Raw genomic sequence first — 60,276 nt, 5'->3', positions numbered from 1 at the left:
AAGATTTAAATTGCTGTGCTGAGGATGAATAAAGTTCTGTGAATTGAATTAAATCATTCATTTATTTATTTGACAAGGCCAATGCTCATTAATTAACAAAAAAAAAACAAAAACTGTAAAATTCAGATTTTACTTTTAAGTTTTACGTTATTTAAGCAGCTAAAAAAAGACGGTGCTTAAATAAAGTAAAATGAATGAAAAGTAAGAGACATTTTTATTTTCCACTGTGGCCTGTGGTGTAAATTTGTCTCAGGGGCACCCGGCAGTCAAGTCATTTTTATTCATGGGAATATAGATAAATAAAAAAAATCAATGAATAAATAAAAACTTTGGCTGGTGGTGGGACTCCTTCCCAAGGATGGAAAATATATCACAGGTGTCCCTGAAAGGAAGTAGCAGCTGAATTACAAAGTGACAATATTTAATAACTAAAGCACATAATATATAGACTAGTAAGCAAAAAAAAAAGTGCAAATCACGCAAGACATCAAATACTGTAACATGCAGTATATCAAGCACCTAAATAGCAAATACAACATTTGAATTTAACGTAATTAATTTTATAAGTAGAGGTGTGTCTCTTTAATACGTAAATATATGAATTAATTGATAAGAGGGAGAGGGAGCGACTTTCATAGAGATACATAGAGAGAGGAGAAAACGGGAGAGTGGAGAGAGAGAGAGAGAGAGAGAGAGAGAGAGAGAGAGAGAGAGAGAGAGAGAGAGAGAGAGAGAGAGAGGCTGGCTGGAGTCCAGTGTGGTGGGTGAGGAGCAGTCATCGCACACACAACGTCCTTTCAACAAGAGCAGACCTCTAAAATCACAACTGGAGCGAAAAAGATTCCTTGACTGTTTTGGCACTCTCCCCCCAGTTAACAACGTGATCTCTCGGCGTCACCACATACCGTCTGATACCGGCTACCGACCAGCTGACATCTCAGTGACAGTAACTGAACCGGCGAGCATCACTTTTGACGGGATGTTGTGGATGTGAACATGGAGTTTTCCTCCCCTCCGGTGGTGGATACGCTACTGTTTCTCCTCCGCTCGTCCAGTCCTCCCAGTGCCGTTGACTGGTTTCTAGCCGCTCCCGCCCGACAGGTGAGCAGGTCGGGGCTACCGGAGACCCGGTGGGCGGGTCTGGAGTCCCCGGTGCCAGCAGGCTCACTACTCGCTGGACAGCAGAGCACCTGACAGACAGGTAAGACTGCACAGAGCTCCACTTACAGGATAAATGTGAATATCATTGTAACATTAAACTGCAACTGTAAATCCATGCATCACTTGCCAGAAGAAATTCAAGAGATAGAGATTCTGGTGATTAACGAGGCAAAGGTTGACCCAAAATATTAGTAAGTAGGAAATAGTCTAACATGAGATAATTATTTGGTCAATATTTGAAGTAACTTTAAGATCAGGCCTACTATCACTGTTTTTTTTTTTTTTTAATAAATGCACACATTTGGCCAAATTTATATAGTATACCTAATAAAACTTAAGTCATTATGATATACTACGCTATTAAATGGGTGGTTATCGTTATAATATCATTATTTGGTCTATAGATTGATGGTTGGTCACTAAACAAGAGGATCAGTCTGGGCACTCACTGCATTATTTGCTTGTGATGTCTGTTGCTCATTTCTCCTAAATGTACATAGGCCTACCATTCAACACAAAATACACAGTCATTTGGCCAGTCCCAAAGTCGGCCACCCCATGGTTTGATCCAAATTAGTCATGGCAGATAGATGGACTATTCGCCTTGTACTTCAGCATTAATAATGTATGAGATGACCATACAAGTTTAGATGCTGATATTAGTTAAGTTCAAAAAAAAAATCAAGAAATATTTGATCCTTGAATGTTGATCCGTGGCTTTTCACAGTTCACGGTTTTGAGCTTTCATTGTAGCATCGTCACCCTGCCAATCAGTGTGTTTTTAAGTGGCAGAAAACTGCTCCAAAATATAACGTCACTCCACATTTTGTCAAAATCAGACCACTGGTGTCTGACTACTGCTCCAATCTTAGAGTTAGAAAAAACTTGAACCATTGTAATTTGTGATTTGCAGCGTAGGATTCGGCCCAATTAGGAGGCTTTTAAAGGCCTGTAACTAAAATTAATTGGAGTAATTCCCAAGTCATTAAAATGTTTAGGTCTGATAGATCCTTAAATTCCCTGCAATTACAACATAACCCAATCTTTACTACCCCCTGAACATCACTGCCAAATTTGGTCAAAGTCAGATCTGTTGTTGGTATCTGAGATTTCACATCGAATGAAATGACATCTGACTGACGGGCAAGACTCAAATCAGACTGAAACACAGAACACTGAACCTCACAGGCCCCGGAGCATCTCCTTCTCAATGTAATAATAACTCTGTTTGCCTTTGCTCAGTCACTGTTGATAAAGCACCAACAGAGGAAGGACAGTGGTTTATTTACTACAGTCTGCTGAGACCGAGACCTTTGTACTCCTTATTGGTTCCTGGTTCCATAGATTCCATATATCAAGGAAAATGAAGCTATTTCCATTTATTATCAATATCTATACAAGAGAAAAAGTGTAACAAGTTGACCACGCTAAATCTGGGCAGCGTTTATACGGAATTAGATTTAGGGCTGCGACTAACGATTACTTTCCCAATTAATCGATTTGTTGTTGTGGTCTACAAAATGGCAGAAAATGGCTTGATATGCTTCCTGGTTAACAGTCTACAACCCAAAGATATTCATGTTACTATCATAGAGGACTAAAGAGACCAGAAAATATTCACATTTAAGCAGCAGGAACAACAGCTGGAGAATTTTAGCAGTTTTTCTTTAATAATTACTCAAAGCAATTATTGATGATCAAAATAGCTGGTGGTTAATTTTCTGTCAACTGACTGATTGTTGCAGCTTTAATTTTATTGTAATGTAGCCTAGCCAAAACAACCCATTCTTATCTAAAGCAAAATGAACTCTAATCCTGCAAAACAAAGCTAAAATCGTTGAGCTAATTTTGTTAAGTAATAAAAGATACATTCTTAAAATACTGTTTGCAAATAAAATAAGTCGATCAGATATGATACAAATAGTTATTCTTTTCATTTTATGTATAACAATCAGAGTTAACTTTAATAATTACTTTGACAAAAAATCACAAATCAAGGTCCAAGGTCAAGGTTATTGTATGTATATCAGTCAGAGTTAATAACCATAATAATTAGTTTGACAACAAAAAAAAAATCTTAAATCAAGGTCCAAGGTCAAGGTTTTTCTCAAGCCTTCATGGTCTTCCTCAGCAGATGGAGTTTGCTCGGTTGTCACGGAGATAGCTCAGCGTGCTAATTGTATCCGCTGAGGAGTAGCCGTTTTATTTTGTCAAACTATCATTATTTTATCATTTTATCTGGATTAAAGTGTATTTTCACATGTACATGAAAGAAGAGATCATAACTGCAGGCTCAGTGTGTTTAGACAGATCTTGTTTGTGCTAAAAAAATAGTTACAACAGAAGCATGAAGACAATGACAGCCATGTAACCAATACCAAAATTATCTCATACCATCTCAGCATCACTGCATTTTCAGAGAAGACATTATATAAGGTTTGTCTTCTCCTAGCCACAGTTGGCTGACAGAAGAGGGCATTTTAACTTCTTTAGATCCCTCAGGTGTGTCACAAAGGTGATTTTATATCTCCCAGCTTTTATTAATAGTTTTAGGACAGAGAGTCCTAAACAGAAAAGTAAAGTGACAAACACTAATGTTTGTAGACTTGCTGCTATTGACCCCTAACTCAAATGTAATATTTAAGATGAAAGAGCTACAAGTCAAACTGTACCGATGCTTCAAGTCTGAGACCACCCTGTAGTCATACGAAGAACAAACAGCTCTCCTACTGCTGTCTCCTGCTTTGAAGAATAAAAAAAAGTCTCTCAGATCCCTCAACTCCCCTGCTGAGAGGGTCAACATCGTGATAGACATTGAGGTTTTTCTTCCGGGGCTATTATTGTAGACATTCGGCAGAGTGTCAAATCCGCTATTGGATGAGTGAGTTATGTAAAATCTCTATGTGCGGATCTCTCGAAAGTGCTACTGTACCTCTTAGCCAAAAATACTCCCTGTTCTCTCTTTTCCTTTTGCTATTTTGGCCTGTGTTGGCCCGAACCCGACATCAACGTAACATCATCTGATCTAAATGTTATCGCATCTTTACAGGGAGCAGATTTCCTCCTGCTTCAGTCGCTACAGAGGTAGAGGTTTTCTTCCTTGTTGTAGGAAGGACTGAAGTTGTTCTGACAGATGTGTGCATGTGTGTGTGTTTGTATTTTTTGTTTACTATCTCTGCAATCTCACACCTGCGCTCTTACCTGTTGCTTCTGGGTCATCTCACTTCTGACCCTCCCTGTCTCAGTACTCTGTTTATCCATCCCTCCATCCCTTTATCCATCAATCCATCTCATTCCCACCTCCCCTATCCCTCTGTTTGTCAGCTTTACTTGACTGAATAGGGCTTTACTGGCATGAGACGAAACAGTGGAGCTGTCAGAGTCTGTAGCTGTCAAACTAAACTAACAATAAGCAGAAGTTGCCAAAGATGAAAAATCAACAGCAACGGGGACGAACACAGATAAACAAGATAAGCGTTAAGTATGAATAGACAGATAGTGCGGTGGATACAATGCTGCCAGCTGCATAATTTGATTGAAGGTGATCAAGTCAGCGTCACGTCGGCCTATAGCGATGTTACGACTGATACTGTTGCTTCCAGGCATGTTTTAATATTCCAAAGCAATGACGTCTGAACCACTGCATCTGTCCTTTTCGTATCTGCAAAAATCCTTTGATTGATGACGTCTGAAGCAGTTTACTACTTTGTCAGCAGTTCACACTGGTCTGATCCACTGTGGGGTGATAAGCTCAATGAGTCACAAATGCACTTTGTGGCTTGCAGAGGTGGAATTAAAGAGAAGTGACTGCCAGAAGTGACTGCACAGGCGTCGTTACGGTATTAAACGTATATTCGTCGGTTGATGTGGCCGATACAACACACACAGACAAATCATATTTCAATCAGGGGAGGCACAAGTTGACATGAATTCAGAAGCTTTATTTGATAGTCTTTGGTGTTGACCCTGTTGATTAAATGGATATATCGCGATGGAGCCCTAGAAATACCAACCGATCGGAGATCCCCGCAAAGAAGCCATAGACCGGGCCTTGACACTGGTGGCGGTTGGGCGGTGGAGGGGTGAAGCAGTGATGCAGCATAGATTGTAATGAAAGCAGAGAGAGAGAGACAAAACAAGTAAGGTGGGTTAAATATTCTGAGGTTAAGATGATGATTGTGCGCAGAGGGAGGTGGAATAATTGGATTACGGAGAAGTTGAGAGGCGGAGTTCAATGTGATGACAAAATAGGCTGACAGTTGTCTTCTTGCTTGAACTCGCACTAAAAGCTTCATTTGTCCAATTACTCGTTGTGTTCATAAGTACCGTCACTATGTTATGAAATCATATCATATGAAATCACGTTCTTCACACTGTAGGATTTAAAATGGACTTGGACAAAGTCAATGACAGGGAAATAATACACAGACAGAAAACATTCAATCTAAAATGGGTTTACAGATGTATAACATTAACATGAAAAAAGAAAGCTAGCTTTTTTCAATAGCTAAAATTATAGTCTGGATAAAGTTTGTTGTATTTTTGATGAGCATTGGAAAGTATCAAATATACATCACTCAAGGTACTTTGAGGTAATTCCATCTTGCTAAATTTCTACTTGTACTTGCCTGCATCTTCACATATATATTCTCCACTACATTTATCATGACTGCTGTAGTTGTTAAAGTAGCTAAAATTAACTCCACCTTGACATCATTAAAATGCTACTTGCTCACGAATGCATTAATAAAAATAAACCAGTAATATAATACACGTATCACTTGGAAAGGGGGCATTCTTTTGATACTTGTAGTACATTTTGCTGGTAAATCATTTGTACTTTTAGCTTAGTTGACTTTTAAATATGGTTTGAATTGATAATTTAGACTTATTCTTAAACCACGTTACTGCTACCTTTACTAGGATCTGAATGCTTTTTCTGAATACTTCCGTAAATACTTTATTTGAATTATATTTACTTATCTTTGCACCTTTTTTACCATGCTATGACAGGCTGACTTTTCCTCTGTTTAGATCTGGCTCTCTGTGATCCAGGTAGGTCTTACCACTCAGCGTATGACGCAAATCAAACGTGGTTGTCATGGATGTACCGGGCTCAGCGGAGTAAACAGCATCCTGTGTTCTGGCTTTTATGCAATAGTCGGATGAAAGCTAGAGTGAGTCAGTGTGTCGTGGCACCCTTGGGTGAAACCCAAAGTAAATACTTCCACTGTGAAACGCTGGCTGGGTTCAGCCGAGCACTGATGCGGACAGCAGCCATATGCCTCTGTTTGTATTTTTGTGAATAGAGGTGGCACATCAATTTTCTCTACCTTTGGCTGTCTCTCTCTGTGTGCCCATCAGTAACTCAGATTTATAAGCCCCAGTAACACCTCTGTCTCCTCTGCCGCCCCATAATTTTGGCCACCTCTGCTAGAATAATGGATCTCAGCATGTTGCCAGCTGATTTTATTCATGTCCAGAGCTAGTGTAGTGACTCACTGTGAGACAGTTTACAATTTGATTATATTTCCCAAAGCCAAATCACTTGATCTCCATTTGTTAATTGGAGACATCTTTTGGTTTTTAAGTAGCGCAGTGGTGGGGTGATCTTCTTTCAACCAATTATTACATTCGGTTGAATAATGGGGATTTAAAGGGGACATAACATCCTTTTTGTGATTTTCTGTCATTACTTTTGTAATGTAGGATGCATGAGTTGAACATGGTCAAAGTTCCAAAACATTGGGTGAAGGTATGTAAAATGTTCCCTGAAACTCAAAAGCCTACTCAGCCTGCTCTGAATGCTTTGTTTTCAAAGTTACCTCTACTTCCCCATCGAACTGACGTCTGTAGTCTTGGTTGCCGAGGTTGTTCCGTGGGTTGTTCACATTGTCCACTTGCACATTTGGGCTCGAACATGTTTGGACGTATTTGAGAAGTTTCCATTTAGAGTATAGAACAAGAAAAAGAAGCGAGAACCTACTACTACTGTTTGTTCATGTATCCTCCCAAGCTTTAAAGAGACTGGAGCTACAACAGCAGGGCAGGTATAACATAAATAAGGAGGTATGGTTTTTTGAATAGTGAATCATGCTAATATATTCCACTAGAGCCCTGTAATAAAAATGTAGACCTGGAAATGTGCATGATATGTCCTCTTTAATAGGGTTCAACATCTTAATTAACGACGGAGCTGTTGAAACACATTTGCCGGGAGGTTCCTGCTTGATAACTACAATATGGGCAGATGGTTGGTATTACTAAACGGTTTGTTTCTCAAGAATCCTAACCATCCAACTTGTACACAAAGCAGGTCTGGATAACACATACACATACACACACACTCTGTAAATGTGTACTGCTCTTTTCACAGTTCAGTGGTCCAAGAGAAACACTCTCACACTTCATTTAGCTCAGTACATTTACTCCTCAATGTTCCCACCTGGGACATTTCTGAAGATGTGAGACGCACATTTTATTGCACAAATAATATAACATAGCCACTCGCCAGCAGCAGCTAACGCATATATATTTTATTATATTTAGGCTACACAATATTAAAAGGCTGCTGTACGTCAGGGGTTTGTATATATTAGATCAGATTAAACTTTATTGTCATTGCACACAGCATTAGCATATTACCAGCAAACAGCAGCAAAAGTGCAACAGAAGAGTTATAACAAGAAAAAGTTTAAAAAATGAAGTTGTGTGTGCGGCTGCTTAATGAGAATAGGACCAAGGATAGGGAATACAGTGTATGTGTCCGCAGACCCTGTTGTACACAAAATTTACAATACTGTATATTTTCACAGGCACGAGGCTTATACAGTATAACAGAACTGCATGATCTCACATAACATTTGTTGTTGGATAGAGCTGACTTCCATGACTTTGGTCTAATATCTGTCCAAAAGAAGCACATTTTGCACATTTTTCAAAAAGATATTGTGTCAATGCAAGCTCAGCTAAACTGCATTGGGAACCACCTGTCTGGCAGTAACCTCAGTTAAATGGATTTAAATGTTTGTTATGTTTGTTACCATATGACACCTTTTTCTGAATGAAACTCTGTATTACACATCCATGTAGTCCTGCTTGAAAATGAGCAATTCTGACTCCAGGCAGTATTTAGCTTTTAGCTGTCGATGTCACATTCAACAAAAACAAAGCAGAATTAAGACACTTTCTCAGGTGCTATTTGAGGATAGCCTAATAGCTGATGTGAGAGGAGAGACGGTACGGCTTGTTATCATTCACCTGCTCCTTGATGGATGCAGCAGTCGGGGAGCTGTGACCTGAGAGGTCAGAGTGTCGTGGGGGTTGACAGGCAGAAAGAGGTCAGCGGCAGTCAGACAGTCAGAACATCAGGAGACCAGTGGCTGTGTTTGATCGCTAAATTGAAAGGCTGGATCAATTTTTTCCTGCCAAATGAATGACAGTCCAACTGGCTGTCTGGTTTGTTTATGTCTAATTTGAGTGTGTGATTTGCTGAATGCTGTAAATCATGCTATCTTGAAATGAGGCTTTTGTCACAAGATGATATTACATTAACTTTTTAGCCAGATCTGTAGACTACTAACCATTCACCACTCAATTATTCAGTTCAACAGTGCCTTCTTGAAAACATTTTCTGTGGGGCGAGTTGTTGATTTTGCTCATATATAATGTTTCAGTCATTGTGTGCATCATTTAGTGTACAATTAGCACATGTTAAAGATAATATGTGTAATTCTGTGCAAGTGACTTCTATTAACTGTATACTTGATTAAAGCCACCATGTCTACAATGTCAATGTGTTTAATATCTTTCATATTATTCTGGTGGCATGAGTGTTTGTTTGTAGAAAAACTGATAACAATATTGTTAACAATGTAATAAGGGTAAAAAATACTTAAGTAATACTTAATTTTATATATGAATCTATCTTAAATTCCTGTTGCTCACCATTGACAAATGTCACTCTGACTTTATATGATTAATTACTCTAGTTAATGAATGTTAATTTTACACCCTTATTATAAAGTGATACTGAAATCAAATTGAAATAGACAATCAAGTTGAAAGTTCTTTTAGTGTATGGCAAATAAATAATAAAATATTATTCTTTATAATAGTAAAATATTTCTATTTTAATTTAATACAATTACAAATATCAAAAAATAATATTCTATGTTTTAAATCAAATATGATATTATCAAAAGAAATAAACTGTAAAGAGTCACAACAATACTTAATTAAATTTACAGAAGAGGTTAGGCTGTGTTTCTTTCTTCAAGACAGTGTCCTAAGTCACTCCCTGTTATACTGTCCATCATTTTATCTGAGTTTCCAAATTCTCAATTATGCACTATTGTCCTCAAATATTCCCACAATGGAACCAAAGATGTCCATGGCATGCACATTACTTTCTGCAAACGATCCCACAATACGCTGTGTTGCTTTTTTTGTAACACATGTAACACTACACCGGACATTAAATTATTACTGGTCACTATAACGTAAACTAGAGTGTCAATTACATAGTGAATGAGTGAACAAGGGACTGATTTTGGATGCAGCTGAAGACTGTACAATCTAAGTAGTGCCTTTAGCAGGCAGAGAGTAGACTGGCTGGCTAACATGTGCAAGCTAGCTAAGTTACCTGTAAGTCCGTCTGAAAGGGTTTGCATTATTGGTTGTCTTTAGCTATGCTGTTGCTAAGCTAACACGTTTCTACTTGAAGTGTATCAGCATGTAACTGTCTCAGTCCAACAGGCTAGTGTGTTAGCATCTTAAAAAAGGGAACTCAGGATAAGATACAGTAACTTCCAATTTTGTGTTTGCTGCCACTGAGGGAAAATAAATCCTTTTTTGAGGGCTGGGGGCAACGATCAACTTCTCAACTGAAGTAGACTGTAACAAGCTTGTTACAAGGTGTGAGGACGGCTTAATTGGTGCTGAAAAAACAGAAACCTCCCTATTACAGCTCAGAGCTACATATGTGTATTCAATAAAGGTAACCTACCTTTAGTCCTTGTCACTGACGTGGCTATTTTCTCTGTATGTAGTAGTTTCTCACAAGGAAAAAGGTATTTACATGTGATAACAGGAGGAAAAGATGTTGAGCCAGGACAGGAGCAGGTAGCTAACACGTAATTAGCTAACGTAAAAAGCTAGCAAATGAGAGTCAGACAGTGAAGCCAGAGACTTTTAGTTGCTGAGTTGTGCAGGTGAAGAGACAGTTCATTCGGTGTTTTAAGAGGCTGTTTGTTGAAGATATGTGTGCATGCAGCCATGTGTAAGTGCCAAACTTTTCTACTTGTAATTGTACGTTTTACAATTGTATGTTTTTAAAAGGCCGACAATGTTTAGTATGCTGCTCCCCCACAGGTTGGTATTGTTGTTTAATAAGAAATACGAACATAGCAGCTGTCTTATATACAAAGTAACAAGTTTTTTGTCAAGGTTGAGAGTATTGATTGGCGTGGTGTCATCCCCGTCCATCCCCAGCATACTGAACCAGATAGTTTTTAGTAATTTTGGGCTGTTGTTGACCGTCTGTGGCGGGGCCATCTGTAGTTTTCATTGTGTCCCCCACTAATGGCACCAGTAGACCCTTTATTGTTGGCTCCAGCTGATTCAGCACATTGAATCTACTTTTGAGGCACTTGCACTCAAATTCACTTACATTTCCATTACATTCAACTGGAAAATCATGATTACTTTGGACTTTTATATCACTGCTATCACCCAGATGAAAAAGAGAAAACAATCTATTGCGTTTCAGTTATTCCTCTGAATGTAGAAGTTTTCCTCTGAAAGTAAAAGTTGTTTCTTGGCCAAGATTTTCAGCTCATCTGCAGTTTTCTGCATCCTGGTTTATGCTGTTTATTTTCTATTATTTTGCCATATATTTATATCTTACGGACTAGTGGACATCTTATTTTGTCAACATGCTGTCAGGCACTTAGATCAGCACTCAGCTGTAATTTAAAACATCCTCTCTTGACCTTACACATACAAAATACCTTTGCCAGTCAGCTCCTCCCCTGCTGAATGCCTACTCTTTACAGGATGCATGAAAAGGTGTTTTTCACAGTAAATTTAGAGAAATTATGGTCTAAATAGCCGCTCGGGGCTGCTTCAAGGGTAGAAAAAAAAAGGTTTTACTCATCCACTTTCCCTTTCCAGATTTTCCTGGGCTGCCTGGGGATTCAGATCAGTGACCTTCCAATCAAACCCGGCTTCGGTGACTTTGAGGCTTTGCCCCTTTCTTCTCTCTTCTGTCCCTCTTAAATGCACCAAATCAAAATGCTTCTCCCTTTTTTCTTGACAAGCTTTGCAAGTCAATCAAATTATGATTATGATCATACTAGTATTACCACGTTTATAGTTAGTCAGCTAAGGGGAGTGGACAGAATACTGGAAACAATACAGAAAAAGTTTAATCACTGTTACTAACAAAGGGTGAGTTATGTTCTGCTGCTGCAGTTTTTATAAATAGCACGCTGGAAATTAAATGTTTTGACGTCAGTGTTGTATCAGGAGCCAGCAGGCTGAATGAATTTATGCAGTTATGTGTGTGATAACATATTCTTTCCTAATTACCAACTGAACAGTTTCATAACACGAAAACTATCAGTTATTCTACAATAGGAATGTTACAAAGCTTCATTTAAAAACATTGTTGGCACTAGAAAATCCCAATTTGGGCAGCAGAGTGGATCCTCGGTTGAAGGTGGTGGGACAAAGAAATTACAATGAATCAACACGCTGAACCCCAGTGCATACATACACACATAAGAGAGAATAGACTCAGTCATCTATATTAAATATTCCTTTAAGCCATATATTAAACATTAAATTGATTACATCTGTTTTTATTTTTATTTTTTGACACCAGCATCTAACCAGACATTAGAGGAACATTATTTATAGAGGATGTGCAACTGATGATTAACTTCATTATTGATTAAATGGTCCGTTAAATGGGAACTCCAGTGTTTTTTTTTTGTATTGCACTTAAATTTAAGGGCCTCACAAGAGACAGATTTGAAAAAGAAAAATTGGTGCAGCAGGCGCCAAGATCTTCTGAGTCTTGGTCCCTGTATGTATGCATCAAGCTCATAGATTGTATAAAAATATGGACATAGTTACAGTGACGTCACATGTTGTTTTCTGAGGAGCGGTTTTGAAGCTCAAAGTGAGCCGCTCCGGCCGTCGCCATCTTGGCAGTGCGTGACGCCACCTAACTCCCAGCCAATCAAAAATGGGCAAAGAGGCAGGCCGAATGGCTGAAATAAGCCACCTAGCGGCTGGCGGACCTATCACTCAAAGCAGCCATGTCTTTCATTATGCATAACTTTACAGCTTAATAAAATTTAAACAGGTGAGTTAAAGTTGTCATGAAAGGGGAAATTAGCTATAGAGACCAAAACCGTTTTTTATACCAGGCTGTAAACATGTTTATTTCTGCTGTAAAGTTGAGCATTTTAACATGGGGGTTTATGGGAATGACTCGCTTTTGGAGCCACCCTCAAGTGGCCATTCGAGGAACTGCAGTTTTTGGCACTTCCGCATTGGCTTCATTTTACAGCCTTGGAGGTTGCCGCTTGGTCAAGCTCCAAAGACAAATGATCCTACACTTCCCATAATGCAACTCAAGAACATCTTTCTTTAGACTCAAACTGTGCAGTCAAACTCCATGCCCCCTGTTTATAACAACGGCTTTCAGTTACATATTTGTAGTCTGTAAAGCTAAGCTAAGATAACCGTGATGACATTATCAGGTGTTTTTTTAAGATTTTTTTTTGACATTTTTATTTGATAGCTGGGCACCCCACCATTAGGGTTATTTTATCAGTCTTTGGAGCAATCCCTCAACTGCTTTCAAATTTTAAATTAGTTCACCTTCACTTGAATGTAATGTCAAAAAATAAGAATAAATACCCAGTGTACATTCTCAGAAGCCATCTTTGAAGTTTTCATTTTTCTGAACATTTAAAAAACTCAAAGGGATTCAGATAAGATATCACAAAGAGGAAAGCTGAAAATCCTCACATTGAAGAAGTTGGAACCTACAAATGTTTTGCATTATTATTTGATAAATTATTTAAACAGAGATTCATCTCTAAAGAATGTTTTCTGGGCTGGTACCACATTGCACATTCAAAGTAAAAGCGTCGTCAGCAATACAGATAAAATCTCTGAATGCTGTTTTTGGTGGTCAAAACTATAGATAGACACTGTCTCCTCATTTGGAAATTTAACCGCCGCTGTAAAGATGCCTCCTCTTGTATGATGATGTCATTTCAAAGACACCCTGTTGGTTCATTTTAACTGGTGTAGGAAGCGGAGACAGACTGACAGGCAGAATTGCAATGCTCTTTGAACATTTAATTATAAAACACACTGGATGCATTTTCTGTTGATATAATAATCAGTTAATCAACTGATTGTTTCAGCACTAATCTTGAGGCACTTTTATAATGACTTCAGCACTTAGCCATGGTTGCTACTTCAGTCCTCAGCCCAAGCAGCAACTACCACAGCTTGAGGCTGATGCCAATTCGGAAGTGCAGTGCTAGATGCTGGCTTCCACTGAATCCTATCAAAAAGCAACTTTTCTCTAGAAATAATAAGTCAGTAATGTTTTTGAATGAATCATTATGGTCTCAATCGCTAAATTCAGGCCCTCTAATAAGTGTGCTTCTGGTCATTTTGGATATTATTGCTCCATTAATAACACTTGAAGATGTATAGTAGCTTTGAAGTCTGGCGTGTGTGCATTGATTGACAGCTTTATATACGGTCTATGCCTCAGCCTCAGGGAGTCTAAAAGAAAGTAAATGGTTGAATTATCCAGTTGCAGATGCAGCATCAAGACACAGTCTGTCATGCAGGCTGGCAGTGGCTGCGGCTTCGGTTGTCTTCTCTCACTAATACTCTGTGCTGTAAATCTACAGTACGTAGAGTTGTAGTAGTTTCCTGCTAAACCAGAGGTGCAGAAGCCTCCTTGTCTCCTCTGCTGGGGAGAAAGAGAGTCACAATGAGTGAAAGCGAGAAAAGGATTTTGCTTCATCTGCATGGCTTTGCTCTGTCTTTCTCTCTCAGCAATTAGTCTTTCCTCTACTCATCTGTCATGTCCCCTAATCTCTCTCACCCTCTCTCTCTCTCATCCCGCTGGCTTTTGCTGCCTCTGTACCTTTTATTAAAGTGCTCTCTCCATCATGCAATTGTGCCTTTGAGGTAAATGCTGGTCGCATGTTTCCTGGTCTCCCCACTTCCCCGACTGTCTCACTCTTTTCTGCCCTCCGTAGCTGTCTCCCTTTCTTCCTCATCTGTTCAGTCATTCACCCTCGTCTTTCGTCTTCATCTGTCCATCAACCTTTCTGTCTCCCCTCATAATCTCTCCACCTCTTTGTCAGTCTTCGGTGTCCTTGTTAGTACCACAGTTTGCCCTTGCACTGTGCTATGTGGATGGTCCTGAGTTTGTGGTGTGTTATTCAAGCCCTGCGGCACACATGCACACACACACACACACCCTCAATCACCCAACAAAGTCCTTACCATAGCAGTATGTCTCATCATTGTACCTGCAGTGTGTGTGAGCGTAAATCTGTGTGTGTGCACCTGTCTGTGTGAATTAGTTTTCGCTTTACACCATGTCAGGGAGAAATAATGTGTAATGCACTCTCAGCAGATAACTGGTGGAGAAAAACGCTGTTTCCAATTCGTTTGTGCACACACACACATACACACACACTTGGAAACATGCACACATAAACCAGGAGCATTTTTTTTTTTGCAATTACGTAGTAAAAATTAAAATGCCAGGTTAGCGTCATTACTCTTTGCAGGCGTTTAATTCAGAGTGTTTCCCCTTCATCTTCCTGTTCACCCCTCTTTTCTTCTCTCCGTTTCTATCCAAACCTCTCATTGTTGTTTGCCCTCTGTGCTTTTATTGAATGCCTGGTTTATTAATGCGCCCCTTTCTGTATGGATTCATATTCTTCACCTTTTCTCACTCTTTTTTTGTTTCTTCTTTGCCAAGGGCAAAAAACATTATTTTACTTTTTTTTTTACATACAAAAATCGTCCTGCAGTTTCAGTGAGGACAATTGAATTGTTGAAAACTGCAAAATGAATTTATATATTTTGTTCATGTTTTGGCTGAAGAGATGTGTAACATTATCCTACCATAACAGTCTGAAACTCCATAAACATACATTACACTACATGAGAAACAGTAGACCTGAGGTAGTATAGATAAGGATAGAATTAACACTTTGCCCACGTAAGTAAATGTTTTTAATTTCATGAGTGGAAGATGAGTAAAAGGGGCATAAACACACCTTAATACCTGTAAGAGCAGATCGTGTACATCAGGACAGATCGTTGCGTGTCCTCACCTTGAATTCACTTGCCTCTCATAAAGTTCATGAAGAGCTAAAATACACTAAAAGAGGAGAGAACATGAAGGAGTTCAGTGTCCGCTAAATCTCCCAACAATTCCAGCCATTATCACAATTTTACCAGCTAAGATATTTGATGACAATACAACCCAAATATGCTTTGGTTAGTTGTCCAAGTGAGAATACAATCTATATCTAAACAAATTTTTGATATATACAGTATATACTTCACCTCATACCTCAATTAAATTATTTTTGAAATTGAAAACAACACCATAATTCCTTAAATATTGCGCCCAACAGAGAATTAAGATGGATTTATATAGTTGTGCATTAGGGCTACAAAGTCTACTCACATAGCCATTGTAGCTATAAGTGTCTGATTCCGGTGAAAATTGTTGATAAATTTAAGAAAGGTTCTTCTTTTCGGTAATACATGTTTAGCAAAGCCATCTGCACTGTAAACCTTCTGCTCACCATGATAGGCACAAACAAAACAAACCTTCTCACAGTAGCTCTGTATCACAAAGTGAATGAACGAGTGTTACTTCGATAACTACGGAGAATATACGTAAAGCACGATACGGTCTGATCATGTAAAATACATCTATCACGGTGATGCTATCAATGGGTCAAATCCAGTACTGAACTATGCCATAGGTATCTGTGGTGAGATTATTGTGGCATATAAATCCAGCTAAATGTTCCTAAGTCTGGCAACAGAAATGCACAGTTGTTCTGTAAATAACATTAAAAATTGTGTTTCTGGGCAAATTGCTGAATAAGTGATACTGTAATTCAAACATGCTGAAGCTATTAAAGCTTTGTAGCGGGTGATTTTAGTGGCTTATGGGACGGTATCTGTTATTTTTCATCCCAGTGCTAATGCCAGCTTTTTAAGTTTTCAGTAAGAGTGTGTTTTGTGAACAATCATATTAGGGAAAATGGGCCCTGGAAACAGGATGATCCCTGAATCTTTTAGCTGATGTTCACCTGCCGCACTCGTTCACCTGCACCTCCTATTTAACCAAAACTCAAATATTCACAACTTTCTCGTTCTTTTTCCCCATTTTACCCTTCAAATCCCTCATTATTTCTATTCTACTTCTCTCCAGAGCTTCATCACATCCTTTACTTCTGTGACTGTACAAACTGTAAAAGCAGCAGCAGATTCTTCATCACTGATTCAACGAAAGTTCACTGATGTTTGATTCATCCCTCCACAAAGTCAGCCAATAACGCGATAATAAAGTCAGCCGCTTTATTATTGTAAGTTTTAGTATAGCTGTTGGACTGCAGCTAATATAATGAAATGAGTTCTTGGTTGATTCCCCAGGGACCAGTGTATATTCTGTCAAGCAAATTTTAATTTAAAAGTTATTTGTAAAAGCGGATTGTGTCCTTTGTCTGTGAACTCGAGTAGTTTATCTACACTATGCAGCATTCTCATTTAAGCAACTCCATTTTTTCATTTCAATACTACCAGATTTCACTGAATCATTTGCTATTAGAATGATTTGTCTTCAAGGTTAAATGTATTTTACTTGAAATGTCCCCTTATTTACCAATACAAATACTGTAGCTTCATGAAGTGTGGTCATGATGTGCTTAAGCTTTTAAAAATGACTAATAATAGATGAACAAATGACATTACCAAATAATCAACAAAGTGTTGAACTAACAGTGTAACCTACTCATTTATTCATTCACTCACTCATTTGCTCACTTCATTACCCTTAATTTGCAGCATCCAGTGTAACATGTTGTTTGTTCTTTCAATTAGTTAATTGCTGTCTTTTTCCACCAATAACCACCCTCTCTTTTTCTACCTCCTACCACCTTTCCTCCTGCCTCCCTCTCCCATGCCTATTCCTCTCCCCCTCCTCCAGCTCCATGCTGTCCCCCCTCTATCAGGACCATGGCGGCTCGGTGGTGTGGCCCCAGACATCGTCCTGCTCTTCCTCCTCTCAGGGCCTCCACCGGCCGCTGCGCTGCCCCCCTCCCCCAATCAGTGGGAGCAGCGTGGGCCCCAATCCCACCTACTATCATGCTGTGTATGACGTCCGGGTGGAGCAGTACAGAGAAGTGCCCTTCATCGGTGGGGGTGGTGGCTATGGGATTCGCTCCGGCCGGGGCTCCATGTCCCTGGTTACCAGCAACAATGACCCCAAAGTCCCACTGATCCGCCGGAGGGGAGGACTGGTGGACCACCGTGATGTCATCCTGGCCCACCAGGCACACAAGCGGCACAACACACCGCAAGCCAGGAGGAAGCAGTGGGAGTGAGTACAGTTCACTTTCTATAATTGAATTGAAAGATTAAGGGTACTCTGGAGGCTTTTTTTGGTAACAAACAAAGTTATGTTAACATTCAGACTAATAGATTAAGGGTACTCTGGAGTCTTTTTTCGGTTAAAGTTATTTTAACATTCCGAGTCTCTACCCAACATCCTAAATGTATCCTAAATGTGCTCCTCATAAAACATTTAGAAAGCTATTCGGAACCTGCGTTGTCTGCATCCAGTTTTCATTTTCCCTGCCTTGGCTGCCAGTTACCGCCACCAAATGTTGATCTATGGAATAGCGTGAAACTGTTACCAGAGATGTGTTTGACTACGTCCTCATGCACACGCACAAGATGGAAACAAAACAGGGACCTGTTCATAAAAACAGTGCTCCGTTGAACCACTAGTGGTACTTGGTACCTTTAAGGTTTCGTCAGTTTGACACACAGATCAGAGCCTTGGCAAATTCACAACATTGCATTACGTTGCATTGTCTGACATCATGTACCAACCCAGTGTAATCTTTAGCCTTTAGCCTTTACTTGAAGTCAGTGGAACATGCAACAGAATTTGTGAATGTTTCTTTCCAAATGCTCCTTGGGAGTTGAAGTTCATTTCTATCCTTAATTTTTTTGGTGTGTGAGGTGTGACGTAAGCCATTGGTTACCATTGGTTGTCATTGGTTGCCATTGGTTGCAAACAGAAAAGACGTTTGCAACCAGGACCTTCCAAATAAGGAGTGTGGGGTGTTGCCTTTCACGCTCTGGAAACACGCCCCTCTACTTCAGAAACACTTAAGCTAACATTACTTACTTTAGCTAAATTATGCTAACATGACAGGTATCGTTATTAAGTAACATTAAACTTAGTGAATTATAGCAACTATTGTCAGACTCAGTGCGAGTCATCAATCAACGCCTTGAAAACAGAGCAATAATGATTGGGAAAAAAAGATTGACTTAGTATTTCTAGAGAGAAGTTGACAATGGCATTGCACTTTAAGGGACTTCCGCATTGGCTTTAGCCTCAAGTTGTGGTAGTAGCCCCTTGATCCAAGCATTTCAAGGGGCCAAACTGTAAGTCAGCTAACATTGTCTATGTGGAGAACAAACTGTACTTTTTCTTCTGGAACCTTGGACACCAGACATAACTCAGCATAGCTGTTGAACGGTAGCACACAGCAGGTTTATCAGAACTTGTTTACTGAAATCTTCTTTTGGTAACAAGGTTGATGAGACCAGTGAGACTGAACTATGCAATAAATGTGCCACAAAGCCAGAACAATGAGCTAACAGAGGCTAAAATGCTCCATAGAGCTGCAGAGTTTGATAATAATTTTTGGGGTCTTGTCACCACAAGAGACAACTTTCACTTTACATGTAGTCGTTTTATTCATATTGATATTAAACATTTGATTACTAGAGCTTTAAACTGCAGTTAAGGTAAAAATATGACAAACAGGGTTTCTGTGAACATAACCGGAGCTGAAAACAATGTGTAAATAACACTCAGCTTCAGCTTATCTGTTAACTGCTGAACACAGGACTCGGGTTACTACGGGTTACCTAGAGAAAGTGGGAGAGCCATACAACAGAATGACTATTGTTCAGCATCATCTACTTGTCCAAACTGGGCAGCTGTGGCTCAGCAGGTAGAGCGGGTCTTCCACCAAACAGAAGGTCGGTGGTTTAATCCCTGACTCCTCCTGCATGTCAAAGTGTCCTTGAACAAGATACTGAGCACCAAATTGCACTCGATGGTTGCACCAGCACCCTATGTGGTGACTTGCCACCATCAGTGTGTGAATGTGTGTGTGAATGGGTGAGTGAGCAGCAGAAACATTGTAAAGCACTTTTGATAAAAGCACTATATACATTCAGCCATTTACCACTTATCAAACAAGGTCCCAACTCATCCAAATCATAATTATCAAACATGTGGCGTAGAGAGTCTTCATCCGAAAGGACTTTGCTTTGCAGTGGTGGGTCATGTAAGTTTGAATACCAAATAGAAGCATTTTACAGCACTCGTTTTCAAAGCAGCTCCAAAAAGGTGAAATTACAATTGTATCGATTACAGTTTTTACTTTTTAGTGAAACATTCTCAAAAGACCATGACAATTTATATCAAAAAAAGACAAATGGTCACAATTTGAAACTTCCCAACAGGGATATGATGTAGAGGGTTTACAAAGACTACTAATAGTAGTTTCGAAATCTTGTCAGAGTTGATTTACTTTGCTGGTGTGTTGAGTGATCAAATGAGCCAAAAGAGACTAAAACAAACAGAAGAACAGGCTAAAATTTCTTCTTGGTGCTTCGTATGTGAGATTAAATTTCAACCCCTGGATGAAGAGTAGAATTTAACTTTCCCAAAGAAAGTGCATCCAATGGTAATTTAGTCTAAGAGACGAAATGGGAGGATTCATTTTGAGACCAATAAATCATGTCCAAATGGTGTTAGAGCTTTTAGTACAAAAGTGGTTCAAACAACTAAGAAAATCAATAGCTGTGTCTCCATTGATTGTACGTCAGTCACTTAGCACAAACAGGAAAGATGCTTCTTGGCACTGACATTCTTGAACAGTTTTGTAAAGGCAGCTTAGGAAGAGAATACTTCCTTCAAGAATACAAGAAGAGACTTATTTGTAGATTTAATAATCAAATATAAAACTGAAAGCAACAAAAGACTTAAGTACAGAACTTATGAATGCAATTTGATTTCAAATATACTCTGAAATATCAAAATGTTTTGTTTTAACCTCCAATCTTTTGAAAAACACAACATGTAATTTCTGCCACTGGGGGTCTCTCAGTCTAAACAATAGCAAAAGACGGAGTTTCTCCGACAACTTAAGATCCAGATGTTCGATGACTAAAATCTTTCATCCGGTTAAAAGATATACTTAAAAACTACCAAGGGAGGTCTAAAAAGTTTATTGTAAAAATGTGACTTAAAACCGATTAAAAGTCAAATTATGACTTTTGATGTTTCTGGCTAACAACCACAACGCTGATGTATTATCTTGTATGTGTATACTCTTCGGTAGATGCCATAGTGGCGGACAACCACAATGCAGACACATGCCCACAAAATGATTATCATCTTGTGTGCTTATACTCTTTGGTAGAGGGGGTATGATGCCATTGACAGACAACCAAATGAAACGGACTGTAACTTTGATTAAAATTACGGATTTCTCTGGGTTTGAAAATTGTTGGAAACATTTGGGATAGTGTAACTACACAACTCAACAAAATATATAGCATAGGTCCAGTTGTTTTTAGACATTTTAATGAGGAATAGTTACATATTGTAGCTTTAAATTCAGTTTTTTATATCATCTTGAAGTGCTTGAAAGGTTTTAGATGTACTTTGTTGAAACTCAGAGTCTTGAGGTGGACTTTAATGCTACTAACATTGAAATTAGCACCTAATATTATATGACTTATATTGTCAAGATGCAATCAATGAAAACTAGTCTCTTTATAGCTGCCTTATATATATTTTTTTGGAATGGAAATGAGCTTTTTGGGCAGTATTTCTCAATCGTGAGTCTGCAGGTTTTTCTTGCAATCAAACACTGCAGCAACTGCTTTGACTGAGTAACACACCTTCAAACAGAGAGGAGGAAGTAATCAGTGAAATGAAAGTGAGTTTGGCTGCACTGAGAAGCTGCAGACTTTTTGTTCACAACACCACGTGGTTGAGTCAGTTGACTCTCTTACCACCCTGGTTTTTCCCGTCACAAGGCACCATGTCCTTGAGACTGTCGAATCCTGAGCTTTGTAACGGAGGTGACAGAGAGAGACTTCACACTGCCTTGTGATTTTATTTTTTTTTCCTTTTTTCGGACAGACAAACAAGCAGAAAGACAGGCAGACAGACAGCTGCTGACCCAGTTGCAGATCAGACCAGGTGTGTCAGTGAAGCCTGGGGGGGCTAACCTGATTTTTATGAGACATGACAGGTTAAAACCCCACTTACCCTGTCATCCAGTAGATCCATGGATGGAAAGATTGCCGATGGGTTAGATAGATTTTATTGCCCTCTGGTCCCATGCGTCTGTCTGCCTCTTCCCCTTTCTGTCACTCCCTCTCCTTTAATGCCCTCCCAGTATCTAAGGAAGTTCATGCCATCTAGCTGATCACACCCAAATGGCATATACTGCATCAGGACCAATAGCTGCAGCAGCTCATCTGTCCTCTGCTATTATTCCCCTCTAATTGTGATTGAGAGCATGTTTACTGCTCCTGCTGCATCACCTGTCTCTGCTGTCTGGCTGTCTCTGGCACCAGTTCAGTTCAGTGAGTTCATTATTGGCACAGAGATTCCATATGGAGCCAAAATAAAAAAGATAAAATCCATCAAATCAATTGAATAACAACAACTGAATAACTGAACAACAGATTAGTTAATTAAGATGAGATCCCCAGGAGGGAAATTGGTATTACAGCAACACAAGAAAGAGACTAAAAACAAACCAAGCAAACACTAAACTTCTGAATAATGTTAGAAATCTCTATACATAATATGAATATATATCAATATAATACGCACAAGATAATAGTATACACTGAAGTTCAGTGATGTAGTATACCTACTTCCTCTTCATCAGCTTTGGAACATAAGGCCACAATGGGATACAGTCTGCCTCCATTCGACACACACAGCCCATCCACTGCGGTCCCATCTGCCAATCTTCTTGCTTCTGGGTTTTCTGTACAATTTCAGGGCTGTGATCTTGTTTGGGAACAAGAAGATGCCACAAGGAGCCTCCTCTTAGGCATCCATTGTGGAATCCTTTTCAGCGGTGGTTTCCTGCCAGCATTCAAAACTGCACATTAGGATGGACTTGATGCTGGTGGTGTTTTTAGGTTGTATTGCTTGGCTTACCAGATATTTCAGAACTAAGAAAATTAATCCTGGGCTTTTCCCAAGCTGGGGAATAATATAGAATGTCGATGTGATGAACAGTGAAGGTTTGAATTCAAGCACTGACCCCATTACCATTTTCCACAATCCATCTTATTATTAGTAAAGGGAGAAAAAAATCTTTTTAGCAACTGGAGGGTAAAAGAGAATTTCATCTTACACTCCACTTGAATTATTTAACTAACGATATTACTTGTTGATGTATTTAGTTTTATTTTTGACTTGTCTGATGACCTTTTACAGCATTTCGTCAGTTTTGGGGCTGCATAAAAAGATAGCTACAAGGGGTCATGGAAGAATTAATGACCGTTTATATAATTGGTCTGAGCTTAACCATGTGACTTTATTGTAGGTTGTTGTGGAAGAGAGAAGAAACATCTTCAATTACCCAATTACAGTAAGCCAGTCTCGAAAGTCACTCTCCTGTTTCTTTAACTTCTTTGCGACCGCTTGCACTCAGTTACAGTAGATGTGTTTTCAAACCGTGTCATTGCTAAAGGTCACAGTAAGCTGAGAAAGCCTGTGGTTTGGAAAAGATGAGGCAAAAATAGGCAAAGCCAGGGTCAGAGTGAAGAGTTGACCTCTTCGTGTATTGACTAACCAAGCATGGAGGCATGCTCAAGAGATTAGGCCTTTATGTTTCCAATGACAATAAATGATCCAAAAACAAAGGACCTCTGCACTACTCATGTTTAAATAAACTTGGTCTATCAGTCTGCCATTTCCTGGTTGACATTGCAATTTAAAAGTGCCTCGATCTCATTCTATTCTACGTCATGTTTTGTCATTAGAGTGAGAGACCACATTAAAACACTGACATTTAAAAAATTAAAAAGCCACCTGCCTCCAGAAAGAAGTAAATGTAGCAGAATTACTCCTCCAAAGAGAACATTATTTGGGAATAAAATTACCAGTGTTAACAAACCAGTTCTGTGTGTATCAAGATGTTTTCTTGGTTTTTGGTCCTCACAAAGGTCTTTTTTTAAGTTACCTCTAAGACACCTGGACAAGAAAAGTACATTTATGTAATTTTCTAATCAAAGACGCCTGTGGTGGTAAACGTACTGGGGTTGACATCAGTCATGGCTTATAAAATCAGCTGTCTCCTACCCTGTAAAAACAGCATACCTACTGTCGTTGTGACACTTCTGTGATGGAGAGGAGAATCCAGAGATCAAAATCCACTGACTGGTACTATTTTTCACCCTTGAATGAATATGTGGCGCACAAAATGTCACCAAGGACAGACGGTATCACTCTCTAAGTTGAGTTACCTTTCTGCAAATTGAAATTTTCTCATTACATTTCTCATGTGTAATTAAGTGCAGCAGCAGTTTGTATTGGATAGATATTCACACATTAACCAACACACAGTTACTATATACAGTAAATAACTTGAATGAATACATAAATAAATAAATAATGAGTTTTTTTATAGTTGTGTTGGTTGCCTGCAGTTTTATTTTATATGCTGTGGAAGATTATATTTTTTGAGGTTGAAAAATATTAAAAAGACAATGTCAAATAAATCATAGAGACATGCATACATACAGACACACAGTAAAACAAGGATATGTGATACTAAAGGCACAAAAACAATTGAGTCAAGTGATGTCATGGTGAGAGTGGTGTAAATGTCATAACAAAATTCATAAAAGCAAAAATTTCTTTGTTTTTTCTGTATTTTTCTTTCTCCCTCTGTCTGTTTATGATTCTCTTCCTCTTTCTCCTCAGAGGAATATGGCAGCCATTTGCAGTGTCCTCACACCAAAGCTACTACTTGCCAAAATCCCACACCAAACCCCCCCTCAATTCTCCCCCCGCACACACCGCCACCCACTCACGTACAGAAACACACACATCTTTAAAAGTGTGTGTGTGTGACTGTGGGGTGGGGAGATCAGATATATTTTTTGTTCATTTCAGGTGCATAATATGTAAATATTACATACATAGTGAATTTTATTTGTCCCCTGCGTAACCAGACAAAAGTGTCAGACCTGGCGTCTGGCATGAGTGGTCCTTAGAGGAAGAGAGGGAGGGAGTGTGAGAGAGTGTGAAAGAGTGTATGGGGTTTAGAGAAGGTCAGCCTGTGTTTGTTTGTGGAGCCAAACTTGTTTAGAAGAAGGCAGGTCAGAAGGTTACTTCTGTTCTGTTTTCAGCCTCGTCGTAAATTTGAATTTCAGTGACAGCATTACTCAGAATATTTACATGCACAACAAATCTGATGGTGCATTTATGTGCATTGTAACCTTGTTACTGTAAAATCTGTGTTTACATGCAACATTCCCCTTGATATTATTGTAAGCAATGTTCGTGTGTGAGAAGGAATATAACTGTCTGTTTGAACCCAGATCAGTGAAGCCATTAAACTTCTGCTCGATCCCTGCAATTTCCCTCTCTTTGCATGTCTCTCTTTGCTCTCCATTTTTTCTTGCTCTACCTTTTCTGAACCCTATGAACTGCCTGAATAGCACTGCCTGTTAGAGTGACTGACACCAGAATATCATCATAACATTGTAAACACTAAATATGTATAAACAAGATGATGTTTAGCAATTTAATAAGAATATTCTAAACTTATGTGTACACAATTTTGTTTCCATATTACTATTTCACTCCTACACTAGAAAATGCGTGTGAATGCTCATAGCTGAAATAACTTGCAAAGCATTGCTGCATATACAACACACTTGTTCAGCATCCCCATCTGTACAACTTTGCAGAATTTGGTTACCATGGTATTTTACATTTAAGGGATATGGCAGTTAATAAGTAGTATGGTGGTGATTTAGTCACAACCACAGGGTGGGGCTATTGGTGCCATGATTCAGTATGTCGTGCAGATTCTCATGGAGAACTTGTGTACCAAGTTTCGTTTTATTAAAGACAATATCATGTTATAATATAATGCCACACTTGTGCAGTGTGGCGTTATGTACAACATTCCCAAATTTGGTTGCAATCCAATGTAGCACTGAAGAGTTCTGGCCCATTAAGGGCATCATTTACACCTTCAAAAGTTTGGCAACCAATCACAGACAAACGGTAAGTGATACCCAGAAATGAGCTCATAAGTTTTGTCTGGGGTCATCGACATACGGTATTTACCAAGTTTGGTGAAGATTAGATGAAATATGTGCCAAAAGAAGCAAAAAAAAAAATCCTAAATGGTTGAAAATATTCCCAGGCGCAAATAAGCGTGGCCTATTTCAGTTGAATCAGTGTTGTCCAAGGAACACACTGCAAATATTGTTTTGATGCGCCTCACGATTAATGACCTATGTAAAATACATAATGACTGACCACATGGTGGTGCTATTGGTCCCATGTTTTAATATGTTAAGCATTTCCACATGGGACACCTGTCCATGTAGTATGAATACTTTAGCACTTGTAGTTTTTGAGATACCACCCAGCAATCATACCTCCCATAGACTTTCTGTCATGGACTCGTTTTTTTTTTAGACTTTTTGTGTTTTGTTTGGGTTTTTAGTTTTGTTTGTTGCAGATGAGAGATTGTAGTGTTGCTTGGGTAGTGTTGAGTTGTATTCATGTTTATTCTGTGGCGGTTCCATGTGGGTCGGTGTATTATGAAGAGTTTTGTGTTTTCTGGGGTTTTGGGTTTATTGCCTTGTTCCCTCCTATGTTCCTGAGCTTGCTTTGCCCATCTACACACCTGCCCTGCATCTAGCATCGTTAGCCCTGCCCTACTTTGTGTCTCCACACACCTGCCCTGTATCATAAATAAACCTTTGAAGAACAATAGTGTGAATGTTGTCAGCATTAAAACATTAGAGCTGTATATTTTGAGAATCACGCGGTTCTCATGGTACACTGAGACCTGTAGGACCCACAGGACATGAGAACAGCGCAGTTCTCATGGCACGCTGAGAGTTGTTGTTGTTGTTGTTGTAGTAGTATTATCTGGCCAGCACCAGTAGGGTTTGTGTGAAACCAGACCAGTCGCAGTGAGTTGCCGCCTTCCAGATCACACCCAAGCTCATGGGTGCAATTACCGGTCAGGCACCTTGGACCAGCCGCAGCTAGCTGCTGCCTTCCCAGCACCTTGGCCACCATTCCCACACTCCCCCAGGTACTTCCCCATAAAAAAAATGGGACCAGCTGCAGTGAATTGCTGCCTTCCCCCTTTCCCCCGGGTAAGGGGGTATCCTGGACCAGCTGCAATGAACTGCTGCCTTCCAGGCCCCCCAAGTACTGCTTACCAAATGCAGGATTGCCATTAATTTACTGCAAAATTAATGATGTCTTGCTGTTGCTGAAATTAACAGCTTGTTGCTGCTTTTATAAATACAGCATAAAACTGTTATTCTCTACTTCTACAGCAAAATACTGCAAAAAGGATTGCAGGGTTTATTACTGTTAATTTGCACTTTTTACAAGTGGCATACTTACAGATTTTTACTGTAAACTGCAAAATGTACAACATACTACTCAACACACTATTGTGTAACTGACTACTAACAGTGAGGATTACAGTGAGTTTAAATTTTAATTATTTTTTCCACAAACCTTGTTACTTGACATAATTCCTCATTGACAGTATTGATAACAGTGAATAAACAGCTATTTGAATTGTGACTTAAAATGTTAAGACAAATTATACAACTTCAAGGTGTTTCTTTCAAATCATGTCTCACTTTATTAACATTTTAAATGAATGATGCTAAACATTTATACACAATTAATAGAAAAAAAGTAATAGAAAAAACAAAACATGGAGCACATTCAGATAATTAAACATTCAAAAGTCACGTAAAAAGTAAATACTTAAACAAGTAGTGCAGTCTGTCTGAACATGTCTGTACACAAATAAAGACATAAAACAAAAAATATCAACATGCTCCTCTAACTGTTGCATGTGAAAAGATGCTGGGAAGATTGAACTGGAAAAATGATATGGTTAAACAACAATGGGACAGCTTCAGTAGGTATATGTCTGTATGTTTGTTTGTTAATTGGTATTTTCTATAAAATTCAATAAAAAAAACCTTTACATCAAAAAACTGCAAACTGCTACAGTAGTATGACTGCTTGCAGTAATCACACTAATTATCAGCCTTGACCTATAGTATTACATACACACATGCTGTTTAGATATGGGGATGAAAGGATTGTTTTTAATACAATCCCAAAAGTTAAGAGACATTGCAGCACGGTAATGTAAAGCTGCCCATTCTCTTTTACTCAGTATTTATTTATCATCACTGACCCACTAATGTTCTGTTCATTTTCTTATATGAATAGATATGGGCAAAAAGCTAATCTTTTCATTTGCATGTAATACAATTTTAAAAAATTAAATTAAAGTAAACTAAATTAAAACCTAAAGGATTTTGGGTTGAAAAGACAATTGACAAGATAGGAAACAAGAAAAATGAAACTCTTTCTGGCTGTTTACAATTATTTGCTGTCTTACTGTAAAACAAAGTTTTACCTGCGAGGAAGCTTTGGCAGATTGTCAAGAAAAGTGATAAGAGACAGACTCAGAGACTAACAAATGAAATCAAGCATAATAAAACTTACCTTAACACAGCTACACTGACATCCTCTTTCGTTTCTGCTACTTCTCAAACCAACAACTCTCCCCTTAAATTCAATTCGATTCAATTTTATTTATATAGCACCAAATCACAACAAAAGTCATCTCAGGGCACTTTTCACATAGAGCAGGTCTAGACTATACTCTTTAATTTACAGAGACCCAGCAATTCCCCCATGAGCAAGTACTTTACGACAGCGATAAGGAAAAACTCCCCCTTAACGGGAAAAAACCTCAAGCAGAACCCAGTTCTTGGTGGGCGGCCATCTGCCTTGACTGGTTGGGTTGAGACATAACATAGGCCCTCCAATCTATCTAGACAGAACCATATTTCTATCCCATCTATTTCTAACCCATACTTGGTTTAACCCATGCCATCTCTGGTGATGTCAGCAAGATCTTAAAATCAGGAAGTAGCTCAGTGCCTCCCCCTTTTGTCTCCTGGAAAGCATGGTGGATATGGTAAGTCACAACCTAAGCTAATCTATAACTCAAGAAACTCAGTACTTAAATCAATAAACGATAAATAATGACCTTTAATACTTTTCTGTCTTGATTAAACCATGCGTGCAGATGCAAATGCAACAAAACAATATTAAACACATACAAAACTCAGGATAGTATGTGACAGCAATGCGACTGGCTAAACAAACAAATGACAAGTATGGCAAGAAATACAAAGTTTAATGGAGACAAAATGGTCTCACCCACTTTTTCACAGCCTCTAAAAACTATTCAAATAAAACAATCCTAGAACTACTTTCCTCCTCTGATCTTAAGATTTGATATATTTGATACTGAAATAGTCAAAACTCAGTTTTTTTTAACCAGGAAAAATTAAGCTAAGAAGCTAAGAAGAATAGTTTGGTTTTGGATATAAATAGCTTGACTGAACTAGTAAATACTGAACTGTGTTACTATTGAACATACTGTATGTTTGTATGGTAATTCCTTCATATATTTTAAGTTACATCTGTTGTCATTTATCTTTGCTCTTTGGTTCAACCAGAACATTAATGCTGAGCTTCAAAGTATGTATGTATGTACGTATTTAAGTATGTACAACATGTATGTATGTATGTTTGACCTATCATTAGGTAGAGTTTAAGCTGTGCCATCATAAATCTACTGAGCCCTCTGACAGGTAACACCATTGTCTAATCTTGACTTAACTTTATTTTTGTATTGGTTTATTTAACAGGGGCGGTGCACATTAAAAAAACATTGGTGTAAATATGCCAGAGTTAGCCAAAATTGGCCAGAATTTGCCAGCATGACTCCATTTCAAACGTAGTACCTGGACAAACAAAACCCAGGATAGTGTGTGAATTGTGGATCCAACATTCAGATGTCTCCATTTGTCAGATGTTACAAAGTCAACCTAAAAAACAACACAAGAATATAAGATTTAAAATTACAAAGTTATTGAGATCATTTATAAGCATATAAATGTACTTTTACTGCCTTTGAGCAGATACTCTGCTGCTTAATCGGGGCTTACATCTACATTGTGTCTGCTTAGGCCAAACTATATTTGCTGGCCCTTCTGGCCTGCTCGGTTGTCCAGCCACTATCACTGTGTATCTTGTTCCATTAGTCTAAATATCTAAAACATCCCATAACTTATTGTTTTCTCTGGCATTTTCTCAATTTTATAACTTTATATGTTGTGGATCCAACACGTTCTTACAAAAAAAATTGCTTGTCAATGCTTTCGTTTAAGCAACTCAACAATTAAACCTACTGCTGCAGTCTGCGCAATGCTTGCATTTAATCCCATAATTTCTTATTTGACATCTAACACAATTTTCACTCAGTTGATGTAAAATGCTTTTGCAATAACAAAGGTATTTTGTAAAATTTTTGTCTCCTTTTGTCAGTCTTTCTGACTTAATGTGACTAGCGTTTAGAGGACATATTTTCAGAAAGTCAAAAGTCTCTTTCTCTGTGTCTGTCCCTCAGTGACTGTCTTTCTGTTGTGTTGTATTAGTGCCAACATCAGTCAGTTTGTTTCGCTGGCTGGGCGACGCCACTCTGCTGCCAGCTGCACTTCTGACTGCAGAGTGCACATCATTCATTTTAATACTTACCCTCCTTCTACCTCTCACTCCTTCCACGTCTCCTTTCCATTCATCTGACAATCCTCTCATCTCCTCTCCTCTCTCTCCTCTACATCCTCCACCCACAGTATCAATCAAAAGTTTGGACACACTTTCTGATTCCCTTGAATGAGAAAGTGTGTCCAAATTTTTGACCAGTCTCTCTGCTTCCTGTCTCACCCAGTCTCCATTCATGCATACTGATCACCCTTCCCTCCTTCTTTTCCTTTTCAGCTCTCTTTTTTCATTCCCCCTTCTCTCCTTCCCTCTTTTTTTACCACCTTCTCTTTTTTTTGTCCACCATTGCGTCTCTATCTGTCTCCTCCCTCCACTTCTTTCCATCTGAAAATTAGTATTCTGATTTGCTGCAACTTTTAATTACACTTAAAAAGGGGATACTTTCTTGTACGTCTATAAAACACATTGTGGACATTTTTTTTCAACTATGGTTTTATGAAAAGTGATATATTTTCCAGAGCTCCACACCCACCTCTATTCAAACAGACTGTGCAGGCTTTATTAACATAACTGTTATAGCTTTGGCATTCTGTCAAGTTAGAAAAAGTTTGAAAGTAAGTGTAAAAGTAACCAAATTTCTAAATCAGTGAAGGGTTTTATGAGGTGAATTTTTTGCTACAGTTCCAACAGAGTCCAGAAGTTTCCACTCTTTACACAGATATTATACATCTATCTATTATACATTTTATATATATATATATATATATATATATATATATATATATATATATATATTATATAAAATTTTGGTTATCATACATCAAGCTCTACATGGTGAAGTCCCTGAGTACATCTCTGAATTGCTGTGTTCATATTCTAAGTAAGTAAAGTCTCTCAGATTGGCCAACCAGTGTCCTCTGGATGATCCCAGAGCTCGACTTAAAGGACCAGTGTGTAGAATATAGGGGCCTCTAGCAGAGCGGACTTGGCAGAAATGGAATATAATATTCATAAGTCTGTTTTAATTAGTGTATAATCCCATGAAAATAGGAATCGTGTTTTTGTTACCTTAGAATGAGCTCTTTATATCTCCTTCTATGAAGGCTGCCATGTTGCGCCACCATGTTTCTACAGTTGCCCAGAACGGACAAACCAAACACTGGCTCTAGGGCCTTTAGCGAGCTTCGTGGCCACCGTAGATTCTCCTACACGCTTGGGAGGGGAGCTGTATTCAGTTGGTTGCAATCTGCAACCAAATTAGATGCCACTAAATCTTACACACTGGTCCTTTAAGGTGAAGGGAGACTGAATATTTGCTCTCTGATATTAAACTTTTGAATAGTTTAGTATCTTTTTAAAAACTAAACTTTTTAAAAACTTCCCAAAACTCACTAATATTCCCTCACTTTTTTAAACTGATGTTTGCTGTTATGTAGAATTGATTTGCTGATATTATTTCTGTTTTGTAAATGTAAATCTTTACCTACTACCATCATGATGCTTCGATGCTTTTAATGCAAAGCACTTTGCACTTTACTTGTGTTTTGAAAACTGCTTTATAAATAAATCTTTACTTATTTACATCAGAATGTTCCCACAAGACTTCATTCTATCAAAATGATTTAATAATTCAATCCCTCTGTACACATATATCATCGTGTTCTGTTGCTCCTGTTGGTCTCCTGCTCTGAAGTTACACACTTTGCACTTTTTATGTTTTTACCCTCTATAAAGAACTTTTTAATTACCACTTAAAAAAGTACGACATAAAGTGCTTTTAATCTCATAATGTCCTATTTGGCTACATAAACATTTTGCACTCTGTCAGTATAAAAACCCTTTGAAATGACTAAGGAACTCTATGACATCTTGCCTCCTGCAGTCAGCCCTTTTTAAAGGACAAGTTCACAATCTTTCAAGTCTGTTTTAAAACAATCGTTAGGTGTCTGCATGATCACTGAAAACAGGTTTAACTCACTGTAATCATTCTTACTGTTCATACTCGCCTCTGTTAAGATCCTTTCTTAATGCACTTTCAATGTAAGTGATGGGGGACAAAATGCACAGTCCTCCAATTGTGCAACAATGTATTTAAAAGTTTATCTGAAACTTATATAAGAATTCAGTCGTCCAAATTAATCGAATCAAGTGGATATCTTCCAAGTTTAAATCTTTTTAGAGAGTGTTTGTTCAGACAATGTTTCCCTGTTGAGCTGAAGTGGAGGAATAGTAATAAAAAAGGCTGTAAGTCTTGAAGATATCCACTTGAGCTGACTAATTTGACAACTGAAGCATCATATTAGCTTCAGATAAACTTTGGAATGCATTTTTGCACAGAACAAGGACTTTTTCAATCACTTAAAAGCGCATTTGGAGGCAATATTTTATTGACCACGATGAATTTGAGGATTACAACAAAGAAAACCTCTTCAGACGAAACCTTTAAGTGTTGATATGGGAACCTGACAATTCTTTAAAGACAGACTTTAAAAATTGTGAGCTTTTCTTTTAAAGTGACCATGAAACTGCTCTCAGCCCTACAGTATTCCCTTTTTACACACGTTATACATCAAAATGTTCCCACAAGACTCCTCTCTCTCTCTATCTCTCTTTAAAAACATAATCCATAGGAGTCACAGTTTACTTTTTAACCCATAGAAGAGGATGACTGAATCCTTTATTTTCATTTTTTTTGACTTCTCTCTTTTTTGAAGTTTCTCTTCTTAATTTAAGCACTCTATATTTTATTATCATCTATTATAAATCATCATCCTCAGCTGCTCTTGCTGGTCTCCTGTGTTGATGTCACATGCTTTGTATGTCCAACCATCCACCTCAGGCTCCCTCCAAAGAGCTTTTTCCTCAGTTCTGCCTTTGCTTTGTTACATAACTGCAAGAGGTCGCTTGTCAGGACAGTGTAAACATAGGTTGTTTTAAGTGTTTGAATGAATTATGAATGGTGTCACCTGTCTGGTAAGGACAGTCTCAGATTATTAGGTTTACTTCATAGTAGCCCTCATCTCTTTGTCAGTCGACCCCTGTCTTGTCTGACATCCAAATCCCCAATGACTCACCCCACTTCCCTTCCTTTTTTCCACCCTGTACCTGCCCACTGCCAAACACACACACACACACACACACACACACACACACCAGCTAGTCAGTTTGATCAAAGGTCTGATGGTTCTTTGACTGATAGCCAGAGCTACACACACACACACATACACATCTGCTGGAGCTGCTGGGGGAGTCCTCAGGTGGGAAGCTGCTGCCCCCTTGTGTTGATAGTGATGAAGTGATCTCATTATCGGTCGTGTGTTTGATTTTGTGTTCAAGAGAATAAATCAGAGTCCTACCTCCTTGTCTGTGGGCTTGTAACAGCAAAGTGATAGAGGACCCAATGTGTCACACTCTGACGCAGGTGGGCTCTGTGCTTACACTCACACATACACACTGATTTTGATTTAAGGATTAGAAAACCAGTTTCAAGGATGTTTTTAATGGGGTAGCCAACGTTGTGCATTCACTCAATGTCAGCAGAATGGGAAAAACAGGAAAATAGCACATTATTCTTACTTTGGAGAGTTCACACATTATTCCAAGAAGGTTACTTCCACTGCTAGCCGTATCACCACACCATTTAAACTGCTTTTAATTAGCTGCTTTTGCTGTGTCACATATTCAGAGGGGCTTAAGACCTGAAACCATGTACAAACAAACAGCCTGTAGCCTAGGAACATTCAGGTTAACAAACGTCCTTTAGCTTCAGAAGAAAACTGACAGTGCGTGAAGGGAAGGGAAATTAATGGAGAAGAGACAAAGGAATGAAAGAGAGGAAACATAACTGTAAAGGCAGAACAAACAAGTTCAAAATGTCTGGATGAGGGATATCAGAAAATGGTTAAAGAGGAGGTCAAATACAGACAGAGAGAGGTGGTGAGAGTGAGCTTTGATGGTAAAGAATGAGGAAGTGATGGAAAGAGGAGATGGAGGACAGACAGAGCAGTAAAGAGAGGAGATTTTGGTTATCAGAGTGCTGTACACACATACGCAGTAATAGCATTGACACCCTGACAACTGATGTGTTTTTAGGTTGTTGTAGATAACTATGAATCACTGCAGATGTTTGTTTGACCACTAGGTGCCAGCAGACACAAACACATGTGGCTGTGTGTGCTCTTGTACTGTCCATTTTTGTGAGCTAACTTCCTTTTTTTTTGTACAGCGCACTTAATTCAGAGACTAATTCAAATTGGTGATTTACATAATATTTTGATTACATATTGATCTTAGTACTTCCCTAAACTTCCCATTTACCTTTGTAAAAAGCTATTAGACCATATAATCTAGATCAATAGAATCTGCTCAGAAATTGGTAAAACAGCACTTTTATAGTATGCAAGATAAACTTAATCTGGAAACAGTACCTTCACATCAGTCATTCAAGTATCCCACTCAAAAATGGTTTAATGAGGAATTGAATTGTTTTAAAGGTCAAGTTTTTTCTCTGTCATGTCACTCAGGTCTTGTTTTACTGTGCTATGTGTGATTGATGTAAAGTAATGATATATGTTCTTATGTAATATGTGATCTTATGCTACCTTTTTTGGCCAGGTCTCTCTTGTAAAATAATGTATCTCAAGAGACTTCCTGGTTTAATAAAGATTGAATAAATAATAGAACTGAGTAGCTGTAGAGAGAGAGAAAAACAAATAAAAAGCTAAAAAAAAATAAAATGAAATAGAATGGTGCAAAATAAATAAATGCTCTCACAATGGTACAATGATATGATGAATGCTTGTTCTTAGAGTGTTGGTTACTTCTGGCTGTGCTTAATTATCACTTTTCTTGTTAGTTTAGTGATTTTTTTCAGTTGTTTTATCAATCACTCCCACAGTTTAAATGAGTCAAAAATGATGACAAATCCCCATCACAAGTTGTCAGACCCCAAGGTGGTATCTTCAGATTGCTTATATTGCCTGAACAATGGTCAAAAAACCAAAGGATATTCAGGTTATAATAAAGTGCAACAGAGAGAAGTTACTTATCCTCATGTTCAAGAAGCTATAACCAGCAAACAATCAGTATTTTCTTTAAAATATGACTATGCTGATTTTTTTAGGGTTTACATTAGAATAAAGTTGAGGATAACTTGGGAGTTTATGTTAGAAACGCAGGGTAATTTATCTGCAGTACCTCATGTGACCACAGAGTGTCAATAGAGTACTGCTCAGATCATCCTGATGTTGTACTAAATATGCACACTGTACACAGCTTCACACTCACACCACACCTCACACCATGTACTGCTGTCATGTTATATGGGGATAAACATTGGAATTAGCTGAAAAAGCAACAACAATGTCAGACTCTTAACCTGCTGTGATTCGAATTTTCAGTAGGATTTGCTTCTTCCTTGTAGTTATTCTCAGCAGTTTACCTCTCAGCAGATTTTTATCTAATCAATGTTTAATCAGTATTGGGTTTACACTCTACAACAGACTTAAATGTTACAAAGTATTTTCATAGTTTTTAACATCAGTCCAAAGCAGGCCAATTACATAAACCACATATTTAAAAGTAAAATGTAAAGTTACTTATAGTGGGAATATTCCTTATTCAAATATGTGGTAAAGAGTATATGTGTGCAGCAAAGACTGCAAAGCTTTTCTGCAGAAAAAAGCACGACTGCTCAGCAAATTCCTTTCCTGGATAAATAGAAGGTTTAGAAATCATTGATTCGTTCTTTATTTTAATGAGGAGAAATCCACTGGGAACATGTTCGCTCTCTCTGAGGAGTGAAACTGTGCACAAAGCAGCAGTTAAAGCAAATATCCCTCCGAAACCACGTACTGGGAAATACATGTACTCCATGCATTGATACACACCGTCATACTATACTGAACACTTTGCTGATACGACATCCATCACACATTTGATCATTTGATCCCTGCATTTGAGTCCATTCCAGTTGCTCTTTTAACAAGACCTGCCTCCTATATTTATATTCATCTGGTGAAATATAGAGTATGAGCACAGTGCTAAGAAACAAATTCCTATTTCCACTTTATTTACTATTACAATGGAAGTGCTCTAAATCAAACCAGGGGGGCTCTGAGGTGGAGGATTTTGGGTTCTCGCCCAGCAGGGGTTGGTGGGAGGAGGAATTATTTGGCTGCTTCATCCATACCATTTCCATTAGACCGCATTCACATTTTGGCTTGGTGAAGACAGGCTTGCATTTTCAGCAACTTTTAGTCCTCTGAGCTGGGAGTTCCAATGTACTCCCGAAATTAAAGTGCAACACATAAATGTTAGAGAATGATTTTCTTTTTATTCTGCACAGGAATAAAAAGCCTCAGTCAGAAACTCTTAAAGGTTTTTTTTTTCTTTCAAAGGAAAACTTCACAAGTATATTGTGGAGTCTGAAATGATTATGGCATAAGCGGGTTGTGTTAGTTTTGTTGTGTCAGCCTGGAAGGCCAGCTGCAGCAGTGGCCAACACAGCCAGCCTATCAATTAGCTAATAGTCTTAGTCACAGCTATCGTCCTGTAATGACACAGCCGTTTCTCTGCTTGGACAGAAGGCCTTGATTGGATGGTGGTGTGTTTGGGGTTGGGCTGCACAGCATGGAGATAATGGCAGTGGTGGAGATTTGGAATTTTTTTTCTCAATCAAATTACAACTAAAAGCAACTAGTGCCATTCTCCATCTGAAACAGCGAAGTTCAGCACGCTCCAGTAGCCTACTGGTTAAGACACATGCCACATAATTGTATCTGTGGTTTGAATCCACAGAGGACCTTTGTTGCATGTCACCCCCCCAACTCTCTCTCCCTTCCTGTTGTATCTACACTGTCACGCGGTTTTGTTTATAGTGCTTAGCTAGCTGGTTGTGCTTTATGTCACAACCTCTTTACTGACTTTATACTGAAGTTATTTACAATGTACAATATGGTACAAAGTCAATAACTTCTCTCCAGAGACTGAAAGTGTGACAAACTAATGTGACCAAACTCTTCATAACAAAGGAACATGTCACCCAGTACAATGATGTGGCTCATTGATGTGTTTTTAATAGTTTTTGGACAACAACAGAGGTCTACGGCACAAAGGAGTAACGTATATCAGGCTTTGGATACACACACGATAGTCGTAAGTAGATCAGTTCATTGTTGGTTTGGCTCTGCACATGAGATTTGTTGCCAATAAGAAAAATATAGAAAATCACCTTATTCTTTAAGGTTAGAGAATGATCATGGTCATCATTCAAAGATGTGAACGACAACTTCATGCTACTTCTTCCTTTGCCTCTCTGAGAAAACATTTTCATTCATTTTGATTCATTCATTTTTTGCACGACTACAAAAAGTCGATTCTCATGGAAAACTAGTAAGATTGTTTTAGGTGTTTGAACAAATGATGGAGGAAAATCTCAATAATCTCACAATGCAATGCTTCATCTATGATAGATTTAAGAATGACCATGACTTGCCAGTAATGACGCAAAACAATGATGGCTCATAATTGAATATTCTGTTAAGGGGATTTATTTCGAAGGTAATAATGAATGAGTGAACAACGGAGTACTTCTTCCTGATTGGTTCAGAGGGTACTGCATAATTTGTGGTTGATGACTTTCTGTTTTTTCTCTTAAGAGCTCTTTACTCTCTCTAGCTGTCACTTAGGGTCGCCCCCTCTTTGTGATTGGCCGGCTGCCATCCACTCACATTTAGTGAGGGCACCGCCTTACCCTTCATGCCTCAGCTTTTTCTCAATGAAACCTTTACACCAGGGACATTTATGACGCACACACACACATAGGCATTATACTTGTGTGATATATTGACTAAGTAAATGAGTTTATAACTTTAAATGGCTTTTAAACACATTGAAGCTGCACTCAGCTAGATTTTTATATAAAAATCCACCTATCTTGTAGTTTAGATAAATTATGGCTGCAGCAGCAATAGAAAAGCATCCCATTCTGGCGCTGAGACACTGTAGATTTAACTTATCTGCTCAAGTTAAATTAATGTGACAAAACCAAAAACTTACAGTATGAGCAAAATCCAAACTGTCTCCCAAACATTGAACATCACCATCTTCGACCACATTCAATCCACTGGTGTCCCACTACATGGTTTCTAGAGCAAAGTCTGTAGAACTTTAAAATGCAACCTGTTATTTCTTATCGGCATTCTGGGCTGCCATTATTTGACGTGATTGTAGGTGTTGTTCCCCATCCTATCCTTATGTTTTTCAATCAAGCAACCTCTAATGGTCATGAGGATAATGACTGTCCTCTCTCATGATGTTATACCAATACAAAGTCTATTGGGGAGGACTGTTGGCTATCAAAAGCCTGTTACTTTGACAGCAAACACTAGTCAATGTTGGCTTCTTTTTACCATTACTCTGAGTTTTTGGTGGCCGAGGTTTAAAATACTGTGCATTGACAACATAATATATCCATTAAGTTACCAGGTAATCAGTGTTTTACTGTAGTAATTACGTATGACATGTACGCAACATAAACCTCACAGATCTTAAAGGGGAGCTCCACCAATTTTACACATTAAAGTCTGTTTACAGGTAGTACTACTGCATATGTGGAAAAAGTAATATAAAGCCTTTTATGGCTCCAGAGGGAGATGCTCTGATTAAAAAAAATATCTCAAGTGATGCCACTTGTGTCAGTGTCGGTTGGGGCTGAAAAAGGAAAAAAAATCTGGGGGTGTGATAGAAGTGAGCTTACCAGACCTCTGTAGCCCGCTCCTGATCTCTGCTGGAGGCTAGCGACTGCAGGCATTGTGGGTAATGTAGGCATCAAATTTTGACAAGGAAGAAGAATGTGTGTGGAATTGAAACTTGTGTGAATCTGACAATGTTATAGGAGTGCATTATTAAATCTGTTCAGTACTCTTTTAAGCTTGTCAATAATATTAGTAACAGCTGTGCTTTTCCTAATATATGTCAAAATTTTCTCTATGAAAAAGGCCTGTAGGTTTTGAAACATCCACATGGATTGTTTTGGAACTGACAACCAATTTTGTCATTTTGTACTTTTTGACTAGTTTGCACAGCTGTTTACATAGAAAATAAAAGAAAAGTGTGAAAATTACACTTTTTTTTACCAGAACTGATTGAAGTTACAAGGGGAATACAAACCACATGTGTGAATATGCAGTAGTAGTAGATGCAATTATAACAATTACTTCCTAGGCTGCACACACACTTGCAGGGAAATGACAGCTAATCTTTTTTTTACTTACAACAAAGCCAAAGTAAACAACCAAAAACTTTCTGTCGAAGAAGCAGAGCTACTTAAAGCAGGTCAGAAATGTGTTAATATGTTGATACCATTAACTTGGGATGCATGCTATGAAATACATAGTTCATTATTCACATCTGTATACGGAGAAACACTGAAATGTGTAGAAGATGAAATCTAAAGTTTGGATAACTGTGGAGCTGTGGGAGGAAGCTGTACTACTGTGCAACATTTCTTGTGTTTTCTCATGAAAGACCATGGTACCCTCATTTGCTGCCTCGTAATGTAAGCAACTATGAATGGCAGTTTCGGTTTTTAACCTTAGTTGCTATTTATTTATCAAGGCTAGTCTGTTCATATACCTAAACATAACTACCTAGGTTCAGGTTCAGCTCTCTCTCACTCTCTCTCACTCACAAAGAGGACACAGGAAGAAGAACAGTGTGACTCAGTTTAGCCGTTATTGATTTGAAATGTGTTAAAGCAGATTTATAGTCACGTCAGAAAAGAGAGTAAAGAAGGAGAGAGAGGGATGGAAGAGCATTAAACATGCAGAAAAATGTACAGAAAAATGGAGATGAAGAAAGTGAGATGATGACAGAAAAAGATCAAATATAGGAAGAAAATGAAGCAGAAAAAGAGAGCAAGGAGACAGAGTGAGGCTTTTAGAGAAGAAAAGTTGAATGAGTAGAGAGGAGGTAGAAAGAAGGAGGAAGGAGGAAAGAAGGGAAGGATGTAAGACCAGGAGTGGAAGTGTGAATCAGGGAAGCAAAGAGTACAGGAAAAGATGAAGAAAGATGGAGGGAGAACGAGAGGGAAGAATGGAAAGATGAGGAATGGGGAAGGAGATGACAAGAAGGAAAAATGCAAGAGAAAAGATGAGGAAAGGAGCATGGAGAGCAGGAGTGAGAGGGGAGAAGAAGAACGAAAGAAAGGAGGGAGGAAAGGTAGACGAGTGCAACAGAAGGAAAAAGGGGACCGATGAGAGATGAGGAGAGCAGATTTATCCAGTCACTTCATCACTGCCTGGTTTACCTCTGTGTCCTGGTCTACTTACTGTACACACACACACACACACACACACACACACACACACACACACACACACACACACACATACACACACATACACACAGACACTTTTACTTATACTTATGAGGACCCTCATTGATATAATGCCCATAAACATCATCAGAACATGTCTACTGCATCACTTCAAACATATGGTGTGGGTTAAAGTCACTACCACCTTTAAGTTAGGTGACTTTCGTCGTCATGGCTACAATAATAACCACAGTGTAGAAGTTAGAGGATGGTAGTAATTGTGGTTTTTAAAAAACTGTCCTGACTCGCAGTTGGAAATGTGACACAATTTTCAGTTAGAAAAGGGAAAAGTACCGTGGTCTCCAAAGTTTAGGGAATGATCATATTTCAGATTAAAATTACTACTTTGTTAAGGTTAGGGGACCTTCATTGTTATGGAAACAGGAAACAACCTCCTTCCGAATTGCATTTTGTCCCCTTTGCCTGATTTCTTCCGGTGCTCTCGTCATTACTGCGGCTGCTAGAAGACGTAGTCACTTGAACTTACTGTATGTCGTTTTTGGGAGCTTGCTGAAGCAGTTGAAGCTGGAAAAATGCTTCTCCGAAGATACACGTAACCATATGCTCTGGTGCTATGGGTAACAGTAGGTTGCAGAGGTTTGCAGAGGAGCCAACGTGCACACCTTCCACATCTCAACAACATGTAGTGCAGACCTGAGCGTCAGGCAAGTTGATTGCTGGTTTCAATTGCTGTCGGGAGGCTGGTCAATAACAGAGACGAAAACAAACATAAATGTGCTACATACAAGTATAAAAGCAATGGCCACACAAATGTTCACCAATGTGCAGCCCAGAGAACCATCAATCCACCTTTACTTTGTTGTTTATCTTGGGAGGACGGTCTCAAGCAATGAAACAGGTTGTAAACAAACCTTCAAATTATTATATATTTGGAGGAGAAAACAAGGCAAACTGTAAAATCACTACCCAAACTATCTGTTCTAAATTTCAATCACAGTTAACAGTTGTACTTAGTGTGTGTGCATAGTTTTCCTGTGCAACAGGTGATTATTTGTGACATTTCAGGTGGGATCACCTTCCACAAAAAGTGGTATAGATAATCTGGCCAAACTGTTGACTTGTTTACAACCTGTCTGATTGTCTAGCTGCTTGTTTTTCTCGCCCTGTCAGATTTTGTTTTGTCTCATATTTCAGCTATTAACTTTGCGAGTACAGCATTATTACCAATAGAAATCAGATTTTTTTTAAATTTCCCTTTAACCCTAAAAAGTCTTAACCCTCAAACAGCCCATTAAAGAAGTGAAGGACTGTCAAAATGCCCTTCATTTTCCAAAATGTACTCTCTCTGAATGTCTCCAGTTGGTCCTCATAAAGATAGAACAAGAACACACACACTCACACACATAATATGTAGATAAGGTGCAATGGACATTGCAAAGATGCAGACAGCCAACACACATAACACAGACACATACACTTTATTATATGGAACATGAATACACACAAAATACAGATACACACAATATGCAAAGTCTAAAAAATAACACACATGCACAATCATAAGTTCACAACACATCTCTGATATGAAAACCGTAGCAGAAGATAAACACAAACATTCACACAGCACAGTAAGCACATAGACAAACACATTCGTATACACTAAGGAGGTGTGTGTTTAGTGAGGCAACAGAGAAAACAGGCTGTTACTTTCCCCCTGCTTCCCTCCCTCTCTCATATCTCTCCTCATCCTCCTCCTTCCTCGCCTTCTCCCTATCTTCCTCCCTGTCCCTGTTCTCCTCTTTTTCACCTTCTTCCACCTCCTTATCTCTCCCTTTCAATCGCTCGCTCGCTCCTCTCCTCGTCTCCTTTTTGTCATTTCGCTATCTCTCTTCTCTCACTTCCTATCTGACCTTATTTCCTGCCTCCTCTACATCTCTCATCCTACCGCCGTGCATCCTCTCAACGGCTTTTCATCTCATTTTTAGCTCCTCACCTTTTGTTTTTGTCCTCTTTTGGTTGTTTTCCTCCTCACCTCTAGTTTTCTTATTTCTCCTCTCTCTGTCTTGTCCTTTCAGCCTTTCTTTTACTCCTTTGCTCCTTCTTTTTTTTCTTCGTTGTCCTCTTGACTTTACTTCTTGCCCTTCTCTCTACTTCCCCTGCTCTGCTTTTAAACTCCTTTTTGTCCATCTTAACTTTCTGTCATTCTCTTCTCTCCTCTTCACTACAACTCCAGACTCAGAGTACAACTCCAGTACATGTGTGCTCTTTGGCAGGGAGAAATATTTTATTTGTTTTTAGCTTTATTGTCTTCCAGATTTTGCTGGCAGTGTCTGCAGCAGCACTTGAAGGATTAGGCTGCTGATTTTCTATATTTTTCTTATTGTCAACAAATCTCATGTGCAGAGCCAAACCAACAATAAACTCATCATACTTACAAGTATTGTGTGTGTGTTACCAAAGCCTGATATATCTTATTCTTCTATGCTGTAGAACTCCATTGTTGTCCAAAAACTATTAAAAACTTGTCAGTGAGTCACACAGTGAGTGACATGTTCCTTCGTCCCAATGGGTTTGGGTATGTTAGTTTGTTGATAAACGGCAAAAACAGAGGTCTACAGCACAGAGGAAGAAGATATATAAGGCTTCCCATACACAGACAATACCTGTAAGTAGATAAATTCATTATTGGTTTAATTATAGATTTGTTGACAGTTAGAAAAATATAGAAACTCACCAACCATATCATTTAATTGTGTGCACACCTATAGTATGTATTCTCTTCCAGAGAAGTGGTGTTTGTTGGAAAACCGTTGTTCTGTAAATGTGACAAGTGGGGAATCAATGCTTCTTACCAATAATAGCATAAAGTTTACAGTTAGCTGCCTGCTGTAGATGTAGGACTAAAAACAAGTTTAAAAAGTTGAAAATAGTTTAATTTAACACCATTATGTGTTGAGATTTTTATTTATTCATTTCAAGAAAACTCCAGATAGAGGGCCAGAGCTCAACAGACCCAGCTTCATAAATGTGCACAGATGACACTTTTGTTCTGGGCAAAGTGGAACTCGCACAGAGCCGTGGGTACACTTTTATGTCAAGAAAAGAAAAATTGCACAAAACTGGGATCATCATTGCTTTGTCCTACTTTTTTTGCAGGTGGAACGTTGCATCTGTGGCCAGGAATATTCTCTTAATAATTTAATTGGTTGAACATATTCATAGCACAAAGTTACTTAGTGGCACAGAAATAGCTAATTGCATATATGACTAACTAGAGTATGAGAAGAAGCATTTGAACTTCATGTAAACAACCTCATGTAAACAGAAACACAATGCATTTTGATGTCATTCGTTTCTGTATATATGAGGCTTTGGTGCCTAGTGTGATGTTTCTTCTCACAATAACAAGGCTGCATGATCTATTTCCTACATTGTCTATGATTTAAAGATAAATATCATTTGGCCTTGCTTTATTAAACTACTGTACAGTAGAAATAGAAACTCTGTCTCTGTGTCCATCTCCCAAGCTTGACTGTATCATCATGTCCGATCAGTCTGTGTTAACAAGCTGCTTAATTCAAACTGGATGTTGAGCTGACCCACTTTGGTTATCTAACTTCTATCTATCTACCTTTTCATCCTGCTCCTTCCTTCCTTCTCTCTCCTGTCCTACTGCATCACCTTTTCTGTTACAGAATATCTATGTCACAGTGGATCATTCATATTAACTTCCTCCTTTTTCCTCTCCTCTCCTCTCCTCTCCTCTCCTCTCCTCTCCTCTCCTCTCCTCTCCTCTCCTCTCCTCTTCCTCCATCTCGCCCAATAACAGAGCTGATTTTAAACAAGAAAAAGATGCATTAGGGGAAGTAAGACTGGATCTCAGCATCGTCCTGACTGCACTCTTTAAGCAGTCAGCATATTGGGAGTCATAATTTACTCACTCATGGTGTGCAGCAGCAGTTGCCACTCTACAGCCTCTTTAAAATGACTAATCACGATGTTTCCTCCAGTTACACATTATCTAAAGTAACCGTTGTAACAGTAATAATAGTGCAAGGAATTTTAGGAAGACTTACCACAAACTATAGGGGTGTAAAAAAAGGCATCATGAGAGGATATTTTAGAAAGAAGGTTTGATTATGTGCAAAGACAGCCTGACAACATCTACACTGTTACTTAGAATAACTGTGGAGACAAGTACCTGCTGTAAATGGGACATCAGTAGTAGAACATAACAAGTTACATGAAGTAGTGTACATAAGAATGGTTTTAAGGTACTTTAAATTAGTATTTTACTTGAATACTATGCTATAATTCTAATCCTCTGGTTGTAAGTTTCAAGGTCTCTGACTGTTGCTTTTGCAGTAATATAGAGCTGTACTCCTGGGTGTGTCAGTACACTGTGACATCACAGATGGGTGTGCACCCGTAACCACACCCAACAGTGATGTCACAAGGTCCTGGGGTACACTTGTACATCACTGCAGCAAGGTGAGGAGTTAAACCAGTAGAGGTCAGCAAAAACAAGATTGTTAACTGCTGTTCTTTAAATACAGCAACTTTTCAGACTCCTTTTTATTAAATGTTTCTGTACCCAGGCAGCTCTGTTTTACAGCATGATTCTCATTTCCCTTATTAGCTGATTCTCCAGCAGACCTCTTGTAATGGCTTCAGTTCTGTTGCAGAGTCATTTTTAACATGAACCAAAAATCAGTCTTTTGAAATGGCCTCTCTAGAATTAAACCATACCCACTGTGAAAGGGTTAACCAAACAAAGCATATTTACCAGTCTTATTTGGGTTGATTCTCCTGTAAATTTAACATTTATCCAACTGGATGGCTATTACAGCCCCTCGGTGGGTATTAGACATCCTGGAACATATGGGCTTGACGTGCTTGACTTGCCTTTCCGTTGGCCGTCCCTCAGATTCTGGCAGGTTGCCACATATTGTGCTGCACTGAAATGAGCATTCTGGGTTTTCTCCCAAAAGGTTTGGGAACTTGGATTGGTCTGTGAAGGGTTTTATATTTTATTTACTGGTGATTTTAGGGAAGAATAAATTGTCTGTCTGTTTGCACAGTTTCTCTGTCTATCTGATTGTGGTTATTATCTTATATAAGGAATTGCAATATTTTGGTGAAAAATGGTCCTTACATCAACATGTACACCAGAAATTGACACCTAAACTGTAACTGACCTAAATTATGGTGGAAGCTCTTCTGGAAATTTAAAGGTTTCACCTTATTCGTTAGAAGGTTGCAACTCACTGCATACAGTCATGACATTAAATAGAGGCACAAAGACTTAAGATGTGGAAGAATGTTTTGTGGACATAGTTAGACAACATACAGTAACTGGCCTTCTATTATAGTAGGACACCATCATACATAGAACATTTTTATGCATCTTTTTTTAGTCATGTTCAATGACTTTTCCTCTGAAAATATACCTTTTCTTGTCAAATATGTTCAAACTCTTATCACATCATTTGTTAGGCAGAACATGGAAAAAATATTGAATAACATCAATCCAATGAGCTCCTTATCCTCTGTATTCTAACATAAATAGAGTGAATGCTAACTTTTACCTGTGGAGTTTTACTTTGGGGTTAGCTGGCTAATTCTGTTTAGCCATATCTGGGCCGTAGTCAGGATGAGTCCAAGCCCCCACCCCATGCAAACCCTTAAATTAAACCCTGACAATCATCTAATGTTCATCCTCCCAAACATCTGACTACCACAGGTCAATTTTATAGTCTAATTTGAAAAATACTGACTAAAAATATTGAAATCAGCCTCTAAAACAGTGCATAAATTCCCTCTAGGTTGTTAAAAAACTTCCAAAATTCCCAGAAAAACATACAGAGGACATGATGTGTCCTTAAAGAGTAACTAAGCACCCCAACAAACTTGCCGCTGTGATGAACAAGACTACTTTAGGTGCCTGTGACATCACTGTTGGGTGTGGTTACAGGTGCAACAAACACACTTCTGACCACACCCGATCACACCAGTGTGAAACAGGCTTGAAACTTTCAACAAGAGATGTCAGTGAAAACTGTTTTTCAGCCTGTTGTCGAGTTATTCTTTAAAGGTAGCTACAGCCCTGAGAAAGCCAGCAGTTAAAATGAATGCTCTCTGTGCTCTTTGACATCTTGATCTGTCTGTTAGTGATACTCACAGTTACATTTGTTCTCTGATTTTACCACAAGCAGCATCAGCATCGTAAACACTGCTGCAGAATCTGTGAAAACTGTTACCACTGACATCCACAATTTTTTCAGGAGCTAAAATTGTATAAGGAGTTTAAGAATGGACCATTATAATCGCTGTAGCTGCATCAGTATTGTCACTGGCGTGTGTGTCTGTCTGTGTGTGTGCAGGTGGATGTCTGTGTGTATTCAAAGCAATTTTAGTTTTACCCTCTCTGGTGTCTTGATGCAATTCATTAAAAAATATATAAAGTCTCTCTCTCTTTCACAGTCAGCTTCTCTGTCTCTGATCTCAGTCTTCATTTTTGCTCTGCTATTCTCTCTTCTCTCCCTCCCTCTCTTTGTTTCTTTCTTCCTTTCTTTCTTTCTATCCATCCTATAGTGCTGATTCTTTGACTAGAATGCTTACTCCACACACCAGAGCCAGGCCCATTAGCTGAGACCAGCACACTCCTCTTCCTCCTCCTCCTCCTCCTCTTCTTCCTCCCGCCTGCGTTCCTCTTCTCCACTTCCATTAACCAGCCAATCAATTAATACAGGTTGAGTCGGCGTGAGAATGAGCCAAAAAAAGAGCAATCCTCTAATTAGCTTGGACGCTACATCAGCTTGCTATATCTCTCTGCCTGTCTGCATAACCCCCACCATCACCATTCTTTCTCTCAGACACACACACACACTTTACATAATGATCATGAGCATTTAGAGCTGAGTTTCCTGAATATACTGTACTCTGCAAACACACACACACACACAGGCTCTTAATTTCAAAGAAGCACCATGTGACCAAATGTTACATAAAAGCTTCTCGTTCTCTTCCAACACATGAGTCCAGTAAAACACAGCTAGTCAGCATTATGATTTCCTTTTTTCCACCAAGGCAGTTTGAGGGCCAGTGTGGAGCCAGTGCCTAATCTCGAACCAGTTCTTTGTCAGCCAAAGAACCGGCTCTTGGCCAGGAAAACTGGTTACAGACGGCACCAAACTTTGCTGGTCTAGAACAAAGAACTGCTTACGTCAGGGGCTGGGGGCAGGATTATCATGACCAACAAGACCAATTAGATCACCATTTTTAAAAAAAACAGAGCTTAAGTATGATGTGAAATGGAAGCAGCAGTGGTCTGTGGAGGAGACAAACTGTCTTCTTGCATTGTGATCCTCGACAGAAATTCAGAATAAACTCGAGGGAGCTTTAAGAACAAAACCGGTGTACGAACAATACAGCACAAGATGGCTGCAGCAGGGTACAACAGAAACGTTGAACAAATAAACAACAAACTCAAAAAACTGAAAAAGGAGCACAGGGACAAAAAGAAGGACCTCGGGTGAAGCGGCAATGGTCGTCCATGGAGAAACCCCCATTTCGATGTACTTGACTCTGTCCTTGCGACAGACCAGTAGCTATGCCAACTCATCGGGGCCTTGAACTCGGCAACAGCTATGCTTGAGGCGATAGTGTACACTGTTTCAAAGTTCCACTGATCCTGGTAAGTTTTATTTTTCAAATGTTTTGCCCTGTTGCTAGCCAGCAATGCATTTCTTAGCTGTTTAGCGAGCCACTAATTTTTCACTAATTTGTTACGGTCATAACATCAGTGTTAGAAATTAGTAGCAATGCCTGCTTGGGTAATATTAGCTGACCGACAGCTAACTAGCTAGCCAGCTAGCATAACCTTGGTAACAATAACTAACGTTAGCATGTTTCTTTCTAACATTGCCATTGGCTCACTTACCAACGTCACTTAACATTTGGCTTCACTGCACTGTTCTCTTGTTGTTTTTGTCGTTTATAGAGTTGTCTGCCATCGTCAATGTTGATGCCAACACAGAGCTACCATCACCACCACCGTCTTGCAGCTCAGGAGCTCAAAGCTTCTCATCTTCAACTCAACAGGCCAGACAGGATAGGACTTGTTGTGCTGAGTATATAGTAGTCTGTCACACCAGATGCTACGCAAACATTGAGATATATTTATATTACCATCAGGCTCTGATATAATGTTTTTATTTTTCTTCACCTAAGACTGTGGCAGGTAGCTGAACATTCAATTCTGGAGAGCACAGATGAAAGGTTCTTGCAGCACAGCAAGGACATGAATGACTCCTTGCTGCAGAAAATAGAAGCAAGTGCACAAGTGCTTTGCTTGGGCTCATGAGATGCGTGGTGACGATGAAGGAGGCTCAATCCCACAAATGACTGCACATCAACAACACTAAAATGTTTAGAGTTTATTGAAAAGTTTATTGAGATTGCACATGTTCAGTGACCACTTTTACATTTTTTTGTTATTTTCTTTTCAAAATAAACCAGTTTCTTAAACAGACATGTCTGCTTCAGTATGCTTCATCAACAGAAACAATACATATATTATGATATGTTGCAAGTAAGCAACATTTGTAAACAACGGTTGAATAACTTGAAGAAATGGAAGACATGGAGGGAACTGTGTATAATAATGCCTCATTGTACTTGATAGCAAAAGTAATTCTATACTGATGGAAGCCGAACCTTCCACAGAGGTTGCTAAAGGCAGAAATCGATAATGAGGATGTTCAGTCATTTTCTACATTTAAAATGATGTTTTTGACTCAGCGGATTTACTTGAAACTTGAACCATGTACCTGAGAGTCTGTATTCAAAGAGAATATGTGCACAAAGAAAAAGATAATAAAACCTATTTTACAAAGGTCTTTGAGGTAGCTGGTATGTCTGAACTGCCTTACAAATTAACTCTTGACCCACGCTTTTAAGTTCTAGCACTCTCGTAATCACACACAAGATAGAGGTTGGGAGACAAAAATGGGGCATCTGAATAAAAATACAATGTACAGGTAGTGATTTAATTGTAACATCAATACTAAGGTTGTTAATTCTGCATATTACCAATGTCTCACATCTTATAACATGCTAATCCTCAAAATTATATTCTAAATGTTGCAAAGTTGAAATAAAATAATGTAAAATAGTTCATTTAAAACCTTCCTATCACTCAATAGATTTTATTATTGCTCATTATACCGCACAAATGAGTTTGAATAAGAGAGTGTCTTTGGAAGCAGCTAAGCATAAAAAAATATTTCTGATAGTATACTGAATATATACAATCATATTGAGCATTTCATACAGTACCAGAGGCTTGAGAAAAACTGAGGGAGTACCAGGGGCACCGGAGAAATCGGCCAGAGTACCAGGGGCGTGAATGGAAAAGCAGTCGGAGTACCAGAGCCACGAAGAAATGCCCCGACACATATGAGACAAGTTATGACAGTTTTAATGTCTTCCAACACAAAAACAGAACAGGTAGGGTTACAAAACTGTGGTAGTGGTGCTGTAAGAAAAAAAAAATATCGCATCCCCTCTCTTAAAGTACTCCATTAATGCTCCAACTAATGTCAGCCCCTTCTGGATTACCATGCTCGGGTAATGCCTGAACAGGAGGCTGAGGCTGGGTGCTTGTCAGTGAAATTGTCGCCATGTTCCTCATAAATGTTATGAAGCACACAGCAGGTCAGTGCCATTATCTTGCTCAGCTCCAGCTTGCAGGTGTCTCTTTTTAGGAGACACCTCCATCTTCCTTTTAATCTCCCAAAAGACATCTCCACAACCGATCATACACTGCTCAGCCTGTAATTGTAGGTGTGTTGTTCAAGGGTCAATCTGCCAGTGTCCAAAAAGGGCTTCATGAGTAAAGTCTGCATGGGGTAGGGCAGGTCACTGATCAGGTAATGTCCAACATCACAGCCAGAGATGGTCACTTTGTTTTGGCTTTGTAATTCCTGGTCACTTAGGATTTCCCACAAATGTGGCTGTCATAGTACTCATAGTACCAGAAAAGACCTTTGCCATCCACAAAAGTCTTTTCTGCAGAACAATTGAATGCCATCCAACAATGCCAGTTGTACAGTAATTGTCTCGAGGATACTCCTCTGGTGCTATTATTGGAATGTGGCTTCCATCTATTGCACCAACACACTGTGGTACTCTCCAACAATTATGGAAGAAATTGGCCAGTTCTACCAACTTGTCAGCATCAGGACATGTAATGTGGGCAGGAAGCAGCACCATGATGACTGTATTGCAGAAATCCTGAACAGTGCTGAGACGTACCCCAAAAAGATGGCTAGTGGTCCTGTATTCACAGCCAGTGGCCAATCTCCAGATGGCAATTGCCACCCACTTTCAGATTGGGACACGCAAACGGTAATTGGTGTTCCTTCTCTCCATGCCTGACCCAACCACAGATGTACTTGAACGACTCCTGGGACACACTGAAATTCTGCACAAATTTTAGAGAGCTGAAATCTGGAACAATTGTGTCCCACCAGTGGTGAGATCGTGGGTGGGCCCAGACAACAGGTGACTTCTACCTTGCCATCAGCCGCAAGACTACCTGTAAAGATAGAAATTGGTGTATCATTCTTTTATTAGCTTTGTTCAACTGCAATGTGAATGATACCAGAGTAGTCAATGCTAGGTAGCTAGCTATATTGACCTAGCGAGCTAGCTTACAACAAAGGCTAACATTAAGATTTTGTGTTCAGTTTTAATAAGAATCACAACGTCTTTGGTAATTACTTTTCTTCAAATGCGGTGGACCAGTCGTGTTTGGATGTCCATGTAGGCTCACAAAGCCAGCATCAACACTTGTAAAGAGTAGACGTAGTCCACCATTTTGATTGTTGTGCTTGAAGTAGGCGCTAGCATTGCTGGTAAAGCACAGACTTATACAGATGTATACTGTGACGTAATGACGTGGATCTCTAGCCAGTTCCAGCCCGTGGAAAAGCCAACCAGTGCTTAGAAGGTTCACAAGTTGAACCAACTGTGAACCAGCACCAGCCCAGAACTAGGTTCATGTTGGTGGAAAGGGGGTATCAATGAAGCCTTGAGATCGTTTTTTGTGTTTGTTTGTTTGTGTGTGTGTGTTCAGCTGGCAGTCAACTTTAAACAAAATCTTATTTGTTGTGTGTTCTCATAGACAAAATGTCTATCTCTATTTATTTCTAATTAATCTTAGTTCACATGAAACTTTGTTAAACATTTTCTCATTGGGAGACAAAGAACCAGTGATCTGACATGGCAGATGTGGCACATGTTCCGTCACATACAGCACATGTGCAGCGACATCTTAATTCCTGTAGCAGTGGTATCAACAATGTTTGTAAAAATTAAAACGCATAACAGCAGTAATAACAGTCCTGGTAGATACTTGGAAGAGAACAAGTAACAGTAGCAATAATAGCAATAGTTGGTGGTGTTGTAGCGAATCAAAATGTTTTTAGCCCTTTAGGTCCCACTTGTCGTAATCGTACAAAAAGTTGTATTTTGCTTTTGGATGCGCCTCTTCATGCTGATGTAGTGTCAGTGACCCCGGTTGGGTTTAGTGGTGCCACTTTTTGATTTCCTTTTTTTTTTCAGAAATGCTTCTTCATTTTTCAAACTATTCTGTATCCAGGGCAGGGTTTTGCTGACGCTTTTTTATCACCAGCCTGCCTTATGTTCCCACAGGTATACATTCATACCTGGAACCTTTCAGGCAAAACCACAATATTCTACCGAGATCTGAAAGACTGTATTTGTGGCAGTAGGGACTAGATGCTTTGCTCAGGAGCCTCTGCGCTGTTGATGTTAAGGAATGGGAGATCTTTGAAGCCAGGGGATAGGGGATTTGATTATACAATACAACAATTTAAAGCTTTGTGATTGGCTGATTTCTTGAGGCAATGCAGTTTGGGGCTTGTAGCTAACTTAGCCTATCTCCAAGCGTTTTCATGTACACAGTCCCCTAGACTTTTTCAACAAAACTAAATTATTTTAATGCAGTTGGGGCTAAACAGCATGTGCAGGCCATAATCACAAAAAAAAGATCCTTTGAAGGTTTGCATAACTCCTGCCGACAGTGAACACAACTCGAAAACTCATTTCTACAATACCAGCTAAACTATCCCCGGTGAACTGACATCCTCTTGATTTTTTTCACCCTGATCATCTAGATGCAGTATAATGTATGTTTTGGCTGTAGTAGATATATTTAATAAAGATACAATTTTTTATAACCATAATTAAAGCCCAACTCTGGAAACTGGAAGAACTTCAAGTATGCCGGCTGATTTGTACTTCGTAACAAGTTCTATGGCGTGTCTCTAATGGGAATTTTAGTTTCTAAATACATTGATATATTCCCAATAATTAGAAGTTGGCCGTGTCAAACTGCAGGTAGCTCAGGGCGGTTTAGAGAGCGAGAGATTCTAATTGTTAAATGGGTGAAAATTACTTTTTTCCATAGTTGACAGCTCGCCCAGTTGGTGCTCAACAGTGACCATACCCACATGACAGCTGAGGTCAAAAGCTATCTATAACACCTGGTCCTATGTCTGTAGCCCCTCCTGTTGCTGAATGATAAGCTTTCGAACATGTACCAGGTTCAAGGTTCAGAGGTCAATAGGAGCCATGTGTCATCTTCAGACTGACAGTGTGTTACTCTCCAGGTTGAGACCTTTCCAATGATGTATTTGGTTTAGTCCTACGACAAAGTTTTAAATTTGACATTTCATGGACATGACTGCACAGGCAAAGCTTCATAGAACACGTTGAAAGTTCAATAAGCTACATATTTTATTTTATTGTTTATTCAATTCCTTTTTTGTTTTTGTGGAAATAGTGACAAAAATCCTTTAAGGTCAAATTGTTTGACTTGGCCTACTTTTATGTATTTTTCATGATGAAATGCAAGATCTGTTTTCAGCCCTAATGAGAGAGTCCCTGTGGAAGCTGGTGCTTTCACCACCAGATGGTGCTGTGGGTAACTTAAAATAATGTCAAGCTTAGTATAAACATACCTTAGCTGAAATATGAAAAAAAAAAAAAAAAAAACGCTCTCATTTCTAACTATACTGTCTATAAGATGTACAATTACAAATCATGTTTACAGTGTGTGATAAAATATATGAAAGTGACAAATGCAGGGATTAAATGAGGGATGTGAAATGTAAAGTCCAGTTTGAAAACACCGTTTTCATCCTGTTTATATGGCCATGGTACAAGATTTGATGCAATTTAGTGCTAAGGCAGGTTAGGGTCAGGGAAGGGCATTATGTTTTGAGTGGACTTGGCACGTTCGACTCCTGTTTTGGGTTGTCTGCCATGGGTAGGCTTCAGTCCATTTTAATGCCGAAAACTATCTTAAAATATTGCATTTTTCACTGAGAATAAAAGGAATGTCAGCCTTTTTTTTCGCAGAAAGAAACTTGACAGTCACATGACATGGATGCAGGCCAATACAAAAGGATAGGTCTAAAAAAAACAAACAAACAAAAAAACCCCAAGCATCTCACAATTTTAGAGACGCTATTGCACTGTGGACCAATGTAGGCATTACACATTTTGATGTGAGACTGGATTGGATTATTCTAGGGAAATAAAGCAGATCAAGATCTGAGTCTGCTGGCATCATGACACGGCTCAGTGGGAACAGGATACTGTTCAAGCAATTTCACACTTCCCTTAAATGAGGGGACTTGCAAGACAGATTCAAATGATATTCCTGATAGCCCTGATGTCCCAACTTTTAGTCACTAGTATGTGTCAATCTCTAAAAACACAGGATCCCATACATCCCATTATTCCACTCAATGTCAAGTTTGTACAACAGGCTTTCTTTAAGCTGAGATAACCCTCATGACATTATCAGAGTTACTCTCAGAGCAACAAAAGACAATCGTTTTCACAGGCTGAATAAACTACTTGCTGTGTAAGAACAGAGTTCCCCATGATGGACTTATCTGCGCTCTTTATACTCACTATCAGCTATCAAGCAATATTTTTACATGAAAACTGAAACAAATGACTCATTTTAACATGACACTGTTGTCAGTACTGCTGATTACACTGAGAATCAACAGTCTGCAACTCAATGCAGCTTTCCGATTAGTGTTTTGGTTCATCAGTCTTACATTTTTGAGGTGTATTTTTTTAGATAGCTAATTTTATGTTTTCTTTAAGAGTTTTAAATTTTAGCTATTTTACTGTAAGTCACAGCCATTAGAGTAAAAGAAAAGTAATATGACAAACTGCAGCTGCCACAGTCAGTGAAGAGAACAAGCTGTTGGCACTGCATGGCAGCCTCGCAATCAGATTCACTACCGAAAACGATGGAGGATCGTTCTGTGGATCTAAAACTACCTGAATCCTCATCGGTTAGAAGAGAATCTCGTGCTGCATTTAAGGGACCACTTCAGCTTCAAGTTTAATTCAATAAGATGAGAATCACGTTTATTGCCACTTTACGTTTTTTCATATCCTTTATAAAGCACAATTATGTTTTTTAAGTACTTCGCATGGAGAAGTTGGCACCATTTTTCACTCAAAAATAAATCTTATTTTGGAATGAAAGTCTTAGAATTGACATTGTGAGCCCGAAGTGAATCATAATGCCTATTTTCATTTTTTAAAGTTGAATGTGAATTGGCCCTAATCCTGCTGTGTTGTCTCTCTTTCTTCTCTCATTCTCTACCTCTCAGACAGCTCTGTAGCTTTGGCCTGCTGAGTGAGATCAGAGAGCAGAAAGGGAGGGGGGAGCAGGGAGGAGAGGAAGGGGTATGGGGGGGGTCGTCATTTCAAGGGGGAGGTGCCAGGGCTTCCTGCGGGGGTTGCCTGTGTGAACGCTCCCTGAATGACAATGCTGCGCATCAGGGCCTCAGCACGACTCCCTCAGCAACACACACACACACCCACCCACACACACTCACAGGGAGAGAGCCTGGGAAAGCTGCATGGGCATGCAGCAGCAGTGATAACTGAGGCATGCCAGTGTGCAAAAAACAAAAAGGAAAAGGAAGAAGAGAGCGAAATGTCTCCAGCCATCACCTTCCTCTCAGTCTGTCCTCATTATCAATAAGTGATGGGGGCAGCTTGTCATCTCTGGCATCCGACCACCGCGTGGTTTGCTGTGATTGCGCAAATCACAGGCAGGCTTGTCCACCACCACCCCCTTCCCACCATCTCGCCACCACCACCCACCTCTTCCCGACACTCACTTTCACTCTCTCTCCCATGCTGTCAGCGGGAACGGGCTTTTATCATGCTTGTTAGCAGCCACTAGTCTACGGGAATCAGATGACAAGGAAATCTAGTGATGCACACACGTTATGACGTTGAAAAGGCATCTTGTAAATAATAGCATAGCTCTGAAACCACTACAGCAAGTCAGTTATGTACACTGTATGGTGTCAGGGTAACAGTAGAGCCCAGGAAGAGTTTTATAAGAGATAAATTACTCATACTGCAAAACAACTCAACTTCCCATCCTCATAAAATGAGAAGATACATATTAGACCAACACAAATAGGATTTTTCAGTGTAGATGATTTGAACTGTTTAATTTATGGCCGAGATTAACTTTGTCAGTGTTTTTCCAGTGTCCACAGCATATTTCTTGTAAACAACTAAACAATCAAATTAATTATTGTATGTGTGCTTCATTTGGATGGCAGGTGAAGAATAACAGGTACTGCAGAAGCAAGGTACATTGTTCCTCCAGTACATTAAAAAATACTAAAATAGATGTAAAAAAAAAAAAAAAAAAAAGAATTAAGTTGAACTGAGTTTTGATGTGCAGCAAAATCTTTCTAACAAGTAGTCATTGACTAGCACCTGAGTGAATCATACTGTACTTTCTTGACCAAGTGGGTATTACTTACTCAAACCTTTATGACAAATGTATGAAAATGTTTTGTTCAATTCATGGTACTGTCATACAGTCCTTTATGCGTGATGGAAAGTACCCCCCACAGTATCTGTGCTGTATACTGAAAAACCTAACATACATATGTGCTTCATATTATGGATATTATGGACTTCATATTATGGGTTAAATTTTGATGAGAAGGAAACACTGGCAGAGAACCGATGATATTGCAGTTATATTGAACATTGTACACCACCAAGATATCCCCTTTCATTAAGTTTTTATTGACTTTTACATAGTCTTGCTCAGTTTGCCTTCAGATCCATCCCAAAATCCACAGTATGGACCACTTTGAATACTCCACCAACTGACTTTTAGAACAGAATCAGACTTCCAAATGATGGGTGGTTACCCGCCAAAGTAGCTGGTATAGAAGAGACAAATGGTGACCAGAAATTGCAGATACCTCTCAGCATTTAACAGATGGCCGGAGGTAACTAACCCACCCTGATACACAACGAAGGTAATCTCTTCCAAAGCCATGCAGGTGGTGCACAGAGCTTTATTTTCTTGTTTCAGCACTTTGGACAGCGCCAAAAGGCCTTGGAAAGCTTTCAGTTACTGTTTCAGGACCAAGGACAGCGTCAAAGTGCCTAAGTTACCAAAGTTGGTCTTTTTGACATTCTTTAACTCAATTGTTGTTCTTGGTTTCCTTAAATAAAAATATCTCAAAGACTCAGTTTGAAAGGGATTCTCTGGCCAGTGTTGTTTTTTTTTTGGGTTTCACTTCCCCCACACACCACCCTGCCTTCCCATCTCCACCGCCACCACCTTCATTTTCCTGTTCTGGAGAGGTGACAGCTTGGTCGGTTTAGCCCAAGCAAACAGCTTGCTGAACTGCATCAAAGACGACTCAGATGCCGGAGCCAGACTGACAGACGGCTTGGAGGAGAAGGGAGGAATGAAGGGAGATAAAACCTCTTTCAAAATGTCCTCAAAATAACAGTGCATCCTCTAAAAAGCAAACTCTCCCAACTCTCCTCCTGGCCGTGCAGATGAAATGTTGGTCCAACTTAGTTTATTGGCATCTCGTTTTCATACGTTTATGGGTTGAGAAAAACCTTGGCTCATTAAAACCTTTTTAAAAGTGCACAGTATAAGTTCAAAATCATGTGGCAGTCGAGCTAAACATTGCAGATTTTCTTATGTTGTCCCAAGGAATCCCATTTGAGCATTTTTATTGTTAGATTTGGCTTGGTACAGAATTACATAACAGTCTATACTGTCAGATGGGGGATAAAAGTTGGGACATATTTAATTAACAATAATCATCCTTGTGCACTACCCAAAACATACTGAAATAACCCTCCCCTCATTTTGCTGAGAGAATCCCCGGAAGTACTCTGGAGACCAAAAGTGGCCCCTAAATCAAATTTTTGGAATCAGTTTTTTCACCTATTCACCATACATCCACAGTCATTTACCATTTCTTGTAAATACCCTCCACGCCACTACCACCACCCCCTCCCTCCACCCCCTCTGCTCATGGCAAAGCCTTCTGCTCGGCCGGGTGGGTTTGAGTAAACAGTGAACGGGGCGAATTGGACTGTGCTGTTGGTGCTTTTGACACTTGGCGACCATGAGAGGAAGCCGTGAGCAGCATCTCCCCAAGGGGCCTCAATTCACAAAACCCGTCAACTAATATCGTTGGTAGTTGCCAGTATTTCCAAGACTAACAAGTGAAGCATAAATGAACAGTCCTAAACATCGGCTCACAGGTAACACTAGTCAAGAAATCTTTTGTTTTTAGCCCTCCAACCAAATTTGCCATTTTTGCTTCGTGTTTATTCTTTATTACAATTGTAAAATTAGATTTAGAGTCACTTGGGCTATAGGCAAGGCGCGTTGCCGTACCTTGCCATACCCAACTGACGCCCATACATCTCCGTCCTGCGCTATGGGGAGTGGGTTAGAGTGGGGGAGGCTCCGGGGAGGCGCCGTGCGTCGTGCGCTGCAAGGCTTGGCCACGGATCTGCGCGCGGCGCTCGGTTCCCGTCAGACTGATCAGATGCTCAGTGCGCGGCTCAACCCCGACGGCTGACTGAACGCAAGAGAGCCGGAGAAGCGCTCCGCTCGTCGGGTTTCTTCGTTTCCAAGGCTGATCTCCACGGGAATACAGCCTCCAGACCGACTTCGCGTTGGTTCACGTCCCCCTGGGGGGTCGAGGGAGGAAAGAAAAAAAAACAGAGAGGGAGGGATAGGGAGAGAGAGCAATAGAGAAAGAGAAGAGACGCTGGACTTTCTGTGGTTCTGCGGGGTTGGCCGCCTCTCTCTGGTTCGGGGAGCCTCGGGGCGATGCTGCTGGGCGGGGATTGTGCACGGTTTCTGCCCGGTGGCGGAGAAGATGCGAGCCGCTGCTTCAACACACCCGCACCGCCGCCGTCGTATTTTCCGACCAAGAATTGATGATGGTGATGATGCTGCCTCCCCCAGTGGTCTTTTTCTGCTCCTCCGGATCCTACTCGTCCGGGATTCTTGTTTTCCCAAGCTTGGATTATAGATGATTGCTGTGGACATTATTTTTCTTTTCATTTCATCAACTCATTTTTATTCGGGGGGAAGTGTGGGAAGATATAAATTGATAGATTGAGGACCGGTGTATTTTCGTCTCCAAGTGCGCGCAATCACGCCCAAAATCAGTGACCGACGCCTTGGTGAGGAGGAGGGGGAGGAGGAGGAGGAGGAGGAGGGGGGATGCCGCACCGTCCATCACCAAATATCAACAAATGTCACCAGGCTCGGATTTTGGGGAAGCCCCCCTCGGTTGGCGTTTGCGTGTAACCCGAGTGGCGTGGTGGCAGTGAGAGGTGGCAGCAGGGATATCTGCCGTGCCACATCAAACATTGCGGATATATGGCACAAGAATAAATGAATTATTAAAGATTTCACTCTTATCTATTTCTATTTTTATCTCGCAGAAAAAAGGGGACCTGGGGGAGGAGAAAAAAGACAACTGCAGATCCTGTCAAGATGCACTAGGCTGTTGAGAGGGGGGGAAAAGACGCAGTCTCCATGCTAGAGTAGCCTACTTAGTGGAGGTGATTGCAATATTTATTTAAACGCACAGCTATGCATCCTTATCGCATGTATTTAGGGTGATCGATCTGTTTGCCTATTGAGATGCAAGAACTGGATCACTCTTGGAGAGGTTTTTCCCAACCAAAAAAAAATAAAAACAGGATGCCTTGCTTTTCGACGGAGAGAAAAACGCTGATGCTCTGATAGATAGAACATTTTTTTGACAGTTTCTTCACTCGCCAATAAAACCAGTCGTGTTTTTCTTTCTGTCAGAGAACTGATTTGCCAGAAATTACATAAACACAACGCTCTATTTCCCATTCATATTCCAAACACACGATCAGAGACACCGTGCGCTTTCCCTCTCCTCTGCTCTCCCTCCTCCCTCCTCTCCTCCTCCTGCTCCCCCTCCTCCTCCCTCTCCACACACAAATGGAGGTATCTTCTCGGCGCTGAAGATCTGGGAAGGAGACACAGATAGATAGGAGGAGAAAGAGACAAGAGAGATAAGCCAGAGAAAGAGCCAAACCCAACTCTATTCTGCATGTGTGTTTGGAGCCGAGGCTG

General features: G+C 39.4%; 1 protein-coding gene across 1 annotated transcript; it reads left to right on the top strand.

The window, feature by feature from the left end:
* Window positions 1–728: 728 nt before the first annotated feature.
* LOC122976441 lies at window positions 729–56,077 on the top strand. Its single transcript, XM_044344931.1, has 4 exons — window positions 729–1,201; window positions 17,447–17,839; window positions 55,466–55,541; window positions 55,913–56,077. Exons 2-4 carry the CDS (start codon window positions 17,451–17,453, stop codon window positions 56,075–56,077), a joined length of 630 nt encoding a protein of 209 aa, XP_044200866.1. The 5' UTR covers window positions 729–1,201; window positions 17,447–17,450.
* The last annotated feature ends 4,199 nt before the right edge of the window (window positions 56,078–60,276 follow it).

Source organism: Thunnus albacares, chromosome 3 (genome assembly GCF_914725855.1).
Source record: "Thunnus albacares chromosome 3, fThuAlb1.1, whole genome shotgun sequence".
NCBI lineage: Eukaryota > Metazoa > Chordata > Actinopteri > Scombriformes > Scombridae > Thunnus > Thunnus albacares.
Note: the sequence above shows the minus strand (reverse complement) of the source record. Positions and strands in the feature narration are given on the sequence as shown.

Bases quoted from the DNA above. Each gene is read 5' to 3' on its own strand.
- LOC122976441 (XM_044344931.1), top strand. From the start codon at position 17,451: ATGCTGTCCCCCCTCTATCAGGACCATGGCGGCTCGGTGGTGTGGCCC. The intron at 17,840-55,465 runs GTGAGTACAGTT...TCTACCTCTCAG, and splicing joins GCCAGGAGGAAGCAGTGGGA to ACAGCTCTGTAGCTTTGGCC. The intron at 55,542-55,912 runs GTATGGGGGGGG...CGCAAATCACAG, and splicing joins AGCAGGGAGGAGAGGAAGGG to GCAGGCTTGTCCACCACCAC.